The sequence below is a fragment of the Cavia porcellus genome, unplaced genomic scaffold, assembly GCF_034190915.1.
Source record: "Cavia porcellus strain 051 isolate PalLab524CR breed Dunkin Hartley unplaced genomic scaffold, mCavPor4.1 scaffold_2, whole genome shotgun sequence".
Classification (NCBI taxonomy): Eukaryota; Metazoa; Chordata; class Mammalia; order Rodentia; family Caviidae; genus Cavia; species Cavia porcellus.
The window spans coordinates 56,863,720-56,924,667 of record NW_026947485.1 but is presented as its reverse complement, the minus strand read 5'-3'; the positions used below and the strand labels follow the sequence as shown (position 1 = coordinate 56,924,667).

Sequence of the window (60,948 nt, the reverse complement as noted above, 5' to 3'; positions counted from 1 at the left end):
TTTGATTCCTACATGTCCTATTTTATTATTTCCTGTGGCAAATATTATACTGTCTCATATAATAGCTTTAGTGCAATTTTTAACCACTCTATTTTTCAATTAAATCACAAGTATTTTATTACTTTTTCGTCTAGCTTTTAATTTGCAACATTCACTTGCATGTTGCCTTGAATTTAATGAATCTTCAATTAGTTATTTGTTAAATTTACTTTGGGAAGTTTAATTCTCTTCTGTGACAGAAAACTTTGGGGAGGAGATTCTCTATTAATTAAGAGCTTTTATCTTTTCTATCTTTGATACTTCGTAGTAAAATCATCTAAAATTCACAGTTTTATAGAAAATAATATACAGCAGTGGTTTTCTGTGTGTAAAAATTTTATATGGATTGTTGGGACTTTGCAAGCAAGACATTATCACTCTTTTCCTCTCCCAAGTTTGAAAGTTAAACTGAAAATAGCATACCTGAGATAGGTTTAAGATCAAAGAACCATTTTTACCAAGCATAAATGTGATGGGAGAATGTGGCTAAGATAACATGGTTAAATCATATTCCCTAATTTTAAGAATTCACCTCTAGATGATGCAATGTATTCTTCAAATAACCAAAGATTCCACTCAAGTGAATCGCATGATGATAGAGTATACAGAACTCTCCTTCCTCTGTGAACAGATGACCCAGCGGGCTGACTCCTGTATGTTAAGGCACTTCTTCAGATTCACTAACAAATTGTTTACTGCTCTCTGGTGAGGATTAAGGAGTAGGAGAAGATAAGATGTTGGGAAAGGGATAAGGGAAGTTTCAGAGAGATTGAAAATGTACCCTAAACATTCTTCCATAATCAGGAGTAGGGGAAAACATCTTAGAATAGAATCAGTGGGTGTAAGTATTCATGCCTAACATGTAATTATATTGTTCATTCTTGTGAACTATCTTTGATGATGACAGACACTGATATTTTATAATAATTAGAAGAATATTAGAAATGAAATTGTTCCTAGAAAAATACAATTAATGCTAAGTAGAAAGTACTTATGATAGTAAGGAAGGGCTGTGAAGACAATCAGGATAGGATTAATCTGTGTCTATAACTGCATACATAGACATGGCTATTAGAAAAGTACTTTCTACAAGTTGCTGCAAAATGGAACATGTTCCTGAACTTTTTAACTTGGGGCATTGTGATAATTGTCCAAATGATTTGTTTAACAGCCCATAGAAATTCTTAGCCATCAGAGAGAGTCTGAACTTTGCAGAAATAAATCCTTTTTCTTCATTCCAGTTCTATTTAAAGAAGAAATTAACCATAGAAAAAGAAGAATAAATAAGTTTTGAGTAAGTTTCACTTACCCTGCGATTAAAATAATCTGTAATGACCTATTTTTGTAAAGGCCAGCAGAAAAATATTACAGACATTCTAAGTCATATAATATATGTTGCAATTACTTAACTGTACTATTTGAAAGCAGTCATATATACATATATAAGTGAATATGACTATCCTAATAAAACTTTATTTGTTGACACAAGTATCTAGACTTATGTGATTTTATGTTTAACAAAATATTACATTTATCTTGACATTCTTCCCCATTTCCAATTCATAGAGAAGACAGGATTTAGTCTGGAGTTCAATGTACCAACTTCTGAAATGAACATTAATGCTATGATTTATTATCAACTCACTGTTTTGATGAAACCTAAAATAATAAATAGCATTTGTCTATATATAATCTTAAACATCTTACTGTCTGGATGAAGTTACTAGCACACTATTTTAAAAATTTTGAAAGCTATTATCTATGAGATTTTCTTAAAGATCTACACGAGGAAAGAAGAGGTTGGTTATGGATTGTGATTACTGGAAAACCACCATTTCATTGTACATTTGGACAGGTCTTAAGCTAATGGATTTAGAAGAAAAGGTCAGAAGAAGGAAGTCTGCTCCATTACAGGACCTTAAGGATCAGTCTAAATTAGGGATACAGAACAGGAACTTAGAAGATCTATGAGGGCTATCCAATTACACAGAAAAATGTTAAGCAAAGGTAAACTGGTGACATTTAACTTCCTGCTTACTTCATGAAAGGGCAAAGAAGTACACTTCTACTAGAGAGCTTCCCTGTTTTCTGTGGGGAGAAAAGCTAGAGGATTCCAGTGGCATAAAACTGGCTCAAGCTAAATTTAACTGTCAGTTTCCTATGGGTACCACCATTAACTGGACGGAGACCTGCTTGTAATTCAGAAGTTCAGTACATTCATTTCTTTCTCTTTTTCTCTCAGAGCTGCATTAATGTGACCTGATCTTGATTCATTCCCTCTCACTTTCCCTTTCACTCTTTAGCTTTGAATTATTTTCACTATTGCAGTAAATACAGACATTTTAAAAATACATAGTATGATTTTAACTTCATTTATTTCTTCTACTCAGCTATCCTGAAAAAAGTTATGAACAGCTTGTCGTGTACTCACTGTACTCTTTAAATATGAATATAGAAGTGTGGGAGACTATTCACAGGACTTTGATTTCATTTGTGTTTTATGGTGTTTTTGCACATTTGTACTTTTATACTATTTTGTAATTGTTATTAATGGACAGATCATGGAAATTTTTAAAATTCAGTACATATTTATATATTCTTCTTTTACTAATTCCTGCATAGATTTTTTTTTCAGGTTTTTATTTAAAATTTATTGTAATGAGGTCCACGCAAAAGGGGGTACAGGGCAGGGAACATGCGGGGGACACAGGAACATGATGACATGGCCAGGGCCACAGCTTCTGTCATGGGGAGAAAGGATGAAAAGAACCGACCAGGGCTGGAGCTTGGGCTGAAGAGGGTAAGGTGGGACACTGTGGCTGCATTTCCCTGGCCCCGGAAGCACCTCTAGCCCCTGGTTCCACTCCTTTACCCTGGCCCCCTAAGATTCCATCTCCTATTCGGCCTCTGGCCCTAGTGGCTCCTCCTGTTGATCCCCTTGATTTTTTTCCTCCAACGGATTCTCAAATAGGCTGATGTTTAGGGCCTAACCCCAACAACCCTATCTTACGCAGACATAACCTCCACCTTCCCTGCTTCTGTCCCTTCTCAAATCTCAAAATTCTCCCTCTTTTGGCCAGAATCTTTCGATTCCTCTCCTTCCTCTCCCTCCCCCTGGAAAAAAAAAGCACCACCTCCCCAGGGAGGGGCAGCAGACAGCATGGGGAGAGGACTGGAAGGAGGGGAACAAGGACGCTGGAGAAGGCTCAGGAATCCCTGGGAGGGCGGGGATACAGGGAGGAGAGGAGATAAGGGCAGTGGTGGCTCCTGTCCTCTGATAGCCCTGCCCACTGTCCATGGGACTTTAACAGAAAGAGAGAACAGGTGTGAAGGGTCAGCTCTGATAGGGAGAGGAGAGGAACAGGAGAAACAAATTGTTGAAAACCTAGCGAATGCTCCTAAGAATGCATTTCTTCCTCCTCTCCGGAGGCTCCTTGGTTGGAGGGGACTAGTGAGGAGTTGGCAGGAAGAGAGGGGGAGAGAAGACTGTACCAAAGGGCTTTCCTCCACTCCTCTTCCCGCACCAACTTAGAGCTCACCAGGGCTGGAAGGGAAGTGGCTGAGATCTCACTGGTACTCCCTCAGGCCCAGAGAAGGAGCCTCCAGGTGTCAGAGGGGCTGCCAGGGCTGCTGCTGCTGCAGCCTCCATTGGACAAACCTCACCAGTGCCTTTGCTGCAGAGCTCTTCATAACATATATAAAACATTATGTCTATGATCTTTCTCTAGTGGTGAATTTTAAGATTTCCACATTTTCACTTCTTTTTTGAATACTCATAGCAAAGAAGCTGGATTACATTGTCTGTGCATTTTTCTCAAGGTCTAGATTTCTGTATTTCTCTGGATGCATTTTATTGTGTTTTGCCACATTTTACTGACTGTAGAGAGATACTGCATAGTGTTAAGTTAAAAACAAGGGAGAGAAATGCATATAAAACTGGGTAAGCATTTTGGAATTTATTTCTTTTGGACATTGTGATTATTAGGAAATCTAAATAATTAATAAAATACTAACCAAAATCTAAGTGAGATAAAAATGTATATTTCATGTTAGTCAAATGCGTATTTAGAGTTTTTAAAAGGAAAATCACTATTTAAAAAATTTCATCATGCAAATTGACCCTACCTTGAATTGTTTCTTTTATTTAGAAGATAAGATAGGGAACTCTAAGAAAGTATCAACACATTTAAATAACCTCTAAACAGTTCCACACCAATATATGTAAAGTTTACAGTACATATAATTACCTCTAAATAACCCAGGTTTGGTAACTGAGCAGAAGGTCACCTACAATAAACAGCTGTTGCTAGAAAAGAGTGTTGTGATATGTGCAATGTTGCTTATAAGTTATCTCGGGGTTTGTAATTTACGAAGAGTCTGCTGTGCACCTCACTTATCACGGTGAAACACCATGCAAAGGAAAGGTGTGTATATAAGAATTAAAAAACTATACATTGCCCTTGACATGCTTTATGTTTAACTCAGTTTGTTGTGTTTAACTCTCATAGGTTTACTTTGGAATACAAAAAAAGACAAATGAATCTGTTTGGTTGATTGCCTACAAAAGCAACCTCCCAGGAAGTCTCTGAGTTCCCTTGCATTATTTTATATCTTTATTAATGATACCTTAAGTGGGATTGCTATGGTTGAAAAAAAAAATCACAATTCTAACATTAGATTGGCTAATGTTAATTTGTTTAAATCCTTTGCTGTTATATTAGAAGTCATTTAAAGTAAATCTTATGACCAATTTTCTCTCTCCCTCTTGTCAAAATTGTGTTATAATAAGAATAGTTAATGTAGAATTAAAAAATTCAGGCTTCTAAGCCAGATCACCTGGATTCAAATCTAAACTAAATCTCTTCCATCTGAGTGATACCAAGCAATTTATTTAAAATTCAAGGCCCCAGTTTCCTGGGATTCCAGGATTGGTGGGATGAGTAAAAAATCTTTCAACTGTAAATTGTTAAACAAAGTGAAATGCTTTCATATAGTGAAATACTACTCAGCAACAAAAAACAATGAATTATGAGTACTTGCAACAACTTGGATAGACATTCAGGGAAGTATTCTTTTTGAAAAACAATCTCAAAAGATTATGTGCTGAGTGATTACACTGTGTAACATTCTTGAAATTACACAATTATATAGGTAAAGAGCATATTAGTGGTCATCATATGTTGGGGTCTGGAATCTATGGAAGGAGATGGATGTAGATATGAGACAGCAGAAAAGATTCATATAATGACACTGTTACTTTTATTTTACCTGTAGTGGCGACTAGAGAAAGGAGTGTAGATAAAGTGAATGAAATTTGATCATGATCAATAGATCATATCAATGTCATCCTATATCACAGTCATGCAAGATTTCACCCTTCAGCAGAACTGAGTGACAGCTAAGCACCATCAATCTGTGTTATTTCTTAATGCCAATGGATCTATAATAATCTCAATCTCAATAAAAGTTTAAATTAAAAAGCCAATTGGATCAAATAAAATAAAATAAAGAGCTAAAGATAGTGTTAATCAATTCTTAGTCTCAGGATTTTACTATCACTTAAGTTACCAAGGCATTAGGAGTTCTAAGCTTATCCACAGCAGGGTGCCTGGAATGTATATACTTTGCATATTTATTTGTTCTCTTAATGTGTAACCCTTAAATGTTAAAGAGATTTCTGGTCTTTGAAAACATCCATTTGCATAAGAACTTGATAAAATAATTAAGACAGGAATTATCATGCAGAGCATTGGTTTCATATTCTCCCAAAAAGAAAAGCTGAACTTTTGACATGGGTACAAAGTAAGCCCATAAGGCTGCTGTTCAGCATAGTTTGATTCTTGGATTCAATTTGTGAATACTTTGAAGTCATTTATGCCACTTGTCTTAAATCATTCATCTCAGTGAAAATTTGTTAGTTAAATGTCAGCATCTCCATGTTAGTCAAGAGACTTCACAAAGGGAATCAGGCCGCCTGACAATGTTTAAAAAGACATTTTTGGCTTGGGCTGAATGACTAAGGGACAGAGGAGGTCTGCTATTGTAGAAGACCCTGGCTGTAAGATAGTTTTGCTATCAAAAAATACACCAAGAGGAAATTAAATATTTAATGCTGAATGAGTGATAGCATAATTCTTGCTGATAAAGATAATCTAGCTTTTTGAATGTTTTAACATTCTTTCTTTCCCTTTTCTAATGTGATCCATAAACTACAAAATGCAGTTTGTAAAAGACAAGGGGAATCTGTTGCTTTGAGTAGTGCTTTGCATGTACTGTAGGTTGTGGGCTTTGAAAGTACCATCTTGTTGTCTCTGGTTCCAAAGGTAACCAACCATTCTCGTGATATAGAAATCACTAGAGTCAGGCATAATAGCATCGAGACTCTATTAATTACAGGTAAATTGAGAGAAAGGAAAGCTTGTTTGGAAACTTAAATTATTTTCAATTATCAAACAAAACCACAATGTATCATAGTTGCACATTTTGGGGTTTAAGAGAATATTGATAATATTTTTAAGCCATCTGTAAATTTATCACCATTTTAAGAACAAGTCACTCTTGCTCTTTAAAAGTGTAGTAAGTTCATATGCATTTACATATAGTCTTGTCATGTGATCATATGTCATTGCCAAGATGCTACTACTTTCAATCAAATAATTGCTGAATATCAATACAAGTTGTACTGAAAGAAGCCAGACTGTCACATACAAGCAGGATATTGAGCATGTGTCATCATTTTAAATTTTTTTCCTCAAAGTTTTAATTATTACAATACACACATTTCCTTTATGAGTTTTTTTAAAGTAATCATTTCTCTGATAAAGTAGGCAACTACAGGTTTATGATAACGTTTTAGAATGAGTGGAAATAATAGAAAAGGAATTAACTTTTACAGCTCTGATGATAATCAAACCAGAGTTAAAAATAAAAATGTATTTTCCATACTAGCTTTCAAAACCAATAGTAGCTCTTTTGTCATGAGAATGTTTATGTTCAGATTCCTTCCATCTAATGCACAATTATTAACAACCCTATCTTCTAATCTTGGCTGCCTTTAAAAACATTAGCAGATGACATTTATCATCATATTTCTTATTAAATCTTGGAAGAAACACCACACAGCAGTGTGTCTTGGAAGTTGTAACTGAAGAAAATCACTTTGTTATTTTCCCCCTGATTATAGCTAATGTTAATAATAATGATGATTACAAGATTTGCCTGTACTTTAACTGCCATGCCACAGATTTTGTAGCTTAAAATTCCATCCCTATCATAGAGTTATTTATAATTGTCCATTCCTCTCCCCTTTGTTTGGATGTTTTGAATATTCAGGGTAATTTTTGGGTAGCCCTTTTTAGCTGTCCCACAAAAACAGTTTCCTAATAAAACATGGAACAACCCTTGGACTCATCTACATTGTGTTAGAATAAAACAAAGTATACATTTAACTTCCTTCGATTGGCAGCTTTGTTTAAAATATATGACATATTTTTTCATCTGTTATTTGATATTATTAATTTTTGTATGTGATAAGGATTATTTAGGTAAATTTGCCTTTCATATTTTGCCTTTAAAGGATAGTTTCCAACAAACAATTAATAATTGCTCTCATCTGAAATGGACTATTACTCAATAATTTTTCAATTGATCCAATTTTAGTTAGGTAAAAGGAAATGCAGATGCTCCTTAATTTATAATAGAGTCGTATCCTGTGTTTAAATTCAATTTATACTAAGCAGAGTCCAATTAATAGAACTTATATTTTAATTTTAAATGGTGTTTTGTAATATTTTCTTTTTAAATAGTAGATTTTAATTTCTAATAGATTTTGCTGTTCCAATGTCATATTCAGAGTTTCAAATGCAGATTTATTTTCTAGAAAAAGCTTTATGACAATATTTGAAATATGTGAACTGACATATGAGAACTTTCTTTTGGAGCTTATTGGCTTTAATATGAAAAGTATAAACTATATTCTGTGTCTGTGCCTTTAAAGAAATTCTTCTATAATAAGAGTCAGTGAATATAGAAAAAAATTCCCTTCTGAGCTCGGTTTATTTTTAGGTAAAACCACAGAATCTAATCAGGTTTCCTGTTGTAATGTAAAGTGGAAATATAAAAATGCCTGATTATTTTGTGTTAGGACCAACTGTTTCATTGTATCATCTGTCTTTTTCTATCACCTCCACTGTGATATCCTGGAATGGGGCTCCTGACACATAATAGAAAGCTGCAGAGGAGACATTAATATGTTCCTTAGTTCAAGTAGTTCATGTTATCACAGAAGCAAATGAAAAGTCTCCCGACCTTTTCATTTACTTCTATGACAACATGCTCTGAGAGGAAAGATTTTTGCCAGCTGTTTTAGTTTTAAATTACAGTGCCATGATTGGTTTCATTTCTGGGTCACCCATAGCAACCATTAAATGCAAGTGCGAGATGAGCAATGGATGCATGTGAAATTCTCAAGAATTTAAGTTCAAGTGCTTAGAATTATTATCAAGAAGGCTGTGTTAGCTTTGAACCGCTTGGGTAATGGAAATTTACCTCATTTGTTCTTTCATTTATAGCTTCTTCCTTTTCATTATTTAAAAAATCTATCCCTTCAAAACTACTAATTTTTATGCATAATGTTCCCAACAGTAGAATCATCTTTCAAACTGATTTGAAGCATGTTCTTCTGATCTAACAAGATCTGCATACAGAGCAAGAAAGCTTCAAAAGAAGGTAAACATCAATATTTTACACATGCTATCACTTTCTCCTCTTTAAAACCTCATATTACAAATGACAGGTTTTCATTCTATTGATACAGCTATTTTCTTATGTTATTGCTTGCTTAATATTTGTTTTCTCATGGTTTTTCTCCACCTGATTTGTTCCTTCTCAGGAGCCTAGGAGTCCTAGTGTTTGCAGAGGCTTGCCTTTGACAGTTGGGCATTCCCAAAACACAGGTGCAGATTGCAATCCACACTGAGTACCTGAGAGTCTCTTGAAGGAGGCATTTATTTCAATGGATCATTTTCTAGTATTTAAGGCACAATATCTTATTTTTCTACCATTCAGTGGTACTAAAAACTACACATTGATAATATTTTCATCCAGGAATAAGGAAATTTGGTTACAGTTTCAGCTACCAACTAAAGTACAGTTAACTAAATGAACAGGGCTTTGCTCTGATATAACTGCATCTCTGTACATCAAAATGTGTATTTCATATTAATTTGGAAGAATCTCAAGATACTATTTTTCTTATAATATTTTAATTAATAATCAACTTGGAGTTTGGATGAAAAATTTACCAATAAAAATATTGGAAAAAAACCAACTAGAAAGTAGTGGAATAGAACAACTTGGGGAAGAAAATAAAGTAAAAATCCTCAAGGCTCACAAAACATGGGGGAGAAATAGATTTATGCTATAAATCATCGTTTACTGACTCTTGCCTTAAGTAATGATTCTTACACATATATGTGAATAAAAATTGGCTTTGAGATCAGATACGTTTTACTGCTGGCCTTGTGTCTTTAAAATTTCTGATGTAGTATTTTTTTGGGAAACCTCATGATTATGTGTCTCTAGGAAGTTCCAAAGTAGTGTAGACATTGCACGTCTGGGAGTCACATTGAAAACCACAGCTCCTAACCAAGGATTGTCAAACTTTTCTTTTTATAAGGAGCTAGGTAACAAACATTTTCACCTTTTGAAGACCATACTGTTTCTGTTGAAAATTCTGAGCTTTGCCATTGTAATACAAAAGCCGAAACAAAGAAAACATAAATTAATGCAAGTGTCATGTTCCCAGGAGAAAACCTTAACAACTAGTTAATTCTGAAAAATAATCAATAATAGTAAAGCACCTGAACTAAATGAAGAAATGATAATTAAGAAAAGAGCATTCAGTTTGCTCTTTCATGAATGCTCTGTTAGCTGATTAGAAGACAGCCTGGTACTATGCAGTTTGATATATTTATTAAACAAAGTTGGAGTCTTATATTACAAAAATGTGGTCTTTATAAAATTTCCTCAAACTAGTTTGTAGGCCTATAGCGTAGAAAGATTTTGTTGCTAGTATGGAGATCCCTTTAGTTAGTCTTCCTTTCAGTGATGTATAGTGTGTATTACTCACCATAGCCTTTTGCCTTTACTCCATGATCTGAATACCTCTGTTAATTTGGGAGGGGAAGATCAAATGCAACTGGACTAACACCCAATTTTCTGGAAAAGGACACCAGTGTTGTTAATGTCACAAAGATTTCTCGGTGTTGTCCTGTATAGAAAATTTGTTAATAGCAACAATTACACAACCCTGTGAATATCAATTAAATTATTATAGTAGTATCATACATATATAAGAAAAGTAATCAGAACCTCAAAGCCACCCTGGATACAAGCAATAAACCCAAGACAACAAATTGCAAGGCCTGATCTCTGGCCACAGAGGTAGAACCTTGTGTTTGCCAGGCTGGAGCTCAAACTCCTCACGGGATCTCTTTCCAGCCTACTTCCCTCTGAAGCTGTCTCCCATAATTTTCTCTCACAGCCATTGTGAGGATAACACTGGAAAATCTGAAGTGAACCCATTTAGCAGCTGTTCTCAGTTCGAGGCTTAAACTCTCCTCTTCTCCTGGCATGGTGACCATTGCTGCATGCAGAGGAAGGCTGCACTGGATTCCTCCTCTGCCTTTACCTGTGAAACAGCTCCTGTGAGAGGAAAACTCTGCAATGTCCCTGTGGATCAGAAGCCTGCTGTGCCAATCCATTGACTCTTCCTCTGAGAGGCCCCTTGAAATCACAAGTGCTTATTTTGCTTCAGTGGAATTAGATGGTAGAGAAAACCCGGTTTCATTGCCTTCTGAGTTGATGTCTGTCTCTTCATCTTGCCTGCAGCTTTTTGTGGGAAGCCCTGTAATTGGCTGCCACCTTTTATCTGCAGGCTGTACCACCTTAACACCTGCTGGCCATACCACCTTAACATCTGCTCTCTGTACCACTTTAAATTATGTTAATCAGCCCGCCTTATGAGCCCACACCCGGGAAATTTGAATTGACCTGTAACCATGGGTCCTGCCACTGCTGCTAAGTTATCTGCTGATGTCTCAAAACCCAAACCCCTCCTCCTCAATACTTATATATTTGTTACTCCTTCCGTGAATAAAGGAGACTTCATTGGAATTCTTCATTTTGTCTCTGCTCTTTGTGTCTTTTGTTCCTTTTCATCCCCACTCCCCCTCTAGCTTTTGATTTTGCTGTCAGTTTCTTTTTGATCTACCAGAGACCTACCCATTTTTCTTCCCCAAATTGTTATATTCCAGTATTTTCCAGTTGTTTTTTCCCAGTATTTTCTACTATTTTTATTGGCAAATTTTTCATCCAAATTCCAAGTTGATTACCAGTGCTATAAAATGAATAGGACTTGATAGGGTGTGACAGATCCCTATATGATTACTGTTGAATTCTTTTCTACCATGAGTAGAGATATAGCTATTACATTTAATGCATTACCTGTATGTCAATATTAGGGTAGTATTTTTATTTATAGAATAATTGTTTATTTCTTTTCCATGTTAACAACAGTACATTATTAGTTTTTCTGGTACATTGTTAATTTTCAAGGAGCAGAATTTCAGAGGCTGAATTTATGTTGCTCAGCACTCTACATTGTAAAAATCTCCTCTTTTGTACTAATTTTTAAAATATATTATCTTTTCGACAGTCTCTGAGAATCCTAGATATCTGTGTGGATATGTGTACACATGTACACATCCATATATATATATATATATATATATATATGTGTGTGTGTATGTTTAAAACTATCCTTTCTTTACCTAGCTAATATTTTTGATCCACTTTCCATTTTGGTAGATTAATTTTTACTTATTTTCATTTCTAAAATATCTGTTGATTTGCCTTTTCACTCCTGGTTAAAAATGAGAAAAAAAGAATACTGCCAGACTTCTAAAAGGTGGTTTCACATTAGATAGATAGATAAGTAAGCACATGTTTTAGTGGCTATACTATAAATATCAAAAATCATGACTTTACTGTGAGTCACAGCATTAACATTACCTGCTATAATTCTTCCAAGTTCATATTCCATCTCACCAGATTCTTGGGAGGATGATTTTCCATTATTATGCCTGGTTGCAAAATAGTTTCCTTGCATAGATTTTTAATTAGCAGTCTTATATTTTTAAGATTCTTCATATACCTTTGCTTCCTTCGCTGTCATTGAATATGAATGTCTTCCAATTAATGTACAATATTATTTTTTTCCTCCATAGACAATGTCTTATAAGCATAAAGTTTGCAGGAAAATCAATGCAAGTGGTAAAAAAATTTTATCGGGAAAAGATTAAAGGAAAGTAAAATAAAGAGTCCCACTTTAGAGAGATTTGACTGACATGAAGTTCACATGAAAAAATCTCTTAAAGTCATCTACTTAAAAAAAAAATTACTGTCATCTTCAGTAAACTAAACTCACAACTAAGTGATTAAGAAGTTGTGTGTTGTCAATATTTTTGGAGGTAAAATTCATTTGGCTCCTCATAATGCAGGCTGTATTTCATCAATGTCTTAGTTACTTTTTTATTCATCCCTGACACAAAATACCTGATGCACCAAATTGGGAAAGGAAAGGTTTATTTCTTACAGTTTTTGGAGGTTTCAGTCCATACTCAGTTGGCTCCAAGGCAGAGTGACATGGCCGGGCTGCAGTTCATGGCAGCTGCAAACAGAAAGGAGGAAACTGGCAAAAGAGCAAGACACACCTTCTTCTTCCCATCATATTACATGCTGGCTCCACCCCTAGCCTAGTGTAACACACCCCAATGCAAGCACTAGACAATGAACCAATCACAAAGGCAAGTGCAAATGCACGGGGGTCACCAACATAAACCATGACAATCAGCTTAGTGTAGGCCATTCAGATTTCCTGTTTCTGATCACTTCACACTAGAGCTAGATTATTCCCAAAAGTCCGGTTACATCTGTGCTTCTTGTGTACTCTTTAGCACACAAGGACAACATGGCACATTTCAGCAAAAGGAAAATTCACTCTCCTTTATTTCAAATGGTTCTGAAATTTTCTGAAAATTTATTGGTAAATTTTTCATACTAACTCCAAGTTGATTACAAGTGCTATAAAATACCTGTGATTTGATAGGGTGTGACACCTCAAGTCAAAATCAATTGCTGTCAAATCTAATTTACTACTTTATTGAAAAGTTGAACATACTGAAGTTCAGTTTGAGACTGTTCATTACAAGTAATCTTCCCAGAATGGAAACGTAAAATGAATGCCACTCTATGTACCAGAGGAAAAGTTTTAGCAATATGTAAAGTAAAAATAGCATTTGATGAGCAGATAAGAATCATATGTAAGGCACACTATTATCAGCAACCACAACTGCTCCTATTGTAGCAGTTCTGAAGCACAAGCTCTGCAAAGGAAGCCAAAGCAATCAGAAACATTTTTAGAGCAAGGCTGTTCATGCTTTTATAGGATTCATTGTGTCAGCACTTTAATTATGAAATGCATTTTGTGTGGGTTTATAGACTAGTTAGAAAACCTCCAAAAATATTTTTAAGTACTTGGGTTTAAGATAAAATAATTTAAGAATAGTTTTAAAATTTTGATATGATTTTTCTGTGCATCAAATATCAATTGACATGTGAAAACACAAGGTCCTTGAATAAAATAGATGCCCAAAAATTATAAAACTGAGTAACTCAGAAATATGTAGTATCCACAGGCAACCTATAAGTGGAAAATTATTATGAAATACAAAATATTTTGCTTTAAATTTCAAGCTAATAGTTTATACATTGTTATTTACTGACCTTTACAAAAACTGCAATTAGATAAACAGCATTGAATGTTTTGAAATATATCTCCCACAAAACAATAAGTCAAGGGAATATTCCCCTCTGTGAAGGGATATGTAGTGGGTTTTGCCATTTATGTATTCTTAAGTTGAAAGAAGAAATAGTATATTAAAAAGGAGAAATAGTATAATTATATCATGAGAAGCACATCCATGGTTTAACAGTTTATTAATCAATAGTGATCATTCATAGTATCATTTTATTATAATCAATCTTATATTATTGTTATTACATTTTTAAAGTATATATTCTTTCACTTATCAATAAAATAACATTTGTATAAAAATGTATTTTATCTCAGTAGCAATACCTAAATAAATTTGCTGTATTTATTCTGGATAATTTGTTTCTTGTATATTTATTGAAAAACAAATTTGGTTTTACAAAGACATTATCTACTGTATTCATATATTAAAGTTGCTGAGGAGAACATTCGGATCAATCATTTAAAAACTTTAACCTTATCTTTACTTTTAAAAGGTCCTAATAGAATTTTATATAGTAATATTATGATCTTCACCAACATTGCGAAGTCACATACTAAATGTCCTGTCTGACTGCAGAAAAACTACTTGGAGCTGCAGACCTTACTATCTAACAGGCAATAATAGATGGGAAGAGCGTAATGTATATATAAGTTGTCTTCATTGTTGCCAGTGGTACTATTGTATAAAACTCTATAATGATTGATGTGTTTTATTCTGTACTAAAATACCACTTAAATAAAATCAGTTATTAGAAATATTAGATTGATATTAATCTAAATTAAGATACAAATTTATAAATATATTTGTTGTTCTGTGTGTGAATTCATGATGTAATAATTTTAATGTTAAAAATTTAAGAATGTATAGCATTCTTTTTGTTCAATGATGAAAAGTAATCGAAATGTAAAGCTTCATATTAAACCTGACACAAATTCTTTTCCTAGTACAATCACGTTTTTATTCCCTTACTGTGCTATAAACTGAGAACGATGCTTTCTTCAGTTCTAGAGCCAATGTGTATTGTCAGATCGTGTCACAACATTGAAGTTTTTTAATATGAAGTGCTTCTTATACTAACTGTATGTGGTTATAGTTTGCCTGACAAGGCATTTTAGATGAAAGGTTCCTTAGAATGGTTAAAGAAAGTGGAAGAAGTTTATGTAAAAGACTCATTCAAATCTATAAAGATGCTGAACTTCAAACACTAGAGCTTATTAAGTCATTTAATGAACTTTTTTATACTCAACACACAGATTTTGTCTGAAATAGTAAACTTGCCATATTATAATTGATGACATGGGAAAACATTTGTCAGGTTAATCTTCAGTAAAGAAATACACCCAATATTTTGACATCATGAAATCATTGAATATGGCATGAGATTACGGTATCACACTGTAACTGAATATTTTGACTGGATATAAAATTATACTGTATTATATTCAATGTGTTCAGTTGAGTCCTATTCTTGTGGCTACTACAATGTAGTTTTGATTTTAATTCAGAAAGCATCTATTCAGCTGTCAACCAAAAGTTTGGTTTATGAAGGATTTCATTATGAATCTATTAATTCATTCACTGATACATTCACCAAATATCTACTACATAAATAACTATATATCACACACCTTTCTAGATGCTTGGGTAAAGATTCTTTATGTTATCCCTCTAGCACAGGAGAAAATAAAAGAAAGAAAGAGAGAAAGAAAAGCATGCTAAAAGTACATATATATATATATATATATATGTTTTGTTTTATTTTGGTTTTGGTTTTGGTTTTGGTTTTGGTTTTGGTTTGGTTTTCGTTTTTGGTACCAGGAATCAAGCTTAGGCCCTTGCACTTACCAGGCAGGCACTGTGCCACTGGGCTATATCCTTAGCCTCAATTCTATGTTATTCTAGGAGTTTCTAAAACGTGTAGGAAAAAAATAAAGCATTACAAATGGGAAATAAGATTGTCATGGTTTGGTGGCAATTTTTAAAAGAATAATTAAGAGATATCTCACTTAGAAGAAACGAAAGAATAAATATTACAAAGAATTGGGTGCTGTGGTCAGGGAAAAGATGAATTACAGGACATATAATTTGTAGAGTTATTTTATAATATGCATCCAAACAGTCAACTGCAAAGGAGTATGGGAGATCTGTCTATACAGTGAAGACACAAAAGAATCCAACGGACAGCCTGGGTCCCATGGCAATGTCCTGCACAAATCAACTGAAGACTTATGCCCATGGCAAGACACTTCATGAGTCTAACTGGAATTCTAGAACCCATGACTATGTCTTAATGAAGTCTCTATCTGCACCAGGAAGATCCAAAAGCCAGGGTGATGGAAACTGGAGTGCATGGGCCATTGGATTGAAGGATCTGTGCCAGCAGGCTGAGGGATCTGCATTGGAGCCAGGAAGCAATGCTTAAATAAGGCCCAGAGCTCCCCTGAATAGAAACACAAACATATTCAACAATAACAAGGTCTTAAACTCCTTCAGTGATTACAGCCACATTCACACCAAGAAAGTCAGCAAAATAAACTTCTACAGGAAAGTCAACAGCACATCATCTTCCCCTTTAGTTTTCTTTTTAAGCTGCTGGTAACAATCCACAGGCAGGCCTTCCATACCTAGGATCATGCTCATTCATTTCAGCTGTGTGTTACAAGTTGCCAATTAGTTAATCCACCATATTGGGTTAGTAAAACATGTGACTACCTGGGAGAAGCTTGCTGGATTTGGTACATACAAATTTTCAGTGGTAGTAGTGTACTTAGTAAAGTGAAGAAACATTGAGATATAGGGAAAAATAGAAGATAAATTTATGAAGATAATGAGGCAGGCACGAGATTCACCCTACAGGAACTTGTAGCTCATGGTATATACTTTGCTTCATTAAATTTAAAAAAAAAAAAAAATGTGTCTAAGAAAGATTACAATTATAGGAGTTCAATATTGCATTCAATGCATTTGCTGAGTATCTCTAGATGAAATGTCAAATACATAAATAAAGAACAATATAAAAGTTAGAAATAGGAAGTAGAGAGACCTTTCTCAGATGAGGAGAAAAGAAATAGAAGTGTCGGGGACCACAGATTATAAAATGAATCTAGGGCTGTCCAAGGTCATCCTTGTCCTGCTTTTTAAGCCAGATTGAAAAGCAGAAACTCCCTGGTAACCTGCTCTCTCTTAACTGTCCCTATTAACATAAAGACTTTCATTAGCATAGTATTACCTCTGCCCTATGAGTCACCCAATAATCCCTTCACCATTTTCCTCAGTAAGTAAATACTGAGGTTCTGCCTCTCTCATGGCCTTTTGTTCCCCCATGAATAACTGGTCATCTAAGTTCCCCATCACATTGTCATTTTATTTGTTGCTCTTTCTTTTGACCAAGTACTTGAACAATTTACAGGGTACACTGGGGACTTACTGCAGGGATCCCCAATAGGAAGAAGAGGAGGTAGGAGGAAAAGGACTTGCAAAAAAGATGGAAATACAGCTTTTTAAATGAGTAAAGGAACAAGAGTTGGAGGGAGCAGGGAGGAAAGGGACACAATAAGAAGTATGAGATGTTATGCACACAAACTCCCATAATAAGTGTAATCATTACATAATACAGACATATACTAATAAAATATTTTTAAAACCAAATACATAGATATTTGATATCTACAATATTCAAATATCATAAACATTTGGAAGTTGATGAAATATTAATGATACTTAGAGCCATATGACTAGTGAAGTTCCCAATGAAGTAAATACATAAAGAGAATATGTAGTACTTCAAGAAGCTAGGATGAAGGGAAAAAATTTAAAAAGATATGTAAAGCTAGGCCAGAGAAATAGAATGAAATCTAAGACAATGTATTGTCCAGGAAGCTAAATGAAGAAAGTGATTCAAGTATAAGAGATAATTAATATTTTCACTAGCGGAGGACTAAGAAGCCACTGAATTTAGACATACTGTAGAGTCAATAATTCCAAATTTGACTTTGTGAAATAGATTGGGAGAAACTTATGAATAAAAGTAAATAGAAAAAAGATGGAGGTCAGCAGTATAGACAGTGCCTTTGAAGCCTTTTCCTCTAAAGTAAGGGAAAATATGTAGTGGTACCTGGTAAAGGATGTAAAGCCATCAAAAGATTGTTTTCTTTTTTTATAAGAAAAGTAGCAATATAGTTATATGCTAGCAGTATAATCACCAAAGGGGACAATAATTTTGAGTAATTAGAAAGGAATGAGATTTAATGCAGAGAGAGAGAGAGAGAGAGAGAGAGAGTGATAGAAATACATGTAATTTATGACAAAGGCGATGAGGAGAAGGGAGGTGCATGGTAACGGATATAGTCAGGAAGATCTGTAGGATATTTTTTTCTTCTGATTTACTCAGTTTTCCTTATGAATTAAGAGGAGGTGGTAATTTTAAAATGGGGACAGAGGAGAAGATAAACTTGGAGGAGAAAATACTAAGTAAGGAGCAATTGTTTAAGTAAATGACACACTGACTAATAAAGTGAGATAGTATGTCACCTGAAAGCATTAAAGACCAACATGACATATATAAAAAGATAAAGGAAATAAAACAAATCCAGAGTTAATAGAAAAAAATAAGTAACAAAATCAGAACAAAAATAAGTTACAAAAAATAAAAAAACAATAAAATTAAGAGATGACTTTTAAAACATATAATATTGAAAAATCTTTAGAAATATGGAGGAAAGAAGACATAAGTAAAATTGTAAATATAAGAGGCAACAATAGATGTTACAGAAATAAAAAGTATAATAATAGATTACTATAAACAATTACATAGGAACAGGTTAGATAAATGGATAAATTCTTCCAAATGTACAATCAAACAAGACTAAATTATGACTAACCAGAAAGTTTGCATGATGCATAACTATTATAGAAATTTAATAACTAATCAAAGACCTTTCAGCAAGAAAAAAAATCTTAACAGATAGCTTAACTAGTAGATTTCATCGAATCCTTAAAAAGCAATTAATTCTAGTTCTTCTCAAACCATTTCAAGAAATGGAATAGAAAACCCTTAAATTCATTTTATGTAGCCAAAATTATACAAACATTATAAAAGAAAGAAAATATTGTCAACCAATATTCTGTATGCAAAATAGATGCAAAATTTATCAGTGAAACTTCAGAATGTTACAGGTAAATGGATGCAACTTGAAACCATACTCATAAGTGAAATAAATCAGACTCACATGAATACATATCATATTGTCTTCCTAGCATTAAAAAGTCTGGAAGAGTAAATAAGATCCAAAGTGTATAATAAATATTGTGAAAGTTAAAGGGAATGAACCTGCTCAAAAGGAAAGAACAACAATAGGGGAAAAGAAAGAAAGGAAAAACTAGAATAGATACAGATTGATATACAACTAATCTGTTAGTCCATCAAAAATAACAGTTTGTGCTTTCATTGTTCAATTGATCATGTTTTCATGCCTATTATCTTGTAATCTGAACAACTGTTTTAATAATAATACATAATATATTAACCAGTGTTAATCTCTTAAAAACTACTTAAGATTAAACTAGAAGTTGGAAAATTCTTATGTTTGAAACTAGAAAATACTAATGAAAGAAATTAGTAAAGGCATGAATATAAATATATTATTTGAATTCATATATTGTATGAATTTTAAAACTTACTATGTTTAAAAATTCATACTAACAAAAGTTATTTATGGATTCAAGGCAATAGCTATTCACATCCTAGGAAAAAATCCAAACTTTATGTGGAATCACAAAACACTAAAGATACCCCAAAGAAATTTTAAAAAGAGTAAAAAGAAAGAAACGAATCTAGACACTTTACAGTTTCTGATTAATAAATATTTTACATAGCTACAGTAATATAAACAGTCAATTGTTAATACTATTGGAATAACAGTGTATAGATGATGGAATGAAATCGCCCCTAAATAAATTCATATACATAGTCAACTAATTTCAATAAGAAAATTCAACTAGAATATATAACAGGGAAATAAAACTCTTCAATGATATTAGAAGTGGGCAAAGTAAAATCAAATCTTTATATCATGCCCTATAAAAACAATTCAAAACTTATTAAACATATAAATGTAATACCTAATACTATAAAACTGCTAGAAGAAAAAACCCCAAGTTAAATCTTAATGAGTTGATTTTCACAATAATCTTGTGGATATGACATCATAAGTATATTTCAGTGATGGTAAGCTCTTTAGAAACATATATCCAAACTGCAACCCAAAAGCACATATTTATTGTACAGTACCAACATTCCAATTAAACCTAGATATTGATGTTATACTTTTGAAAAAAAGAAAACCTCATACGTTAACATTTTTTTTTTTTTTTTGTCTTAAGGAAAAAACAAGTAATACCTGTGCTATTGGTTTGCTGCCACATGCATAGACAACCAAAACAAAAATGAACCATTTGGAAAGAAAAAAAAAAAAAAACTTCACATTAGAAAATATTAAACAATTATTTCAAAAGCTAGAGTATGGAAAAGGAGAAATGTTTGCAAAACATATATCTAATATGAGGCTAACTTTCCAGATGTGTAAGAAATCTTACAACTTAGTAGTGAAAGAGTAACAATAAATTTTAAAAAATAGGTTAAATGGCTTAAATTGATAGTTCAGCGGAAAAGTACTTCCCTGGCAGTGCCTGAAGCCTTGAGCTTAATGTCTACACACACACACACACACACACACACACACAATGGACTAAGCATTTCGATAAACTTTTCTCCAATACTGAACATACACAGGCAGTCAATCCTTACATTAAAAAAAAAATTCAATGTTATAAGTCATCAGGGGATTGAAAGTTAATGCCACAATAAGATATCATCAATCAATATAACCATTATTAAAAATAAATGAGTGTTGGGGCTGGGGATTTAGCTCAGCGGCATAAGCACCTGCCTTGCAAGCAGGCGGCTGTGAGTTCGATCCCAGGTACCGATAAAAAAAATGTGTAAAAAAAATAAATAACAGAGATGTGGAAAAATAGTAAGTGTTAATAAAATGCACAGTTGGGTACCAATTGTGAAGACATAGAAAACAGTATGGAGATTCTCAAAAAATAAATAAATAAAAATTCCATAAGATATAGAAATCCCATCTCTATATTTAGTCAAAGGATTAAAATCAGGATCTTGAAGAGATGTTAGCTCGTCCATGACACCATGGTTAATAATAACCAAATTGCAGACAACATTTTAAATGTCCACAGTTAGATGAATAAAGAAAATGTTACATGTACAACTCAAAAATGTAATATAGTAATAATAAGCCTCAAAAAGGCATATGCCATAGGTAATAATATACAGTAATATGTCAAATGAAATAAGTGTATTACATAAAGACAAATACGATAAAGCTCCACTGATATGAGATGAGTAAATTGATCAAATTGCTAGAATCAAACATTTCCAGTTGTTAATGACAAGACAAAGAGAAAAATTGGAAATTACTAACCGATAGAAATAAAAAATTAAGATAAAAAATGTCTAAAGACCTGCCATAGCATCATGCCTATAATAAACATTATACACTTAGCATTTTAAGAGGGTTTATATCATAGTGCTCTTACAATAAAATAAGACTGAGCAAGAATAAATTTAATATCAATGCCCGTGGATTTATAGATCAAATAACTAACTTTGTTCTACTTAATCAATCATAGAAATTGACAAGGTTGTTTTCTATTTTCTAATTTTAAGACTTTAATAAATTAGATAATAGAACACCAAATTTTGCTTATTTTTCTCTTAATAATAGATTTCTTTTGTAATACTCAATTCTCGATCTTTTCTTCTACATTCTTTGTTTTTGTTTTTGCTTACTCTGTGTGTGTGTGTCTGTGTGTGTGTGTGTCTGTGTGTGGGACAGTTTCTCTGTGCAGTTATTGATCTTGAACTCATTTTGTAGCCCAGTTTGGCCTCAAACTTGAAGTCACTCCCCTGCCTCAGTCTCCCAAGTGCAGGAATTACAGGTGTGCACCACCACACCCACCCTGTATATTTCTTTGATGTTATCTTCATGCCTAATTCAGTAAATATCATGGATGTACAAATGACTTCAAATTGGTATCCCAGACTCAGTATCAGTGAATTTTTGATTGATGCATCCAAATATTTTGGCAGATTGTCCATCTTGCCTAACATCATTCATTCAACGATGTCCCAGTTTGAATTTCTTATTTCCTCTCTAATCTACTGCCAAATCTCTATCACCTATTGTCTTTCTTGTCAGAGCTGAGGATAATATTAACTTTCCAGTTATTTCATTGAAAATGTTTGAGGCGTTGTTAGGTCTGACTTTCTATCACAGTTGCCATCCAATCTGTCAGGAAATCCTATTGGTTCCATCTCTTATATCCATAAAATAAATATCCTGGAATGAAAAGTAAAATAATTACAAAAATAAAAATGTTACAAGAAAACTTATTTTTGGTAAAAAGAAATTTTCATGGGTGAATTAATATATTTTTGTATTTTTACTTCTTTTGCTTAATGGAGGTTAAAATTACCCAAAAGATATTTAATATTAATACTATTGTAACAGCAAGGAGCATTGCACTTCAACAGCTTCCACCTAGCTGTTGTGCTGTGAATATATATTTGTGAGCTTGTTGTTTTAGTTAATTATAGACTTGTTTAGACACAATGGCAGAATCTGGCAGTTATTATGACGACAAATGTTTATTTTTGTAACTCAAGATTTTATAATATAATAACTGAACAAGTGCTGGAAAAATTTAACCATTAGCCTTTGTGAGTCATCTAATGCTATATCTTTTAATAACATTCCTTGTTTGACAGGTTTAATAAACATTGTGGTTCAAGCAATTGACAAATTCACTACAAAATTCAGACACTTAGATTACTGAAAATAATTGTGTAGGTGTGTTCTCTTTCATATGACAAATACTGTATTATTACATTAAAAATAAAATGCCTATGTAAGAATAAAAATGAAATAGAAAAAAATAACTCTCAGAGATATTAGTCACTGAAAGGAAGTTTAAATATTTTCCTACATATAACTGAAAACCAAGAAGTCACACAATGGCTTATTGTACTTCTATTACTAAAACAAACACCTGCTATAATCAGCTTATAAACACAAAAGTCTGATTTCCTGATCATTTGTCATTGTTGCTGTGGGCTCATGGCAGCACATCGGAGAGGGAAAGTATGATAGAATGAAGCTGCTCACCTAAGACCAGAAAAGGAAAAAGACTGTGAGAGGGGTGCTGAGTCCCACATATCTGCAGAGACTTAAATCCTGTCTCTAAAACCACTTTTTAAAAATTTCACCACACTGTGACCATTAGCCTTTGGGACCAACGCTTCAACACATACATATTTCAAAAATACTTAATGTCAAAATCATAAATTAATAAATCTTATATACATACATTACAAAATACAAATTACTACAAATACACATAAAACAATTTTAAACAAACTATAAAAACTTTATATCATACAGAGCGTATTTTATGACCATAACTAGTTACAACTGAATCAGAAACAAATTTTAATTTTGTGGAGGGATCTCCCAAAGCTTGGAATCTAACCAATATTTAAGGTTGGAACAGAAAACAGGTCATAGAGAAATCAGAAATGAAGTCAAGTCAAATAAAAATTAATGTATAATAAAATGTGTGAAATGCTTGTAAAACAGCATTTAGGGACAGAACATAGAGTTCAATGTTTATATTAGAAAAATAAACTTTGAAATCATAACTTTCAACTTTTATTTATAAAACTTTTTGAAGTCAATGATTTATTTACATTTTCATGAATAAAAAAAGACTGAATTGAAGATTATACAATAAAGTTAGAAAGGAATGAAATATAAGCATATCCATAGTATAGAAAAAAATTAGTGAAACTACAGTTGATTATTACTTACACAGAAAAAAATTTTGCCAGAAACAGATGTAAAATGAAGAACATGACCCTAGTTCCTAGACTCTGATTATATTCATGCTGATCAAGTCAACAATTTAAATGAAATGAAGTTCTTTACAGAAATAAAAAAAATTACAAAACCTTACACAAGTAGGACAGCTTGAAAAACCTTATGCTATAGTATCATTTCTCCTCCCCACAAAATTCAAAGGTTGAGTCCTAAAGTGATAGTAGTAAAGGGTATAATATTTGGAAATGATTAAGTCATGAGTATCCAACAGAAACAGAATTATTACCTGGATGATAGTTCTTGAGGGAGTCTTCTTAGCCTTCATCAAGTCAGGTCACAGCAAAGCCACTGTCTATGAGGCAGACCCTAAATTTGCCAACACATTTTTCTTGGTCTTTTCAACCTCCAGGAACTGTGAGAAATAAGTGTATTTATTTTATAAATTATCAAATCCATGATACTTTTTATAGCATCCCAAAAAGTATAAGGAATTGAATTCTTAATGAAATATCTTCCCACCAAAAAAAAAAAAAAAAAAAGAAAAAGCTTTAAGCACAGACAACTCCTTTGATGAATCTCAAATATGTAAGGAATAAAGAATACCGAAATTAGACAAAATCATTTAGGAAGTAGAAGAAAAATAATAAATTCTCAACTCATTTTATCAAATCAAGGAAATTTCAAATTTAAAGCTCACAAGCTATTAAAATAAAAGACATTGTATATTATTAAGGTTCATTTGTAAGAATGTAACAACCTTAGAAAACTATAACAAAACAGATCCAGAATTCAAAATCAGTCATTCACACATAAATGTAATTGACCATATCAACAAAAGGAGACTTGGGTTCCTGTAAGAAGAAGATATTTAGACACACAAGAATAATCCTCTCAATCAGTTTAGATTTTAATAAAATGTTTGATTAATTTTTATAAAATTTAACATTCATACAAAATAAAGTTTATAAACTTAGTAAACTAGGAAGAGAAGTAGAATATTCTCAATCTGATAGATTACTGAGAAAAATACATCTGACTTCATATTTCATGAAATATGATTGCATTCATTATCAATTAAATATAAAACATGATAAAAAAGACAATTACCACCATATCTGTCCAAAGATTTTATTATAGATCCTAGCTAGAGGAATAAAGCTAAATGAAAGAAAAGAAGAAGAAGAAAAGAAATATAAAAAGAATAGTAAAGCTAAAAGCAAGGCACAAATTAAAAAGATTAAAGTTTTAAAGTATATAACAAAACATTATTATTTATTATTGTACACTAAAACTACTTCTGCTTTAAAATGACAGTTATACTTGTAAAATATCTCAAGAAATCAAGCCCCCAAACCCTATTTGATTTAGCAAGTTAATTATTAAGATCAGAAAATGTTTCAACATAAGACAATCTACTGTGTTTTTCTACACTAGAATTAAAGGATTTTGCATGAAAATTTTAAGATGTCATTTTAATAACATCAAAACATGAAATACTTAGGGAAAACTAACATGTCATGGAAAATCTTTAATTAATACTACTTAAAATTATAAAACAGCAAAAAAATCTGAATGAATCAAGAGGTATGTGTTGATCACTAAGTGGAAAGTTTGTCAGCGTGTCTTTTATGCACTGAATTTTTATAGTCATGCACCCAAAATTCAAATGTTAAAACTTAACATTCAGTACTTCAGAATGGGATTATATTTGATGATAGAGCCTTTTTAAATAGTAAAAAAAACATAAAATAAGCCAGTAAGATCAATTTTAATGCAAATTGAATTATATTTTTGCAAGAAAAGGACAATTAGACACTGGAAGAAACCAGAAGGGCATACATACGAAATACATGTGAATGCAGAAAGAAGGTGGCTATGTGCAAGCCAAGGAGAAAGGCCTCAGAAGAAATCATTCTTACAGGCAATTTGACCTTACAAATGTGAGAAAAAAAAAAAAAATATATATATATATATATATATATATATATATATATGTTGCTTTAGCCTCTCAGTCTGTGGAACTGTGTTAGGATTTGGAATCCCCAGCAAAGGAATATGTCAATTCACTCAAAACTGATAAATTTTATATAAACCTAGTAAAAATTTAAATTGATGTGGAAATGAAATATTTTGCATGGAAATGAAAGGACCTTTAGCTACTAACCAATGTGAAATAAATAAATTTGAAAGTCATGGTTGATTTCAAAATTGCTATAAAGCTACATTAAATAAGAGTTCATAGCCCAGATTCTGTGATACTTCTACGATTTGTATTTACCCCTGCCATGTCAAGAACTCCCCCTCTACATAATATCACTTCATTCATTTTTTCCCTTCGCTCAAATGTGAGGTCTTCAAAAATTATCATTCTTTCTATCATCTATAGATATTGATGTAATAGCTTTTTCATTTTTCCTTTCATATCTTTCAAATACTGCATATTGGTCATACAATATGCAGTAGATTAATGGATTTATACTGACAGATTTCAACATGTGCATACCGTTTAACCCCTTCTGAGTGGTCATCTACATAGACTAGAAGAAAAATATCATAGTGAAATGTTTTTATAAATTGGAAGATTTTAAAATTAAAATTTATCAACATTCCTTTAAGGTAATTTGTGATCATTATTTTTATTTGCTACATCATTTATTACTTGATATTCCTATTGCTATCTTTTCCAGAGGGAATACTCAAATGTTCAGCTCTATAACACTTTCAATAAATTTGTACTCAAAACAATACTTAAATTCTACATGTGATCATACATTAATTTCTAGAATCTAATATACTGGTCATTTTACATAAAATAATTTAACCAAGGTATTATTTCACTTTATAATTATTGAAGCTCTGAGTATTATAAAGGGCACTTTTACTGTTTTGGTAGTTCCAGTTCATTTTCATATGACACCAACTCATTTATGAATACCTCTGTGCCTATATGAGAAGTGTTTGTATGTCTATAGATTTTTAGTCTATTTTCTGCTGATATAATAAAACATTACTTAGTAAGTAGCATAAACATATTAGAAATTTATGCAGCTCATAGATCAGAAGAAAAGCAAGCCCAAGAGCAAGATGTAGGCATTTGCAAGGGCTTCACACTGTATCATAGCATAGCAGAACAACTGAACAAGTTCAAATCAGACAGAGAAATTAGGCTACATTCATCCTCTATCAGGAGACTGCTCTTACTATAATCAACAAATTCCTATGATATGACCTTAATTTATTCAGTTGTAAGGGTGGACTCTGGTCATACAGTTGTGACTAAATCAACATTTGAACATTCAATCTATCAAAACTGTTGCAACACAATTACATTTCTACATGAGTAGTGGAGGAGACATTGAAGACATAATACTATTCTAGACATCCTATCACAAATGAAAATGACTCTTTGTGCCACTTACTTTACACAAACTGTGCCCATTTTGTAGAGAAATTATATTTTTCATCACCCAGGCTTAATTGACTGCAATTAGAAAAAAAAAGGCCATGTTAGAACAGATTATTTCTACCAAAGAGCTTTCCTTACATAGAGTGACCACAATTAATAATAATTTTCCAGTTTCATAAAGCTCAAGACAAGTATAACTAAAATGAACAGGCTTTATTGTAAAAGACAAGTAAGAAGTATATTGGTTGAATGGAGTGTTAATACATTAATGAGATTGATGGCATTAGTGATTTATTCCATTGACAGATTCTAGAATGCAAGTCATTTATCACTATCCCCTACTCATCCATCAGTAGTGTACTACCTAAGAATTTAACTTCCTGATACAATTTAAATTCTCTTTGTGATAACTATTTTGGGTAAAGAATCAATTGAGTTTGTTGTATACTTGATTATAAATAAAAATAATACTTAACATAAAGTTTTATATTATTCAAATGAAACATTAATTTGTTCTTATAATCTGTCTTCTCAAAACAAATGAGCTTGGGAAGACATTATTAATTATTTATTCTCTATTTTTTTATTCTCTATTCTATTCTTCTCTAGGAGTGAGAATAACAAAACCCTTCATAAAAATGGATAATTTTAAAGCAACATCTACTAGATGTAGAAAATACTGAAGATTTAATCAGATAATATCATTAAATATCAAAAATGTGTACATAAATGTGCATGTATATACACTCTATCACGTACATATACACAGAGGTGTTCCTAACAGGTCCTCAGAGGTTCAGTGTTACAGTTACATATTTTTCCAGAAACTTTATTTTTCAAAGTCTATCCATTTAAATGAACTATTTTAGAATTAGAATAGGTTAATAGGTGTATTTTACCTGCAGAGTTCAATTAAGATGTAATATGAAAGCAACCTCTGGACAAGCATCCAGAATTTATGAATTTTAGGCAACTATTAAGGATATGAATGGGTAAGTAAAATATACAGAGTCAAGTGAGATTGATCCCTATATTTCAAGTGAGGTTGGAACATGAATCTAAAGACCATGTGGATCTTAGAATAAAGTTGAATTCATTTTTCAGGCAATGAAAATGTGACCAGTCTTCTACTGGGAAAGAAATGATAAAATATGCAAATAAGAGAGGTCAAACTGATAGCAATATAACCAGAAAACTAAAGGTATTTAGACCATTACAATAGTTGTAGAAAAACTTGATGTTTCATAAATTTCTAGGTTCAAAGGCATGAACTTACTTACAGAAATTTAGATATAGAAAATTATGTGACTATAATTCTATATAATTCCTTTTAGAATACAATTTACAAAACTTTTCCTACACAATATACTAAGCAATAAAACAACAAAAATAGTGATAATGTCAAAGCATACCTACTTCTATAGACTAAACCAAAGTATGTCCACTTCTAATATTGTGAGTTTGACACTGATCATATACTTTGTGAAAGTCAGCAACTTTCTGTTCTTATTTTTTTGTTTTTCAGACAGCATCTCTTCATATATCCCATGCAGACCAGGGTCTCCCACTTCTGCCTCAGATTTTCTAGGATTATACGCATTCACCACCAAGTCCAGTACAGTCCATTGTTCATATATATATATATATATATATATATATATATATATATAGTGTGATTCTCTGCTAAGGCACTATATTACAAACTGTTACTATATTAAATATGTTAGGTGCTAAGATGTTATTGTAGATGCAAGAAGTCGGAGTATAAATGGAATAGAAATCATAGAGATAGAAAATCTAGGACTGTTGTTGGGTAAGAATTAACTTCCAGGATTCCATTTTTAGTTTCTCCACAGTCATTGTTTTTCTCAGCACTGTGACACACATAAGTTCAATTGGGAGACACACTTTTAGAATCCAAGCCTGTGTGTGTTTGGCACAGAGGCCCTGAATGAAATGAGTAGTTAAGGAATCAGAAAACTTTTTGTGCTGATATTTTGACCTGGATGATTTCTAGCTTCCCAACTGAGTAGCTAAATTCATGGTACTACTGAAGTTTAAAGTAATAGCTGAGAAAATTAGAATGAGTCTTAAATTTACTGATAATTTTGGCAAATGTTAAAATACAGTCTACGTGGCGCTTAGCCTATCATGCTTCAGTGATTTTTAATGTGCAATGTACTTTTAAGATATTTTTCCCCAGATAGAAATTGTCTGCCTCACCTTCAGAGAAATTGTAACCTCAGTGAAAGATCAGATTAAATGGAATAAGAGCAATGCTTATAAATTTGGATTAAAAGAACGCAGCTGAAAAGATGCTTAAAATGTATCTTTAAACCTAAGTGCTAAATTTCCATATGTACCTTGAAATATGTATTGGGGCATTAAATGTGCTCAGTAAGCTAAGCAATGTGTTAAATAATTAATAAACATTTAACAGCATTGATTTTTACAGCTTGCTTTATTGAACTTCTTATCAGTATTGAGCAGATGGGTCATAACTATGAAAAATTATATTTTAAAAATGATTGCTATATGTGGATTATATTTGAAAAATATTGTTCAGTGAAGCATTTACAACTGTAATTTAATGCACAGATTAAGGCCCCAGAGTTAAAGTATTTTTCTGCATTAAATATAAAGTTACTTAACTGATGTGTAAAGAATATTATGAAATTGTTTGAAAATAATTATCAAAAAATAATGATAAACTCATGTTTATGAAAAATAGTACAATTAGTAATGACAGAAGTAAATAATTAGATTTTGTTTGTACTTGACAAAAACTATTTTCATTGACTTTAATATCATCCTTAATATGCATTAACAATTATGTATGAAATTTTATATTATTAATGTTTAAAATTGTATAACCAAAATAATAATCTTTCACAATCACATCACTTTTTCATACCTCTTAAATTGCAATGAAAATGCATACACACAAAAAAACACACATTAATTAAATTCACACTCAGTAAAAGAAAATGTGAAAAAAACTATATTTTTTAACTTTCCCTAATAAATTAATTTCTAAATGACATTTTAAGCATTTTAATGTAAAATAATTGCATTAAAGATAAATACTGCATAGTATAGGTAATTTTTAAAGTATTCCAAGACCAAATGAAATTACAATTGAATAATTCAAAACTTCAAAAGAAATAAGCAGCTCCTAGGCTAGTCCCCAACATTCCACACCTCCTATTATTCACACTTGGACATAGTTTCTGCCTGCCATTCCCTTTCTCTCTGTCTCTCTGTCTCTCTGTCTCTCTCTCTGTCTCTCTGTCTCTCTGTCTCTCTCTCTCTCTACCTACCTACCTACCTATCTTTTACTCTCAGCATTCACTCTGAGATAATTCAGACACTATGTCAAGTATTACATTAAGAGGCCATGAACTAAAGGCAAAGAACTAAAATCTTGGGATAATCACCAATAAAATAGTACAGGGCATCAATATCCATGCATGTGAATGTAGAATGTATCCTTCTTCAGTCAACTCTTCAGATAAGATTTTTACCTAAAACTCATCTCATAAGAGATCAGATGTTTCATAATCATTCAGAATCCTTCTCGTAGATTTATGATTCAGAGAAACAAATAAAAGGAAAACCAGTATGTATGTAAACGTACACATGTGGGGAAAGTGTGTGCCAATAAAGCATAAGAAACCAGCAAAGAAAAAATAAACTGTTCAATACGAATTAAGAGATTATTAACTTTTGAGGTGAGATGACATTCTATATCTAAAACAAAAATAAAACTCTAGGTCAATTCCAATTTTAAAAACTTCGGTAAAACATAACATTAACCATTAAAAAGTGTTAGAAATATAAAATGACATCTTATTACATTGCATTTCCTTGAAGAGGAAATTAGACAGGTCACTCAAAGTAGAAGTCCCTATAACTGGTAATTTCAAGCATAATAAATCTACATAGGAGGCAAAGATGGCGGCTTGCTAGGTAGCTGGGTAGAGAGCCTCTCCGGAAAAAACAGCTCAGACACTGGAATTTGACAACATGGAGAGGGCTGGATAAGTGGAGAGGGATTCTCATGACCCCAGGAGAAAATTGAAGGAAAAAGAAAAATAAGAAGAAAGAAAAATGCAGGTGGAGGGCTGGAGCCAGAAGCACTCACTGAGACCCATCCCATGTTGTCCTGGGCATGCACAACAATCCAAGGTCACGATGAAGCCACGGCCACCATTAATGGGAGTTGGTGAGTCCTGGGCCCTTGGTGGGAAGATACAGTGCAGTGTGCAGTGGAGCCAAGGTGGAGAACTGCATTAATTCTTGGTGTATGCTGCAAATTGGGTCCCACAGTGGACAAGACCAACTTAGCGTGGGGCAGAGACCAGCACCACAGTGGCATCAGTCAGCTGCCCTGGCTCAGAGGGGACTCGTGGGATGAGGTTGGGCTGAATCACGCCCCTGGTGAGGACCTAATAGCCAGGGACAGAACTGTCCTGATCCTGTGATGTCAGCCACAGTACAACCTAAGTTTCTGAAGGCACTTGCTGGTTGACTTGCTCAGAGAAGATTGGTTAGCCCACAGTTACTACATGCACCTCATATAACAGCAAACTGGAGAGGGCAGCAAAACCCCAGCCAGCATGCTTCGGAAAAACTGTAAGCAATACAGAGAGGGCCTGAGACCTCCATCACACACCTGTCTGAAAGAAACCAGAAACATGAGAAAAAAACAAGAAAAAACCTCCAGCCACTGACCCTGGGAAAACAAGTCCAGGAGAAGTAAATACAGAAGAGAATCTGTGCAGCAATCATGCAATATTGGCCACAACACCAGCAGACATAAAGAAATACCTTCGTGACCTCATAGATGAACTTCAAAATAAAATTCTAATCTAAGTGAGGCAAGATATAAAAAGATTAATAAAAGAAATGCTAAGCCCTTCTCAAGAAGACACAGATAGAAGAATGGAGGGACCCAGGAAAAGAAGAGAAGCCTTTGGTTAAGAATATAAACAAAATCTAGAATACATAAAACAGATCCAAAGAGAATACCAGGAAATTAAAAGCTCCATTGAAAGCTGGCAAAATGCCTTGACAAAAACTAAAGCTAACTTTCTGAAACTTGAAGAGAGATTTATGATGTATGATCGTGAAAGAAAAGATCTATTAAAATAACAAGGAACCAGGAAGTAACAATTCAAAGGCTAGAAGATGACAAGAGGATCTATAACTTAAGAATAAAAAATTTGAGAGAAGAAACAGGAGTAGCCACAAATGAATTACAAAAGCTATTCACAGAAATAATTAAGGAAAAATTCCCAAGCATAGGAAAAAGAAATCATAATCAGATAAATGAGGCATACAGAACTCCAACCAACTACAACCAAAGCAGATCTACAACCAGACATATAATAATCAAGATCCCAGAAATCCACCACAAGAACAGAATACTAGAAAAGAAGCAGATCACCTACAAAGGAAAAATCAAAACAATGATAGACTTATCAGCACAAACTATCAAATCAAGAAGAGCCTGGGGGGGAATAGTCCAAGCCCTGAAAGAAAATAATCTCCAACCCAGATTGATGCGTACTGAAGTACTCTCTCTCAAAATTAATGGAGAAATAAGATGTTTCCAAGACAAGTAGGAACTATGGGAGTTCATGGCCATCAATCCAACCCTAAAAAAATACTGAAGTAATTCTAGAGAGAGAAAAAAAAATACAAGGATTCCAGCAACAGTGGCAGAGAGTCTTCAATGAATGGGGCAGGCAGTGGAATGAAGGAGAAAAGTGGACAAATAATAGCAGAAAAATAGAATACCAGAGATGAGACAGAGAAGGTGGGCTATAATCTCTAATATAGATAGCCTTGATACACCAACAAAAAGAAACACAGGCAGAGTAGATTAGGAGGCAGGATCCATCGAGATGCTCTGAACAGGAAATATCCTCAACCTGAAAAAGGATTAATAAACTGAAAGTCAAAGATGAGAAAACTATGCTCTATGTAACAGGGAAACAGAGAGAAATAGGAACAACACGTCCAACAGCCGCAAATAGGTTGGAAAGTTAGACACTTTGCACTGTGTAGAATTACACAGCTAGAAGGGAGGAAAACCTTGTGGCTTTATTAAGTAAAGGAATACAGCTCAAGGTCAAGCTCAGGTGTGAAAAGGTTCAGCACTACTCAGATAGATAGATAGTTAACCCCCTAATCTAAAAACTAAAGGAGCTAGTGGGACCCAAAATATACAAAGCATCCTGAGAAAGGGGAAGATGAAGAATTGCCTAAAAAAGGAAGGCAGAGGACATTTTTATTAGTGTACCAGGATTTAAAAGCCACAGTAGTCTTATTGCTCTGTTTAGTTTGATCTTATTTTGTTACAGTCTGTCTACTCATACTAGAATTTGAGGGCACAGACAGCTATCCCAAAAATAGCAGGTTATACCATGGGAACTATCCTTAATTTCCTATTAACTTAAACTGAAGCCTTGTATTACTTACATTGTCTTACTATGACTGATCTTATATGAAGCTGATTTGTTAGACCGCTGTTTTGCCTTGACTGATTTTACTCAAACTTGGTATGCTTGATAGTATCATGTCTAAGAGTAGAGGCAACTACTCCGAAGATGACAAGATATAATAAGATACCCATTCCAGTTTGATTATAACTGCTTTTGAAGTCCTACAATGTCTCCAAAGTTGTGTTTTTATTAAAATAGCTATGTAATGCTATGTTCAATTATATTATGTCTGATGATGTGGAGAATTCTATTGAAAACAAGAGAAAGCATAGTCCCTACTGTAGATCACCTAATATTGTGGTTTTATATGTCTTTTTCATTTCATGTTTTTCTAGGAATTTGTTTTTTGTCTTATTTTGATTTGAGTTTCCTTATAAAACAGAAAGAATAGATACACATGTAGGGATTCACACACGAGAGAATTTCTAAACAGTTTATGGGAACAGATTATATAATGCACGGTGTAATGAACAGATACTCTGAAGAAGAGACACTAAGATTCTCAATGCTAATTCTGTAGCATTATGATATAAAATCTAGCAATATTATTATTCACTGTTCAGAGTGATACTAGTCTAGTCTCATGTTCAATTTCAGCATACATAAAGATAAGAACAGCTACTTCAAAGAGAATGAGAGACATTATGGCAGTCATTATTGACTTCCCCAATGTCAGGTCTTGAAGACCTAAAAAGCCTTCTTCGTTTTGTTATGATTAGATTAGTTCTATAATGTTCAGTATGTATTCAATGTGTGTGAAGATGGAGACAACTATTTGGAAGAAAACTAGAGAAATAAGATAGACAGTGAAGATCTCCAGTGAACTGGCTTTGAAATCCATGTTTCTTAAAATTGTTTCCTTATAATCTACTTTGTTCTTTTTTATATTTAATCTTACCCTCTTTAAAACAAACAAACAAAAAGACTCATGTATGCATAGAACCTATAAACAGTTTATGAGAACTGATCTTACTGCCTGATGAAATGAACAAATACTTTCAAGAAAAAGAGATACTGCAGTACCCAGTGCTGATCATGACACTACGTCATGATGTGAAATCCAGCAATAGCATTATTCTTTGTTCAGAGTGATTTTAGCCTGCTATGGTTTGTTTAATCTCAATGTAAAAGAAGATGTGGATAACTGCATATACATTTAAGTGTATAGGATTGATAACCATATTACTGTTTTTGTTGGATAGTTGAACAGGAACCATTTGCAGTCTCACTGTTTGAATCCCCACTTTGTACATTTTACTTTTGTATCTTGAACAACTATTTGTAAGAGAACAATATGTAATCATTAACTAGTGATTTCTTACTGTTTACTTTTTGAAAATATGTATTATTTCTACCCATTTTGTTTTGGTTAATCTTTCTTTAAATAATTTTTTAAAAAACCTAAATATTCCTTCTAATTAAAAAGTACCACAAAAAGACAAGCAAAACACTGGGAAATAACAAAGAGCTAAAGAGCTAAGTCTACAATATATAAAGAATTTCTACAAATTAATAACAACTTACATTAGAGAAATATTAAATATGCCCTAACATATTCACAAAAGAAATAGCAATAGCAAAAACACTTCTATTTTAACAAGATCATGTTGATTGTGTATAATATGAATACAAAAATTTAGAAAACAACTATATTGCAATATTCCAGGTGAAAGATATTTATGGTAAAGATCAGAATGGTAATACTGTAGGAAGTCAGAATTTATAAATACTCTGCTGATTGTGCCATCACATTAATTGATATATAACACGTGGAATATGGAGGGGAGTATCAAGGATGAGTCCAACTGTAATTTTCTAAGAAAATGGAAGTAAAATATCACGATTCTGCTAGAAAAAGATAGCTAAATGAGCAAAGGTTGTGTAAAGAAACACTTGGAATTCAATTTGGAACATCTTAAATTTCATGGCCCCATAAATCAGGCAGTATAGGTATTTAAGAGGTGTTTTATTTGTGAGTTTGATTTTCAGAAGAGAGTTTAAGAGTTTTGTATATGTAAATTAGGAAGTCTTTGGGTTATAAAGGATTAAAGCTAAAAGAATAGCTAAAGTCACTAAGTATGGAAAGAGGAGAGAATCAATAATTGAATACTAATCACTGTTAATAAAAAAGCTGGGAGCAAAGTGAGGAAGAAGTGAGCAACTCATTCCAAAAGCAAGGGTGAGCTAAAGATGTCACTGCTATTAGTTTAAGTAAAACAAGAACTGAGAATTTATTAATCAGATGCAGCAAAATAGGTCTTCGAAAATATGAAGAGAATGTTTGTGTTCAAACTCAGAATCAAGAGAGAAAAGGAGAAAAGTTTATGAAGATAAAACTTGAGAAGGGGGGCTGGGGATTTATCTCAGCAGAATAAGCGCCTACCTTGCAAGCACACAAGCCTGCAGTCTTAACTTTGATATCTGGTACAAAAAAAAAAAAAAAAAAAAAAAGCTAGAGAAGATTCTTCAGAAACTGTGTATGAAACGCAAGTGGATGTGGAAATAGAAGTAAAATTAAGAACGATTTGATGTTTGTTTGCTTACTAGATTAGTCAGGGTTCTCCTGAGAAACAGAGGCCATAGAGGCCATAGATATATGCTTCTACTGGTTCTAAACTCATATAACATATTTGTACATACATACATATATGATGACATTTACTTCAAGCATTTGGATTATTATAAGGAATCGATTTGCAGGATTCTGGAGACTAAGAACTCAGTCTATGATCTATAGGACAGAGACCAAAGAAAATAAGTTCAATTCAAGTCAAATGAAAGCCATTGATAGTAAAATCTCAGTTCAAGTCAAGAGAAAGCTGATAGCACAGGCAGTAAGGCAAAAGAGTCATGGTTTCTGTTCCTCTGTCTTTTGTTCTATTCATGTTCTCAACTATAACATCACCTATTAAACCCAAGAAGAAAAATCTGATTTGCTGGGTCAAATGATTTGAACACAAATTTCATCCAGAAACACTTTCACAACACATCTGAATTTTAAATCATATATCTCAGTGTCCTACTATCCAATAAATTGACATATAAAATTAATCATCATTTGGCACAGGGGTCTCCAGGATGCAATACACATTGGTCGCAATCCTATTTCCATCCAATGGAGAATGAATTGATTTTTTTCCTGTGGTTTATGGACACTGTATGCAGTAGAAGTAAAAGTGAAGGAATCTCAGCTTATCCTCCACAAGACCAGTGATTCTCACACAAATAGTGCAATGCAAAATCACATTTCCTGTAGTAAATACAAAGAGGCTGATTCTTTCTTCAATGTTCAAAAAACCAGAAAATAAGTTGTTCCAATTGGCTTCTATCTTTTGGGAAACAATTTTTTGGAATAATAAAGGAATAAAAATGCAAAAAAGCTAATCATTGAAGTTCATCTCTTGTCAACTTGTCATTTATATGTACAACTAAACCATACCTAATGTCTGAGTAAAGACCTCTCCTTAGTCTGATACAGTGGTACTCACACAAATTAAAATAAACCCATTCTTTAATAGAGGAGGGCAAGTCCTCCAGTGTTATTAGCCCTTCTTCTTGTTATTCTATGATTTTTAAATATATATATATATAATTAAAAATACTTGAATTATCACTCAGGTATTATATAGAATCATAATTTCATGACATAAAACAGAATAAAGAATATAAAGAGCATTAAAATATTCAATAACACACATGCACAAAAGTTTTCATAGCAACATGAAAATACACATGATAATCATAATTCTTATTTCTGTAACTACTCATGCATTCATAGATGATCTTCATGACTAGTATCTTCTATTACCAATCAACCAGGACCTTAATTTGTCATAGGATTTCACTTTGTGCAGTGCCTCACATCTGTATTTCTAAAGATACTGTTAATATTAGCCCATCTTTGGATTAAGTTGCAATTTACTATTTACTTGAACCACAGAGTAAGGTAATACAAAAAAATATTGTGGTGGTACTTCTGTATTCCAGATAAATACTTGCTTGCCTGCACTTAACACCAATAGTCTCGTTTTCCCTTGATTGTCAGGATCAATCACCTAAGCAAGTGCTGTGACTTCTAACTTTATTGATTTTAATGACATGAAGAATCAAAAGTGTCAGCATCAGTCTTAATTGCAGTTTAATGGAATAATTATGTCTCTTGGTACAAATATATATATTTCTCCATCTAGAATTAAGACCATCACCTAAATAGCATAAGATCAAAGGAACAGGAAGCCAAATTTTGCCCATAGGTTACAGTGTATGAGTGAATGTTAGTATCTCTTTTTATTTCTCTTGATTCCTGGACTCATTAATCCAGTATGGAAAGAAAATAGTACCAAATTTTGGGTGATGATTTAGAACATATTCATTTTCTGGAAAATTTTGACAACCCTACAAGTTACTACCACCTGTTTGGCTAACAAAACCATTCTGCTGTTCTATGAAAGAGCTACTACAACATGGAGAGGGTAAGATCTGTGAATCCCATACCTACTTTGTTGTGAAGTGAGTTCTTTAATCAAAAGTAATACTGCATACCCTATCATATATTAAATGACATTTTTTGAGCCTATAGATGTTACCTTTGGCAGAAGCATTGTATGAAGGGAAGACCAATCCATATTGAGATCAAATTTCAAGCCCATGGAGATCAAAACTCCATTCCTTTGTCTGTGGGGATTTGGGTTGTTTCAAAGTTTAATAATTAAAAATTGTACTTCTATAAACATGCATGCATACATACATCACTGTGGTATGAATATTTTAATTTTTCTGAGAAAATAACATGTCTGCATTCCCACCAACAGGATAGAAATGTTCCTTTTTCCGTATAGCCTCGTCAGCATTTGTTATGTGTTGATTTCTTGATGTAGTCATTCCTTCTGGAGTTTTAATTTGCATTATTTGAAGGAACAATACATTGGAATTTTGTATATTTATCCTATATTTGTATTTCTTTTTGAAAGAACTACATATCAATGTCAGGTGCCCAATTTTGGGTTGGATCTTTGAATCTGAGGTGTCTGAATATATTCAATTGTTTATATGCTCTAGATAGAACTTCTTTGAGGAACAGTTGGCTAAAATTTTTTAGCACTCTGTGGGTTCTCTTCTTTTTATGATTTCTTTTGATGTGCAAAAACTTTTAAATAAGATAAGACCCTGGGTGTTGATCCTTTGAAGAATTTACTGTGCAGTTTGGGTTTTGTTCATGAAGTATCTGCCTATATCTATATCTTCAAGATTTCTGCCTACTTTATTTTCATTAGATTTAGTACTTCTGTTTTAATATTTAGATCTTTGGTCCATTTTTTCTTTAGTTTTGTACATGATGTTAAACATGAATCTAGTTTTGATCTTTTGTGTTAGAGAACCAATTTTTAAGCACCATTTATGGAAGAGTCTATCTTTCTTCCACTGACCATGTTTGACCCTTTTGACAAACACACAAGGTAACTGAGTGTGTTTAAATTTTTGCCTACATCTTCTAATCTACTCCACTGATCCTCAAATCTGCTTTTTTACCAGTAATCATCCTAATTTTTATCACAGTAGCTTTGTTGTATTATAATTTCAATTCAGAAATTATACTGCCTCTTGCCTAGGCTTTGTGCCTAAAATTGCTTTTTTCTAGTTTAGATCTCTTGTGGTTCCAAACAAATTTTAGGAATGTTTTCTCTAGTTCTGTGAGATATGCCAATGCTATTTTGATTAGAATTCCTTTATATCTGTGCCACAATTTTAGAGTATGACTGTTTTCACAGTGTTGGTTCTTCCTATCCATGAGCAAGTGATAGCTTTCCATTTGTAATATCTTCTTTGATATCCTTTTTTAGAGTATTATAATATTCAATATAAGAGCTTTTACTTTATTTGTTAGATTGATTCCTAAGTATTTCATTTTCTTGGATGCTATGGTGAATGATGCATTTTCCTTAAATTCTCTCTCAGAGCTTATTGTTTGTGTACAGGAATGCTACTGATTTTTGAGTGTTGACTTTTTATCCAGCTGCACTACTGAATTTGTTTATTATGTCTAGAAGTCTTTTGCTGCAGTTTTTGGGGTCTTCAATGTAGAATATCATGTCATCTACAAATAATAATTATTTAATTTCTTCCTTTGATATTTCATTTCCTTTCAGGTCTGTCTTATCTAACTGTTCTTGTTAATGTTTCCAGAACCATATTGAACAGAAGTGTTGATAGTGGACATCCTTGTCTTCTTCCTTATTTTAGAGTAAACAATTTCAGTTTTTGTCCCTATAGTATTGTGATGGCAGAGAATCAAGACACACACATGGAGGCCAAGAAAATGTAAGAGTAAGGAAAGAGTGCTACCATTGAAGAGGAGCTTCAATGATGAGAAGAGGAAGATGACACCTTATATACAGTTTGGGTAGTTTCTAAAACCTACAGGGACTTTCAGTATGAACACCAACTTTTCAGAGAGGCGATATATCGATTACATAAAATCATAGTACAAATCATGGGATTCTGATTTTCTAAGCATTATAACCATTTACAAGAAACAGAAACATATCTTAAATGAAGCAGCTTTTCAGAATGGCATCAGCTGTGCTTGTTAAATAATGATGCTGGTTAATACCAGTATGATGTTGGTTGTTGATTTGTCATTGATAACTGTTATCAGATTGAGGTAAGAATCAGAATATCATATATTCTGGTTGTCTGTAGAGTTTTTATCTGAATGAGTGTTAAACTTTACCAAAAGATTTTTCTAAATCTCTTGAGATGATCATGGGGTTTCCCTCTTTTCTACCTTTGATATAGAATGTTCCATTACTTTATTAGCATATAATGAATCATCCCTGCATTCTTGGAATGAATCACATTTGATCATGGTGTATAACCTTCTTTATGATTAACTGCATTCTGTTTGTATTTTATTGAGGATTTTTGAATCTATCTTCATTAGGGAAACTGGCCTGTAGTTCTCTTTTTGTTGGATCTTTCTGGTTTTGGTAACATGGTAATACTTGCTTCAGCAGTGAGTTAGGGAGTGTTGATTCCCTTTCAATTTCTTTAAAGAATTTGAGGAGTATTGGCATTAACCATCTCTAAATTTCTTATAGATTTTGAGAATGAATCCATTGGGACCTGGACTTTTCTTTGTTGTAAACTTTTTAAATTAGATTTTAAATCCCATTTACTGATACTGTGTTATTCACAATTTTGATATCCTATTGAATCGGCTTTGGTAATTCACACATATCTAGGGACCTGTCCATCTCTTCAGTGCTTTCCATCCTACAAGAATAAAATCTTTTAAAATAAGTATTTGTGATCTTCTGAATTTCACATGGAACTGCAGTGTATACACTCTTTTTATTTTTTAAATATTTTAAATGAGTGTTTTCTTTCCTTTTTTTGATAAGATTGACTAACAGTTTACCAGTTTTATTTATTTTGAGTGACCCAACTCTTTGATTCATTAATTATTTGTATTATTTTCTTAGTCACCACTGCATTAATTTCTGCTCTGATCTTTATAATTTCCTGCCTTGTATGAATTTTTGGCTTGTCTTGTTTTTATATTTCCAGACTTAGGTGTAACTAGATTGTTCATTTGTGCTTACGCTGTTTTCTTGATATCAAAATTCACTGCTACATATTTCCCTCTTATGACTCTTTTCATTTGTCCTATAACTTCCAATATATTGTATCTGTATTATCATTTAGTTGGAGATATTATTTAATTTCTTTAATTTCATGTGTGACCTATTGGTTGTTCGGGAGGGTGTTATTTAATTTTTATGTTTTAATGGAATTTTTGTAGTTTGCGTTAATATTAATTTCCAATTTCATTGCATTATGGTCAGTTAATATGCATGAAAAAATTTCAGTTCTTTTGCATTTATTTAAGCATCTCCTGTGGGTTAGTACACAGTCCATTTTAGAGAGCACCCCATGTGCAGCTGAGAAGAATGCATATTCTGAGGTTGTTGGATAGAAAACTCTGAAAATATCTACCAAGTCAAGTTTTTCACAGATTTGGTTCAATTCTTATATTTCTTTGCTGAGTTTCTGTCTTGTTGATCTATCTCTTTGTTTCAATGGAATATTAAGCTCCCCTCTTACAATTGTGTTTTTGCTTATTTGATTATTCATGACCATTAATAAGTGTTTTGTATATTTGGGCACTCCCATATTTGGTACATATATATTTTTGATTGCTATCCCTCGCCCTTGAAGTTTTTCCCTAAGAAATATATAGTAATCTTTATCTCTTTTGACCATTTTTGGTTTGAAGTTCATATTGTCTGTAAACAAAATAACTACCCCTGCATTTTTCAGGGTTTCTGTGTCATGGAAGATTGTTTTCCATCTTTGGACTTTCAGTCTATGAATTTCTTTTTGTGTTAAATGTGTTGTTTCTATGCCTCATATTATTGGATCTTGTTTAATAATCCATTCTGCCAGTTTCTTTGGGAATTGGGATCATTTACAATGATGGATTTAACTGATATATACTGGCTTATCTTTGTCATGAAATTTTCCTGCCATTGACTCTTTGTTTTTTCTTATTTTTAATTGTTTCTCTTGCCTGATATTTTCTTCTGTTGTTGTTCTTGTATTTGTGGTCATTTTTGTCTTTGTCTAGCATACCCTTCAATATACTTTGTAGAGTTGGTTTGGTGGTCATGAATTTCTTCAGTTGTTCTTTGTCATGGAAATATCTTAGTTCTCCATTAATTTCAAAAGACAAGTTTTCAGGTGCATCAATCTGAGTAAAATGTTATTTCCTTTCAGAACTTGAAATACTACACTCCAACCTCTACTTCACTTGAGTGTTTTTGCTAAGAAGTCTGCTGGGTTTCTGATAGTCTTTCCAGTATAGATGATCTATCTCTTTTCTCTAGTAGCTTGGAATATTCTGTTACTGTGCTGAATTTCTGGAATCTTGATTATTATATGTCTGGTGGTAGATTTATTTTTGTCATGGCTTCATGGAGTTTTATATGTTTCGTTTATTTATGTGTCAAATTCTTTATCCATGCTTGGCAAATTGTTTGCCATTATTTCTGTGGACAGTTTTTTTTTTTTTTTTTTAAATAATATTTGCCCTGTCTCCACCTTTCCTATTGGCCTCAATCAATATTATGCAATTCTTCATTGCTTGATCTTGTAGATATTGGATTGACTTGTCATGGTCTCTTGCTATTTTTAAGATATCATTCTTTTCATGTTTACTAACTGCAATTCTGTCTTCAATATCTTATATTCTGTATTCTCCTCCACTGAAAATGTTGTATATACATTCAGGGGATGTTTTAATCTCTTGGATTTCTTTTTGGATCTGTTTTTGAACTTCGTTTCTTTCCCATGTTGGTCTTTTTTTGTGTCTATCAATTTTTGAAACTCATCTATCTTATCTGTCTCTTCTAATATCTTCAATTCTGTGTCATTTTTTTTTAACTGAGAGATTGTTTTTGCTATACTCTTTTCCACTTGACTTGTTTTTGATTTCTGTTGCTGTTGTTTCAGAAAGTTTCAGTGTCTGACTTCTAATTTTTTTAAAATTTTATTTAAGAGGAAAAAGAGAAAAACACAAAACAAAACAAAGCGGTATAAGGGTACACATAATACAGAACTACAAAAAAAAATTTTTTTTCTATCTTGTTCCTGGTTCGACTGGGGTTGTGGGGTTGCATTTTGCTTCCACATCTTGTCATTTTCTATTTTCTCTTTTTAATTTTATTTTGTTTTCTAGTTTAATGCTTGTGACTTGTTTCTGATAAATAGCTTTATCGCTAGTATTGAGGATTCCGTAGGTGATTGATGTTCTTTAGGACTTTCCTTTAGATGTAGGTGTTTCTTTATGTCTATCCCAAGAACCTACCTTTTCAAATGTAAAGGATGCAAAGTTACTACTCAGTTACTGTGTGGTGTAGCACTCAATCCTTTGGTGTCACATTGTGGTGATAATTATGAACCCTAAACAGTCACTGTGCTATCATACAGGCAAGAAAACTGATTATAACATATATGATAATCCTGGCTAAATTAGTAATAAAAATAGTTTCAAGTACAGTTCCTCTACTGACAAACTATTGCAACTATTGAACTGCTACCTCTAACCAGAGGAGTAAAATCTAAAGTTATGTAACAAAATCTAACATATTCCATGTATCTGTATGCAGTGATTTTCCTGTTAGTAGAGTGCTTTTACTCTTCTGTGTTGTGGGGTTAAAATAGGTAGGGGACAGGATGAAATAATAAAGGAGTTCAAACATAGTAGCATCAAAGCTAGGGATCAAAGAATGATCAACACACTTTGGGAAACTAGAGGACCCAAAATAAATACAAGAAAATAGAATGTGAATGAGTAATCTGAAAATGAAGAAAAAAATGTTTATTCACTTGAAAGTTTAAATTCAAGAAGTAATTGAGGAAAGATAGAAAGAGGAACAATAGAAGAAAGTGAAAATGTAAGAAATTTAATAGTGAATAAAGAAGGAAGGAAAGAGAACAATGAAAAAGAAAAGAAGAAAACAAAACAAAACAAAAAAAGATCAGAGAAAAAAATCCCCCAAACAAGCCTAGCTACAAAACACAAGACAAAACAAGTTGACATCCAACCAGTCAGGAATAGGATAGTCCATCAGATAACAAGGGACAATGAAAGTAGTATAGTATCTCTGGTGCTTCAGCTTTGTGATAGTGTCCGTGCCAATTCCCAGAAATATGCTATGTACTTCAGCCAAGTTTGCCATGGGAATTATGCTGGATATGGAGCTTTTCTCAACCTCTGGATATGAGGACTTATACTAGTCTTCTGTTGATGGGCTTCTACAGAGTCCAGACCCTGGCTCTTTGCTGATGCTTCAGACACTTCCATGTTGTTGGTCTCCATGATTTCTGTGCCCACCAAAGGCATGGTATTTGCTGTAGAATGACAGGGCTTTACTCCAAAATTTGCATAGTTTGTCCTGAAATTTCCACTATGGGCCTATTAAGAAAGTTCCAAGCTTCAACTTTTCGTGAGACTGATAGTTAAAGCAATGGTAGATTTGTAGATTAGCTGGCAGAAATAGCAGAGAAATTTCCATATCAGTCTAGAGTTGTTACACAGGTTTATCTCATTCTGAAACTCACTTTAGGCTTTCATACATAAGTTTTTGTTTTTGTTTTTTTTTTTTAAATTTTCAGACTATAGGTTTTTGAGACACTTACCACAGTTTTGGGTTACACATTCAAATAGGGATATGATGCCTGTGAAATCAAGACCCACTAGATACCGTACCTCTCTAAATTTGCTTGACAAAGAGGCCATTGTGGCAACTTATCCTTAACCTCAGAAGGAATATTTGAACATACCCATAATACCCTACTTCTACAAATTTCTGTAAGAAAAATGTCCCTCACATTATGTCATTTGTTATCTTCTTCTGGCATGAAAGCTTGTTACAATTAAGTTTAGAGTGATACTACTTGCTTACTAGGCCAAATCTTCATTGTAATAGATAAACATGATATCTTATAAAAGTGAAAAACAATCAGAATTCATGCAAACCAACTTGTGAAAAGAGCTATAAACTTGATATATCTCTGCTATAGGACAGGGAATGTGCATTGCTAGCTTTACCAGCTTAAAAGAATCTGAGGTATAGTAACAAAGAAAAAAATATGTTTCCAAATTAAGCAAATACCTGCCAGTCACCAGAGAACATGTTTGTTTCCTCAATCATTATTCAGTGTAATTAAAAATATAGTGGTTTTTTAAAAATATATTTTAATAAAAGACACATTGCCATTAATTCTACTCAAAATACTCCCACTTGCTTCAAACACTTTTCACATCTTTTTTTTTTTTTGCCACTTTCTGAAGCAATTCTGATAGTATTTTTTCATGTCTTTATTGCCATATAATATCTGCCACAAAGTTCAGAATCAATTAAAAATGCTTTCTTTTTTCTTTAGAGTCATTCTGACATCAGTGAAGATCCAGAAGTTGTATGGTGCCAAACACAGTGAATAAGGTGAAGGAGAACACACTGCAATGATCCTATTGGCAGAAATGAAAGTTTTAAATCAGTTCAGGATATCAAGATGGCCAGAATATTGCAGCTAAAGGTACTCACAAAAGAAGATTACCAGATCTGCTCCAGAAAGTGACAAGAACAATTAAATAAGTGTGGTTGAAAGAAGGGATAAGGAGGAGAATTAATGGTAATGTTCTTTACTATATCTTTCAGTTTTATTTAATTGTTAACCATAGCTTTTTTTTAACCATGTTTTTTTTTGTCACAGTTGTAAAATCACATTTGGTGTAGCACTTTATTCTTATGTTAAACTCCATTCTACACAACCCATCAATACTCTGTTGTTGACTCAATAGATGAGCTGAATGAGAATTTATTGGGAATCATGAGCTGTGTATACTTTAAGTCCTCAGTTATAGCCATAATATCTGAATCCCCCTCAAATACAGTATTGCTTATGGCTTAATACTACTTAAAAAGTGGTAGTATTTCTTAGCAACATTTTCTATTATCTCAGCCCTCACTTCACAGGTCAGGAAACCAGTATTAGTTATGCCAGCTTCTGAGCTATCTATTTCAACTACACATTCCAAAACTGGGGAAATCACTGCAGAATTGATTTAGAATGTCTAGGGCCCATGGTGAGTTGTACCTGAGCTAGAACTTCATTGATACTCTGGCCTCCAAAAGCTATTTATCTGATGAGACATCATCAATATCTGTGTCTTTTGATATCAGTGTCAACTAAATGTGAGTGTTCATTAATGCCTCAAAGGTCAATTTGTGTTTTACCAAACCATGCTATCTAAAGATAGTAATGTCCTTTGGAACAGACTGGAAGAAACAGTTACAGCACAGTTTTGAATAGTATTTAGGATCCTTCTTTGAGGAAACTCAGCCTTTCTTTAATTCACAGTTCTACAAAATGACTCAATCTGACTTTTAAGTGAGAAACCACACGCTATGATTTAGGTTAAATTTTTGGTCACATAACCCAGAAATTTCCTTTTCATACAAATCAAGTAACAAGTTTATAGGTTTCTATCTAGGACCAGGCTGATGAAGTAGTTAACAAGTTCTGTGTGGATTAGACTATTCTGATGGCTGCTATACAAAGCAGCAACTACACACATCTTACCTTTTCCAGTTGAATGCTGACACTTGGCCTGTCATCCTAGGACCCAATACTCTCACTACATTTAGATTTAACACTTCTGAGACTGAAATTATTTTTATGAGGCCTTTCCTACAGAGATGTAACACCATAGAGCTGTTCCAGGATGCCAAATCCAGCATGTTTCAAATTTTAGGGACCTGCAAAGATTGGAGAGTAAGTCTACAATACCAACTTCAATCTGTCATTTGAGTCTCCACAAATTTTGAATCCTCTTTTCTACATTAAGCTAATGGAAATCTGGCATTTACAAATTGCTTACTTTGCACCAACTTTTGCTTCATTTTTAAGTCAAACATTCGAGGTCCTTTCTAACTTTGATACAGTATCTGCCTCTTTATTCCCTATCTATCAACCTACCTATCTATACAGACCTCTGCATGTGTGTGTGTTTGTGTGTATATGTGTGTGTGTGTGTGTGCATGCATGCATGTTGGGTAATTGTCTCATGTGGTTCTGGAGGTTAAGAAGTCTCAAAACCTGCTCTCTGCAAGCAAGCTGAAGACTCAGAAAGGCAAGGAGTATAGCTCAATCAAGATTCAAAGAGTTGAGAATGAGAGGAGGGGTTGACACCCCATGTGACAGACAGAAAATTGGTTTTTCTAGCTCAGGGAATCAGGCAGAAAGTGTGAATTCTCTCTAGTTCTGTTTCCTGTTCTATTAATGCTTTTTGTCAATCAGATGAGACCTACCATCTTCAGAAAGAGTAGTATTCTTATGGACTTTAACAAATCTTATGTTATAATTATCCATAAAGAAGTTCAAAAACTCTGTTAGACTTGCCAATGACCGAATGCCTGGATATTACACAATCCAGTTAAAAATTACCATCATTTTCCAGCTGAAGAACAGATGATGGGGATACTAGAAAAAAAAATCCATAAAAAGAAAATACTGTAAACTACTGGCTAAGCAATAGTAATTAGCAAATTAATAGAAGAAAGATAAATGCTGAATAAAAGTAGAGACAATAAATGAACAGAGCAATGTAAATATTTAGTAAAAGATGTTCATATTTCCTATGGATTAGTGATTAAATCCTGTAGATATTTTTCATCAGTAAATTGTCTAATAATAATTAATAGCATCAATTTTCCTTATTGTCTTTTGTCTTTGTAGTCTAAACTGAGAATATAAGATCCCACATGCAAAATAACGATTGGGAAATTACGTTTATTTCATAGTAATAAGGAGAACTATTTTCAGCTATCATGAAAACACAAATATCAACCAACAAGGGGTTGCCTACATAAATTATAGCACATCTTTACTATAAGTGTGAAAGGTATCTGTTGTATCAATTGGAGTAAAAATGTCCAACTGATTGGATCAACATAGTTCTGGCAGGATGAGTTTACTGAAGACAGAAGAGCTATCCTTGATGTGAATGACATCAAACAACAGGCTTTTAATCTCTGAAAGGATTAAAAGGAAGCAAAGAAGGAAGGTCACTTCCATTTCTTCAGAGAGGCTCTGGTCTTCACCTTCACCTTGAACATTATTTCCTGGCTTCCAGCACAGACTCTTCAGCTCTTCATCGCCAATCATTTGGGGTCCGGATTACAGACTCACACAGGACTCCACAGTACACGCCAGGCTTTCTATCATTGACCAGATCATTCAGATCTCTAGCACGCATATAGCCTTTGTTTACGCTCCCACACCCTAGTCTGCAGACAACAACCATGAGCCTATTTTTTAAATATATATATATATATATATATATATATATATATATATGTTATATAGTGTCAAAGATGTCACAGCTTCTAAATTTGTAGTGATGGAAATCATCAAAAGAACTACTCTGTAATTAACTTCAATTCTTTGACTTTTAAGTTATAATGATACAAGTCATCAAAAAGAACTAGTCCTTGGAATTTACTTTGATTCTTTCACTAATAAGAATAATACAAACTGCCTCCACCTCTTGGAGTAACAGCATTAGGTTTTTATTTTTCAGATAACCATATATCTTAGGAAAAAATCCAATCTCTTTGCTACTGATAAGATGTGCCCATTACTGATAAGATACTGATAAGATGCCCAACTTATTTAGTTAATTTTCCAGGTCGACAAAAGCAAGACTTCCATAGCTCAATCTAAATCTCAGAACCCCAAATTGTTATATTGTAATGGCAAATAGAAACACTGAAATGACATCTTGGATTTGGAAGTAAACTTATTTACATTGATGGATACTGAGCAGGATCATTCCAAGAATAGGAGGCCTCAGTCTCTGGTGGTCTAGGGTTTATATGAGATAAGTTAAGCAGTAAGGACAGAGACAAAATGGATTGTCAATTGGGTACTGATTTATACAATGTGCATGACAGTGATCAGCTATGCATCATAGTGACCAGCTGTTTCTAGGAGAAAGAAGCAACTGGAACTGAAACAGGAACTATTGGGCTACTACCAAAGTGAAGTATACTGGCTGGAAGGGAGGGAGTGTTTTACACTACATTTCCTCACTATTTTAGTTTCACTGGCAAACCTTTACCAGGCATATTACATGTGATCTTCTGAGATAAAGATCAACTAGAATTTAGGCCTGTTTGTTCTGTAAGATTACTCTGGAAAGGCAGGGAATTAATCTGGTCATCATATATTGGTCAAGTATTTGATGGATTGTTCCTTTTCAAAAAGAAAAGTTTTGAACCTCTAGAAAGTTGATTCCAGGTCAGTTGTGAAGAGGCACTGGCTGACAAGAGCCAATTAAAGGTAAAATAAGGCATATTTAGATCCAGGCAAGTGTACTGGCAGCCAGTGGGTGGCAGAAGACCAATGCAACATATGTAAAGGATAATTACAGTAGCATGGGCAACTTAGAGAACTCAAACTGGCTTTACAGGGAGGAGAAGTATACTGCAGCAGTTTTGCAGTCTATAAATATTTTGCAGTTTGAAATCTCTGGATGTGTGGTAGAATTTCTAACAGAGTCTCTAGTGGACTGTCTGATGCAGGTGGAAGTTTCCTCAGGATGAAGTTTCACTATCAGAGGCAGGCAGTTGGAGGTCTGATCCCACGGCCCAAGGGACAATGACAGAATTTTGGCACTGGCAGGACAAACAGACTGTCTCAGAATGGCTAAATCTGTTGTCAGAGCCTCATTAAAAGTCATGGAAGAGTTCCCAAATCTTGTAGCAGTTGAATAATATACCAAAAAGTTTGCATCACTTATGAACCATAGAATAGAAGATTATAACTGCATTGCTGACAACATGGAGATCTTGTCCAATGTGATTACTGGTCTATCAGGCTGATGTGTGGCTGTATGCCTGTTTGTGTTTCCTGTGACATCTGACAGCATTGGGGGTCACTGTGAGGTAGAGTGGTTGATGACCAAGCTCAGAGGTGAGTCTTTGGTTCATACTTCTCGGAGGAGAGTTTTCGGAACTTTGGGATTGTACTTATCTATTTCAGGATGATGAAGGTATCATTTTCCTCTCAGAGAACAGTCAGAGTTGAAAGTGCAAGGTTAAGTAAGAGAGAGGCTGATTGGCTTGGTGCAATGGATGGTTACTTCCAACTGGAAGAGGAGGTCTCTTCCCAGCAGTGGTGTGGGGACTGGTTTATACAGGAATTCATGTTTGAAAAAGTGTCCACCAACTCACAGAGTCTGCTTTGGAAGAATTTCTTTTTAGTGAGGGCTCCAGTGGATAATGCCAGTAACTTTAGACATTTTCTGTCTTCTTGTCTCCTTCTTTGAGCTGTTTGGAGAACAATGTGGTACTAATCTAAGACTTCATGGTCTTCTATAGTATTACAGCCCCCATTTGGTCATGCTCAGAGTAGGACTGTGTTTATCCAATCATCAGTGGTGGGAATTTTTTACTTTAATCAGACTTGGGTCCCATCTAAAATGCAGCAGTGTTCTTTAGTACTAAATAGAGAAAAGAGTTGCTGAAAGTCATTCCATGTTGGCAGGCAGGTGCAGAGCCAAGATGAAAGAGTTCTTAACCCCTTATGGAAAGCAGGAGGCTTTGGTGCAGGAGAGAGAATTGGAGTGGTGGCACTGCAGCTGGCAGAGCAGCTTTGAATTGATGAATATAAGGAGGAGGAAGGTTGGACTTGGGGTGCTAGGACAGAACAGGATAAAACTTTTCTGCTTGGGCTATATCTGAGAGCCTCTAAAATGGGCTTTTAGGCCTTTTTTTATGATTAAGATGACTTTCTTGGATGTGAGGGAAATGTGGCTGCAACATTTATCACCTCATTGCTCGCCAGGTTTGACTCAGCAGATCTGCCTGGCTACACAGGTATTCCCTTCCTTCCTCAATGAGCCATGTATATCCATGCTAAACTGCACACCCAGTCAGAAAGGATGATAACCCCATAGAGGAGGACCATTCCTTGGTCAAGATTGCATGAGTATCTGTGTTCCATTGCTAGCATCTCTAACCAAGCTCTCAAAGATGGTTTTCTTATTATGCAGGACACATGTGTAGAGTCAAGGTAGAAGAGTTCATAAACTCTTATAGCAATTGAATCCAAGTGGACTGGTCTTTTAATTCAGGGTTTTCCTGTTGAAGTGTGTGACAGAAGGAACTTCAGAGGATTATTTCATTTATTTATTTATTTATTTATTTATTTATTTATTTTAGTGTCCATAGTCCTTATAATTCATAGCCAGAGGATATAGTCATGTATCAGAGTAGATTTTCTTACAAACATCTGGGTCTTTTTCCAAGTTTTTGGGTAACAGTAGTTGATGGACTTTTTGGATGTCTTTGAGAAGTGCTCAACTGAGTTGTTTCCAGGCAAGGCAAACATTGCAAAGCTCATGGCAACTCATTCATCAAAGCTGACAGTGAAATCTTTCCTCAGTCAGATTGTGGAACTTAGAATCAACAACTGACAGTCATCTCAAGTGAGCATTAGATGATGCCATCTGACAAGCATAGACAAATAAGAAGAAGGCTCTGGAGGGAAGGCCTACATGGCCAAATCTAGGCACTGGAAAGCTGGAACCAGCTCACATGGCTAGAAGTAGTTGAATCAGGAGTGGACAGCAATGCTATAGGTGCTGGCAACAACTGTGGTAGACAACAATAGTACCAACTTGGAATTCTCAGGTAGAATGGCCCTCTTATTGTGTTTCTTCTTTGAGATTAATGGAGCAGGTTAGCTTCACTTTTAACTCCATGAAAGACCCTTTTCCTGTAGGCAAGTGCTGTGGGTTTTAACTAATTAGTCTCCACTTTATTTTCCTATGGGGTATGTTATGTAGCCTTGAACATGGTGCAACCGACAAAGAATGGGTGCCCCTCAGACACAGAACCTTCAGATGCCTGCCTGGCCATGTGCCTTGTGGGGTGGGCAATAAGAAGTAAATTATATGGAGAAATGTGAGTGTAATGACAAGCAGAAACACTGCAACTAGGGTTTAGAAGTAGATATTTTTATATCAAATGGCACTGATCAAGATCATTTTCAAAACCTCAGGCCCCCATATCTGGTGGCTTATACGAGAACAGCAAACAGAAAGTATAGAGGCAGAAAGTTGTGAATTGGGGATTGATTTATACAATGTGCCCCATAGTGCATCACAGTAACCAGTTGTTTCTACGAGACAGAGGAAGTTGGAACTGGAATAGGAACATGGAAAAATAACAAAATGAAGTATACTGGCTGGGAAGCCAGCCGGTACACTTTTTCTGCTACAATATCAAATGAATGAGTTTCAAAATTGAGCCCTCCCTTTTGAGGAGTAGTAAAAGCCATTTTACCCTGAAGGTATCTGTGATTTTATTGCAAATTTACATAAAACCATTTTGTTAGTATTTATATGGAGCACTCAGTTTCCCTTAGGATGATGACTGGTCAATATATTTTTGTGTCATTATTCCAGATGTGATTTTATTTTTGTTATGATTTGTGTAGGGATGTCCCTCCAAAGATTCATGAAGTCATAGATGAATACTTTTGGAGGTGGCTGAATCTAGAGTTTGATTGAGTCATTGGCTATTTCTTGTATTATGGGTATAAGTGCTACATACATCCTACTGATACTCTATATATGATATAAAGGACAAAAAGAGTCTTCTCTTGTATACTTCCTCTTCTTCAACTCTTACTGCTTTTGTGCTGTCTTCTGCTACCATGAACTGTTGTCCTTCTTTCATGGCATCCTTCATTGGAATCAGCTGAGTTTGGGATGAAACCTCCACAAACCATGACCTAAATAAACTTTTCCTTACTTCATTTTGGGTGTTGGGTGTTTTGTCTCAGTAATGACAGTAAAGAAACAATAGGGAATATGGTACCAGAGAAGTGGGGTCATTACTGTGACTATACCTAATCATGTAGTTTAAGACCCTTTGGGAATGGCTTGTGCAAAGTGTTTGGAAAGATTTGGATACATTGCCTAAAAATTTAGAGCTGAAACACCTTAAGATATTCTGTATAGGAGATTCTGGTCAGAGCTTTAAGCCCAGAGGCTAATAGAAATCCTGCCAGGTTTGAGATGTTTCTTTTAGGGAAAAGGACTCCAGAAGATGAGTGTTACAGCTTGGTAGAAAGTTTGTATGTATTTTGCTCCTGTCTAGAAACTTTGCCTGAGACTGATTAAAGGTGATGGACTGGGACTGGGGATTTAGCTCAGTGGCATAAGCACCTGCCTTGCAAGCAGGAGGTTATGGGTTCGATCCCCGGTACCGATAAAAAAACCCAAAAAACAAACAAAAAAAATGTGATGGACTAATTAATCTAAGAGGAGAAAAAAACAAGGCAGTCAAAAGTTAAGGCTATGCATGGCTATTTTGGCTTTTAGCCAGATATGTGTTTCAAATCAAAAGCCAAGAGCCTAGCAGGATGATTTAAAATGTTGAGTTTAGCCAGAAAGAAAGCTCCAGTAAAGCTGTGGATTACAAAGACAGAATGAAGAGAAATGTATTTCTGAGAAGGAAAAGAAAAATAGAAAAGATGGCATGACGGCATCACAAGAAGCAACAGATATACCCTTTGCAGTCTCAAAACTACAAAGGTGAAAGACTGCTTTCTGGAGAACGTTGCAGAGTAATATAATCTAGAATGGTGGCAGCCACACTACATCCCAGAATGGTGGTGGTGCCTGGGCCAGATTCCACAACGGTGGTGGAATAGAGAATTTGGTCCTCAGAATTGGGTTCAGATTGCCCAGAAATCCAGGCATTTAATCCCTACAACCAAAAAAAAAAAAAAAAATCTGGCTACTGGTCTAGCTTGTAGCAGACAGTGACATCATCCATGTGGTGCTAATATCAGGTGGATGTAGAATGCTAGAGTTATGAAGTTAAAAAGGTTTCCATCTAGATTTCAGAAAAAGACTTGTGAGTCAGGGGCAGTATACTCCTTGAAAGATCGATGTCTGAAAATGTGAATGTGAAGCCAAAGGTGCAGTGGAGAACCCAAGAGTTTGGAAAAGCCAGGAACATGGATCATCTAAGGAAAGATGCAAGGACTGAGCAGAGTGGGGTTAAGGGAGAAGCCTTGAGAGCTATGACCACCAGAAGTGCTATAGGAACAGAAACATGCAAGCCTTTTGAAACTCACAACTTACCACAAATTACTTTGGATATTAAAGATGGAATTGTAAGACTTAATGTTTGCTCTATTGGATTTAGGATTGTTTTGGTCACAATCCTTTGCATCTTCCTGTTTGTGCCTTTTGGAATGGTAATGTTTATCTTGTGACACTGAATGATGGAAGTGTTTAACTTTTCATTTGTACAGGGGCTAACAGTTAAGAGTTTGCCTTAGATCTCAGAAGAGCTGGAGACTTGAAATGTTTAAAAATGCTGAAACTGTTAGGATTTTGGCAATGCTTAGAGATGGACAAAATGTCTTTTTCATAAAGGGATGTGCATGAGTCTTTCAGGAGGCCAGAAGTGGAATGTTATGGCTTGTGTCTGGATGTCTCCCCAGTGCCTAAGTCAGTCGTGGGGTTGTGCTTTTTGGTGCTGGTTTAATCTAAAGTTTATGATTGAATCACTATACTCACCAGAGGATGGTGGCCTACATACAATATGACAGACAGATAGAGTCCTCTCCTGTGTGCTCCTCTGTTTTGCTCTCATTGCTTTTGCTATGTACTGCCATGTATAAGGGGTAGAAAAAGTCTGCTCTTCCATACTCCTCTGTTTTGAGTCTTGTTTCTTTTGAGCTGCCTTCTGCTACTATCAACTATTGTCCCTCTGTCATGCCTCCATGCCTTGGAGTCAGCTGAGTATGGACTAAAACCTCCACAAACTTTGACTTACATTAAGCTTTCTTTCCTTCATTTTGGGTATTGGGTATTTTATCTTAGCAATGAGAGTAAATTAACCTAGACAATTATTACAGTAATATTATTATCTTTGGTGACTAAATTGAAGTTTTTAAAATTATCTCTTCTACTTTCATTCCATTAGGCTGTATAGCTGTTAGTGACTTCTGAATGTTAAACTTTAGTAAAATCAAAAAAAAACAAAAAACAAAAAACAAAAAACTAAAGATCTTGAGATGACATATGACTATTGATCTTAAATATGATATTTGATTCTTGCCTAAAATGATTGATATTTTTGTTCTCCTTTGAAAAATAATTTTAATAGTTCTGAAATTTGAAACAGCCATAAGTGGCCCTTAGTCCACTTTATGAACTGCCATATATTTAATGTGTAAACTGTGTTCATTATTTGTTCATTATTAAAAACTTTCCTCAATTTTGAACTTCAGCTCCAGTTTTCAAATACTAAAAATACACTTTGTTTTGTTAATGTTACCTTCACCAAAGTATCATGCAGATTAATTTATAAATTTTAAAAAACGAAACAGTCAATAATTCTGATTTTCTTAGATATTTACAAAACAATCAACTCATTTCTTTTTTAACAAAAATGGAAATGCAACTAATATTCATTGAATATTCTAGAAATATGACCTACATATTATATATAAATTAATATTTTCTTATGTATCTTAAATGTTCTTGAATGATAAATATTTTATAGTTAGTAATACTAAGATAAGTTCTCATATTTTTTTAGTGTTTATAGTATTGGATAGTAAATCTAGGGCTCCAAATCTAGTCTGTTTGATTCTAATTTTACTCTAATTTTTAACCATGCTCATTGCTAAAGAAAATTGATGGTGAGATTAGGTAGTGATTTTCTGGAACATCGTTATAATTAGTCACCTTTCTCATGAAACAAATTACCTAACTTTGGAAACTTGAATGAAGAGAGGTTGATTTGACTCAAAGAGCATTCAATGAATGATTGGTTGGCTCCAAAATAATAATGGCATGGCACAAAATCATAGAGGAAGAATGTTTCTCAACTCATCACTACAAGAAGCAGAGAGAGAAGGAAGAAGCCAGAAAGAAGAGTATACCTTTCCAGGTCATACCCATACTGACTTCTTCCAAGCAAATTCCACCTTCAGCCGCACATTCAGCCATGAACTAATCAATAAATTAATCACTGATAAGTATAGCAGTCCCTTGATCCAATCAACTTTTAAAATCCCATCTATTCACACATTATACTAAAATATATTAACTATTAATCTAATAATTAATTTTATGGTGTAATAAGTATGGATATAATTAACAATCAAAGAATACTGACTGTGAATTTTATTTTATATAATTACACAAGTACATTTAAATACAACTATAAGCTGTATTCAATTTAGTTAACCCAGCATATAAATATGGACAGATATTATGAGTAGTGACTTTGAAATTAAATAATATATTTTTGTTTCAAATTTTGGCTTTAACCTGTCTAGTTTGTTTATGTGAGACAAGTTGTTTCAGTTTTATATAGTTTAATTTTATCTGAAAAATAGATATATTAATTATATCTACATTTTGACATTTTAAAGGTTTTTCAATATCATTTTTTTTTTTATTTTTCTTAGAGGCATCTGGTGTACCTCTCAACAAATTCTCAACAGATTATCTTTGTGGTAGAAGTATTACTCTAGGAGTCCTTTTGTCTTCTTGTACATGAAAATAACCTAAAGATAAGATATGTCCTCAGCTTAACCAAAGAAAGGCTGACTCCAGGACATTACAGCTAGAGAAACTGACACCAAACAGAGATGTGTAGAGGTGAGATTTATTACAACAGAAAGACCTGGAGGGGGTATGGGGGTGAACAAAATAATCATGGCATAACCTTGACCTGAATTTCTATTATTTGTACTCAGAAGTACTTCTCTTCCCAGCCCATTTTCTCAAAACTGATAAGTAAACCTCTATTCTTGGGCATCTGTCATTTTTTTCCTAAGTAATTTATTTTACCTAATCATAGATTTAGTTCTGCTATTTACAATTAAGTGTTGTATAACCTTGCCTTATATAATAATAAAAAAGACAAAATTATTTAATTCCTCTGAAATTCTTAGATAAACTGACAACACTGTCAATCTTAGCATTTATAGTTGTTTTATTTATTTAACACTTTTTGTTATTTTTCACAATAGTTTTGTGAATACTAAAATTATTTGTGCTTAATTCCTACTCCATGAGAAGAATATTTCTATATGCGAAACACTGCTATCCATCTATTCAAAAATTCCTGGATCTCTTTTACATCTTCCAGGATCTTAACAATGTGCTTACCATATGAGGTTTTCAATAAATATGTGTATAATAAATGAATTAATACTATTTAAGGATATTTTAATTTTTCTTCTATTTTGCTATATTTTTTATTATATGTACAGATATGTACTGTATATTTTTTATTATATGTACATTTTTTATTATATGTAGTAAATGAAACTCAAAGCCTAATGACATAGATATTAGCTTTATATTTCTAAACACAGTAACTGCTACCAAGAACTTCGAGAAGGAAAAGTGTAATTGGTTCTTGTTTGTAGTCTAAGAAAAACTGGAAACACAATAAAACCTTCTTCAATGTCTCATCAATTTAAACATTTTTCTAAAATCTAAGTTCAAATTTTTCAAGAGACTCAAAGTAGAATCTTATCTGTGAATTTCTGCAACAATTAAAAACAAGATAGGTAATCCCAAATTACAGTGACAAAGGATAAATATTTCCATTCCAAAGGAGTTGAATAAGAGGGTAGAAAAGTATCTAATCAAAGCAAGATTAAAATCTATGAGAGCAAACATTATATCCTATAGATGCATAGCTAGCATCTCAGGCACATGATGATAAAATATGAGATCAAAGGAGCCCGCATTGCCCTGCACTTCTGGCTTCCCTGTTATATGACCACGTGACCTCAATCCCAGATGGTTTAATACAAAACCTATAGTTTTACTCACTCTCCTCTTTGATCTCCTGGCATTTCTACTGTATCTTTGCCTTGGTTCTGGTATTCATTGATCTCTCAGGATCTCCTTAAGGGTGTCTTTGAAATCCATGTAAAACCTCCCTAACCTCACAATACTTGCTTTATGCATGTTAATGGTTCTATCATCACATGGAAAATGTCAGAATTTCTGTCAGTAGAGGGAGAAGAAAGGCCCCCTGGGACCATCCTTAACAGGTTCTGCCCTCCTGAATGGTAGAGCTTACTAATATAAATTCTAGAAAATGAATACCCTAGGAATCCTTTCTAAAACAAACTTCCTCAAAAGAAAGGTGACAGTTTGTATCCTCAAGTTCAAAATGGTTGCAGTCCTGCTGACTCATATGATGTTCTTAAGTCATCTTTCTTCTTAGCCCCATAAAGTACTTTGTTTCTTTTGATAGTAACTTTACATTTATTGATTTATAATGTATTCTTTTTTTTTTTTTTTTTTGCCTTTTGAAACTGGGTCTCCCAATGCAGTTCAGGCTGGTCTGAGATCACTTTGTAGCCCAAGCTGGTCTTAAACTTGCAATGATTCTCCTGCCTCAGCCTCCTGAGTGCTGGGATTACAAGCATGTGCCACCATGCTTGAAATTCCATATTTCTTTCTGTGCCAAAATTTCAGTTTTTCATTTTTCTGCTTTGCTTTTAACCCCACTTTCTATAAAACTGGATAAATATAGCTAACAGTACTTACATCACAGTTTGAATGATAGGCTGTCTTGAAATTTCCTCCACCATACTGATTAGCCCACTGCCTTTAATCTCAATATCCTCCAAAGCCTCAGGATATGGGGAAAATGTGGACAATTTTTTCCCCAAAATGCAACACACATAACCTCTACTCAAATAATGAAATATCTGTTCCTAATCCAGACTTCCAGAACACAAACTTTACTTTCCGTATTTCTTTTTTTTTTCTCTTTTCTAAAAATTTTATTTAAAGAAAGACTAAACAAAACAGAAAATGGGTAGAAATATTACATACTTTCTAAGAAAAAAATAAACAGTAAGAAATCACTAATTGATGATTACAGACTGTCCTTTTACACATAGTTATTCAAGATACCAAAGTGAAGCTTATGTAGTGGGGATTCAAACAGTGAGATTGCAACCAGTTCTGTTAAACTATCCAACAAAAACTTAGAAATATGGTTATCAATCCTATACACTTAAACATACATGCAGTTATCCATATCTTCAATTATGTTGAGATTGAACAAACCCAAGCAGGCTAATCTCACTTAAACAAAGAATAATACTATTGCTGAGTTTCACATTATGACACTCCAGGATCAGCACTGGGTACTTTAGTGTCTCTTTTTTTTTCAAAGTATTTGTTGATTTCATCATCTTTCATAAAATCAGTTCTCATAAACTGTTGATAGATTTTACACATGCATGAGTCTTAACATGTATTTCTATCCCTTCTGCATTAGAAGGTGAAACAAAACAAAGTAAGACAAAACAACACATATTCCTATAAACACATGAAAAAGACATATAAGACCATATAAGATCATAGTTCCTGTGTTGTCTCTTGTTATCTTCAATAGAATTGGCTATATCATCAGACATAGTATAATTGAATATATCAGTACACAACAGTATTAAGAAAAACACAACTTTGTATATAGTATAAAACTTCAAAAGCAGGCAGTTATCAAACCAGAATGTTTATCGTAGTGAATCTTGTCATCTTCAGTGTAGTTGCCTATACTCCCAGGCTTGATACTATCAATCTTATCAGTTTTGAATAAAATGTGTCAATACCAAACAGCAGTCAAACAAACCAGACTTAACTAAGATCAGTCATAATAAAACAAGGTTAAATTAATAGGAAATTAAAGATGATTACTGTACTATATCCTGTTATTTTTGGAATAACTGTCTGCGCCCTCAGATCTAGTGCAAGTAGACAGACTGGAACAGAATAAAATCTATCTAAGCAGAGTGGTGTGAGTAATGTGAGTTTTAAATCCTGATACACTATTAACAATATCTTCTGCCATCTTTTTTAAGACTCTCCCTCCCCTTTCTTTTCCCCAGGGTACACTGTGCATTTTGGGTCTGACCAAGACCCTTGGTTTTAATTGGGTGGGGGGAGATCTGCTATTTACCTAAGTGGTTTTGAATGTTCGCTCTCATGGACTTCATTTCTAAATGTATTCCTTTACCTATGAAAGCCTGTCTTTCCAACCTATCCACAAATACTGGTCAAGTTACCCCTATTACTCTCTGATTCTCTGTCACATAGAGCATTGTTTTCTCATATTTGATTTTCAGTCCATGTACTCTTTTTCATGCTAATTATATTTCCTAAAAATAGCATCTCAGTGGACCCTATCTCCTGATCTACTCCATGTGTAGTTCTTTTTTTTTTAATTTAGTGTATCAAGGCCATCTATATTAGAGATTATTAACAACTTTCTCTGCCTCATTTCTGTTATGCTCTTTTTTTGTCATCAGTTGTCTGCTTTTCTTCTTCATTCTGTTTTCTGCTCCATTCATTGACGCCTCTCTGCAACTGTTCCTGGAATCATAGAACCTTTCTCTCTCTCTAGAATGCCTTGCAGTATTCTCTGTTGAGTTGGGTTGGTGGTCACGAATTTTCCAAGTTCCTCTTTATCTTGGTAGCATCTTGTGTCTCCATTAATTTCTATAGGCAGTTTTTCAGGGTA

General features: G+C 33.6%; 1 long non-coding RNA gene across 1 annotated transcript; it reads left to right on the top strand.

Moving 5' to 3' along the window:
• Nucleotides 1–8,681: 8,681 nt before the first annotated feature.
• On the top strand, nt 8,682–11,221 carry LOC134472697 (uncharacterized). Its single transcript, XR_010042625.1, has 2 exons — nt 8,682–8,766; nt 10,583–11,221. It is a non-coding gene; the product is annotated as an uncharacterized LOC134472697 (long non-coding RNA).
• The last annotated feature ends 49,727 nt before the right edge of the window (nt 11,222–60,948 follow it).